Source organism: Salvia miltiorrhiza, chromosome 3 (genome assembly GCF_028751815.1).
Source record: "Salvia miltiorrhiza cultivar Shanhuang (shh) chromosome 3, IMPLAD_Smil_shh, whole genome shotgun sequence".
Classification (NCBI taxonomy): Eukaryota; Viridiplantae; Streptophyta; class Magnoliopsida; order Lamiales; family Lamiaceae; genus Salvia; species Salvia miltiorrhiza.
The window spans coordinates 7,004,362-7,076,450 of record NC_080389.1 but is presented as its reverse complement, the minus strand read 5'-3'; the positions used below and the strand labels follow the sequence as shown (position 1 = coordinate 7,076,450).

General features: G+C 36.9%; 2 protein-coding genes and 3 long non-coding RNA genes across 7 annotated transcripts; 2 read left to right on the top strand and 3 right to left on the bottom strand.

The window, feature by feature from the left end:
- Nucleotides 1-25,374: 25,374 nt before the first annotated feature.
- LOC131018232 (putative late blight resistance protein homolog R1B-17) lies at nt 25,375-27,436 on the bottom strand. Its single transcript, XM_057946956.1, has 3 exons — nt 27,281-27,436; nt 26,925-27,176; nt 25,375-26,841 (listed from the first exon to the last, which is right to left on the bottom strand). The coding sequence occupies exons 1-3, from the start codon at nt 27,434-27,436 to the stop codon at nt 25,390-25,392; spliced, it is 1,860 nt and encodes a 619-aa protein (XP_057802939.1). The 3' UTR covers nt 25,375-25,389.
- A 2,274-nt stretch (nt 27,437-29,710) lies between these two features.
- Nucleotides 29,711-32,869, top strand: LOC131017304 (uncharacterized). Its single transcript, XR_009099542.1, has 2 exons — nt 29,711-29,942; nt 32,608-32,869. It is a non-coding gene; the product is annotated as an uncharacterized LOC131017304 (long non-coding RNA).
- Nucleotides 32,870-40,481: 7,612 nt separating this feature from the next.
- LOC131017276 (uncharacterized) lies at nt 40,482-43,499 on the top strand. The gene is made up of 2 exons (XR_009099524.1): nt 40,482-40,572; nt 43,238-43,499. It is a non-coding gene; the product is annotated as an uncharacterized LOC131017276 (long non-coding RNA).
- An 8,910-nt stretch (nt 43,500-52,409) lies between these two features.
- Nucleotides 52,410-55,094, bottom strand: LOC131018231 (putative late blight resistance protein homolog R1A-10). The gene has a single exon (XM_057946955.1). The coding sequence runs from the start codon at nt 55,092-55,094 to the stop codon at nt 52,410-52,412; it is 2,685 nt and encodes an 894-aa protein (XP_057802938.1).
- Nucleotides 55,095-61,881: 6,787 nt separating this feature from the next.
- Nucleotides 61,882-65,371, bottom strand: LOC131017275 (uncharacterized). Of its 3 annotated transcripts, none has more exons than XR_009099522.1 (7): nt 64,688-65,371; nt 63,040-63,162; nt 62,839-62,946; nt 62,686-62,755; nt 62,515-62,622; nt 62,337-62,429; nt 61,882-62,168 (listed from the first exon to the last, which is right to left on the bottom strand). It is a non-coding gene; the product is annotated as an uncharacterized LOC131017275 (long non-coding RNA). The 3 variants fall into 3 exon arrangements; XR_009099521.1 differs by having other exon boundaries at nt 63,040-63,139; nt 64,688-65,370; XR_009099523.1 differs by lacking the exon at nt 63,040-63,162 and having other exon boundaries at nt 64,688-65,369.
- Nucleotides 65,372-72,089: the final 6,718 nt, after the last annotated feature.

Here is a 72,089-nt window from a genome sequence, read left to right as displayed (position 1 = left end):
ACCTATCTTTTGCAATATCTCGTAAGGACTTATAACTCTGGGTCTAATGTAGTGACCCGCTCTTTTATATATTTTAAATCCAGTAATGAGTGTTTATTTTTGTTCATCAGTGAATGAAAACGGTTTTTATCCTAATATGAATTCAGCTTATGATCCTGAATTTATATTGTTAAAGCAGTTAATGATATTATTTCAGAGTTATAACTGACTTAGCAAAGTCACGTTATTTATTTAAGCGAGATGAAATTTGATTTTATTTTTACTCAGATCGTGAATTATTTCCGACTCAGGAAGTTAATTAAATCTGCGGATTTAATTTAGATATCAGAACAACGAACGAATTAAATCTACGGATTTAATTTAGATTCATTTTATAATTTATCGGTTTTAGTGAGAAATCACATGTCGAAATACGAGATTTATTTAAATAAACAGTATCAAGCATATACGAGCACACGATCCATCTTACAGTTACAGAATCACCGAGACAGAGAAAATACATCAATAATTCTCCTCTACATTTTTTTTCCTTTCTTTTTCTTCTCTTTTTCTTTCCATTAATTTTGTTCCCCACTCCATCAACTCCACTACCCTATGCTCCCCACCATCTCCACTACCTTTGCTCCCCATCAACTCCAACACTTCACCCATTCCTTCCATTTCGCACCAGCAATCACAAAGAGAAGGAAGACTTGGCTTAACTACTTTGCCAAGATTTCAAGCTGCTCCAGTCCAGTAGTATCCCAACACTCGAAGCTAGAGTTTATTGGGTGAAAAACCGTGCATGAGGTAAGGCAGCGAATCTGCCATAAACCATGAAGGTTCTTATGGCAGTGAAAAATGTGCTTATGGCAGATTCGCTGCCTTACCTCATGCACGGTTTTTCACCCAATAAACTCTAGCTTCGAGTGTTGGGATACTACTGGACTGGAGCAGCTTGAAATCTTGGCAAAGTAGTTAAGCCAAGTCTTCCTTCTCTTTGTGATTGCTGGTGCGAAATGGAAGGAATGGGTGAAGTGTTGGAGTTGATGGGGAGCAAAGGTAGTGGAGATGGTGGGGAGCATAGGGTAGTGGAGTTGATGGAGTGGGGAACAAAATTAATGGAAAGAAAAAGAGAAGAAAAAGAAAGGAAAAAAAATGTAGAGGAGAATTATTGATGTATTTTCTCTGTCTCGGTGATTCTGTAACTGTAAGATGGATCGTGTGCTCGTATATGCTTGATACTGTTTATTTAAATAAATCTCGTATTTCGACATGTGATTTCTCACTAAAACCGATAAATTATAAAATGAATCTAAATTAAATCCGTAGATTTAATTCGTTCGTTGTTCTGATATCTAAATTAAATCCGCAGATTTAATTAACTTCCTGAGTCGGAAATAATTCACGATCTGAGTAAAAATAAAATCAAATTTCATCTCGCTTAAATAAATAACGTGACTTTGCTAAGTCAGTTATAACTCTGAAATAATATCATTAACTGCTTTAACAATATAAATTCAGGATCATAAGCTGAATTCATATTAGGATAAAAACCGTTTTCATTCACTGATGAACAAAAATAAACACTCATTACTGGATTTAAAATATATAAAAGAGCGGGTCACTACATACTACCCCTCTTAACAAAAATTTCGTCCCGAAATTTGCATATTTCTTCTAAAACAGTTCGGGTTATTTCTCCTTCATTTTGTCTTCAAGCTCCCACGTGGCTTCCTCTTGTCCGTGGTGTCTCCATAAGACTTTCACTGATGTGATTGCCTTATTCCTGAGTTGTTGTACTTTTCGATCTAGAATGACCTTTGGTCTCTCTTCATAGCTCAAGTCTGGGCAAATGATGATCTCTTCTTGGTGGATTATGTGCTTTGGATCGAAAACGTATTTTCTGAGTTGTGATACGTGGAAAACATTGTGAACGTTTCCAAAGCTTGGCGGTAACGCCAACCTATAGGCTACTGGGCCTATTCTCTCCAAAATCTCATAAGGTCCTACGAATCGGGGCCTAAGTTTTCCCTTGACACCAACCTAGTTATCCCCTTGGTAGGAGATACCTTTAGGAAGACCTTGTCTCCTATTTCAAAACATAACTCAGTTCGACGTGCATCAGCGTAAGATTTCTGTCTATCTTGTGCCTCTTTTATTCGCCCTCTGATCTGGCGGACTATCTCAACCATCTCATTGACCATGTCTGGTCCTAAAACTTTTCTCTCACCCACTTCATCCCAATAAAGCGGTGATCTACATTTTCTTCCATATAATGCCTCATATGGTGCCATATCGATAGTTGCCTGGTAACTGTTATTATAGGCAAATTCAATCAACGGCAGCACTGCTTCCCAACTTCCACCTCTGTCTAACACCACTGTTCTCAACATATCTTCAAGGGTCTGAATTGTCCTTTCAGACTGCCCATCTGTCTGCGGGTGGAAGGCGGTGCTGAAATTTAGCCTCGTGCCTAACTCCTTCTGTAAGCTCATCCAAAATCTAGATGTGAACTTCGAGTCTCGATCTGATGTGATCGACACGGGTACACCGTGTAAGCGTACAATCTCTCGAACATACAACTGAGCTAGCTTGTCTGACCCGTGTGTGATCGATATTGGTATAAAATGAGCACATTTTGTGAGTCGATCCACTATTACCCAAATGGCAGTGTTTTCTCTCTTTGTTTTGGGCAAATCTGGTCACAAAATCCATTGCGATGTGCTCCCACTTCCATTCTGGAATTTCCAACGATTGTAGTTTTCCATATGGCCTTTGGTGTAAGGCCTTCACCTGTTGGCATGCCAGGCATTTCTCCACAAATGACGCTATGTCTCTCTTCATGCCTTCCCACTAAAAGTGTTTCTTTAGGTCCTGATACATCTTAGTACTCCCTGGGTGGGCAGTATAAGGGTATCGTGAGCCTCACTCATGATTTTATCCTTAAGCTCATCATCGTGGGGGATGCATATCCTTCCCTCAAAGAGGATAGCATTATCTGATGCTTCTTGATAATTCTTGACGCCTCCTTTCCTTACTGTTTCCCGTAGTTTTTCCATCTTCCCGTCTTTTCTTTGTGCTTCTACGATCGTCTTCCTCAAGTTAGGTACCGTTGCCACAACGCTTGCTATCGTCCCTGGTGGTTTAACCACTTTTATGCTCATTTTGCTAAATTTCCTTATGAGCACCGTCTCTCGAGTGATGAGAGCTCCCAATTTAGATTGAGTCTTACGACTCAATGCATCAGCCACTACGTTGGCCTTGCCTGGGTGGTAGTTAATACCACAGTCATAATCTTTCACTAGTTCGAGCCATCTCCTTTGTCTCATATTAAGGTCCTTTTGCTCGAAAAAGTATTTCAGACTTTTGTGGTCTGTGAATATTTCACACCTAACTCCATATAGGTGGTGTCTCCAAATCTTCAGCGCATGCACCACTGCAGCTAACTCCAGATCATGAGTCGGGTAATTCAGTTCATGTGGCCTAAGCTATCGTGACGCATATGCTATCACTCTTCCTTCTTGCATCAGCACGCAACCAAGTCCATTTTTGGACTCGTCTGTGTAGATCACGTATTCCTTATCAGCTGTTGGGACGGCTAACACTGGTGCCGTAGTCAACTTTTCCTTGAGTTCTTGGAAGCTCTTCTCGCACTCCTCTGTCCAAGAAAATTTTATTCCCTTCCTGAGTAGTTGCGTCATTGGCCTTGCAATTTTGGAAAATCCTTCCATAAACCTCCGATAGTAACCTGCCAATCCTAAGAAACTTCTTATCTCAATAGGGTTAGTAGGCGATCTCCATTCACGCACCGCTTGCACTTTTTCAGGGTCCACTTTAATCCCTTCTGATGATACAATATGTCCTAAAAACGTGACTTCGCTGAGCCAAAACTCACACTTGCTGAATTTGGCATAAAGGCGCTCCGTCCTCAACGTTTCTAGGACAATTCTCAGATGTTCCTCATGGTCTTTCTCGTTCTTCGAGTAGATCAGGATGTCATCTATAAACACCAAGACAAATTTGTCTAAGTACGGATGAAACACTCGATTCATGAGGTCCATGAACACAGCTGGCGCATTGGTTAGTCCGAATGGCACAACTACAAATTCGTAGTGGCCATACCTAGTTCGAAATGCCGTCTTAGGTACGTCTTCTGGTCGAATCTTCAGCTGGTGATAACCAGATCGCAAATCAATCTTCGAGAACACGCTTGCTCCCTTGAGCTGGTCGAAGAGGTCATCTATCCTTGGTAAAGGATATTTGTTCTTCAGTGTCACTTTGTTCAGTTCTCTATAGTCTATACACATTCGCAATGTGCCATCCTTTTTCTTCACAAAAAGTACGGGTGCACCCCAAGGTGATACACTTGGCCTAATGAATCCAAGTTCTAAAAGTTCTTGCAGTTGTATCTTGAGTTCTTCCAACTCTTTAGGAGCCATTCGGTATGGTGCCTTCGAAATGGGAGCTGCCCCGGGCTCCAAATCAATGGTAAACTCAATTGGTCTGTCCGGTGGTGGCCATCGGTATAACATAGGAGTTGTTCACTACAATCTTGTGTGACCCTATGTTCAGTTCTAGGTTCAAGCACACATGATCTACTGTCGTCATCCCTCCTATAGGTGATGATATACTCAACTCCTGGTCAGCTCTTTCCATTTTAAGTTTTAATGTATCAACACATGTACTTGAAATGAAAGTATGCGATGCGCCCGTATCAAATAGAAGTACAACATGAGTATTGAGTAGCATGCCCATACCTGCCAGGTTTCCCTGGTTGTTCTCGGGCTGCTTCTGCCTCATAGCATAGGCTCTAGCATGACGAGGTTTTTCATGTTGTTTCTGTTGTCGCTGCTGTTGTTGGCGGGCCTGTTGCTGATACGGTTGTTGAGGTTGTGGTTGGTACAGTAGCTGTTGGTGCTGTTGTGGCTGCTGATACTGTGGTTGTTGCCTTGGGTATGGTTGGGGCAAAGCTTGGATTGCTCGCAGATGCGGAGCCTGGATAGGTGGGTTCGGCCTTGAACTCGTTCCGTTTTGCTTATTCGGGCACCGGTTTGCATAGTGCCCCTTCTGGTTACAGATATAGCAACTATCATTGCCGGCCTTACAGATTCCCACATGATTTTTGTTACATTTGGGGCAATGTGGGGCCCTCTGTTGGTTATTTCCCATCTGTTTCGGTGCACTCTGGCCTCCATAGCCCTGTGACTGGAAGACCCGTCCCTGCCATGGCCTATTCTCGCCTTGGTTCGGGTTACTGTTGTCCCATCTCCTTTTTCCTTTGAAATTCGGATTATAACTTTGATCATGTGGAGGTGCTGGCGCAGGTACAGTTGCAGGTCTTTCTCCAGGCATGGCTGCCTCAATGTCTAACGCTCGGCTGAGCGACTCGGTGTAAGACAATCCTCCGTGGCTTGCCAAAGCCATCCTAATCTCGTGCCTCAGACCGGCACAAAACTTTTCAGCCATCTTCTCATCTGTGTCAACTTGTTCCGGCGCATATCTAGACATATCGCAGAACATCCTATCGTATTGAGTTACCGACATCTTCCCTTGTTTCAGATTGTAAAATTCAGCCTCCTTTTTCTTGCGGTAGCTCTTGGGTATATACTTGTCATATATACCGGCTTTGAATTGTTCCCAAGTCAGGTTTTCTAACTGCTCTGCTGTCATCGTTTTCATCCGTGCTTCCCACCAGAAATCAGCTGACCCAGTCAGCTGAAAGGACATACAAGTCAGGCGCTCTTGGTTGGTGCAACGCAGGAAGTTGAAAATGCGCTCAATAGCGCGAACCCAAGTTTTAGCTTCTGCCGGGTTTCCTGTCCCGTTGAAGGTAGGTGGGTTCTGTCGCAAGAATAATTCTTCAATCCGTCGTTCTGGCTGAACAGGTGATTGAACTATTTCTGGTTCTGGCCCTGTTTCTGGGCCTCTTCCTTCATTTCGGGGAATCCCGCCCCCTCCTCTTGGTCGTCCTCGTTTTGACGGCATTCTATTAGGTCCAAACACAAGTTGTTAATGCAACATCACAAGGCATACTATTGTTCTATCCAACTTCTCTCGGACGCCTTTGCTTTGTTGGCATTCCGATGAGTCGACATATAGTCACCAATGTAATACACAGATGCATATCATCGATTCTGTAAATTATTTTCTTGATTCTCAAATCTCGCTCATACTCTTCCTCATGAAAGTATATAAATAACATAGCGGAAGTAACTTGCCGCAAAAGACTGATAGGGTCGCTACATAGACATGGGAAATTAGTATCAATGAGGACTATTTCATCAACAATTGAATATAGATCTGGTGATCTATCCAAGCATTATACGATGAACTAGCTATCTAGCAAGGTCATCATGAAAGAGCTCAGTTCCGAAATGCTCTATGAACCAACATTTTCGTACTAATACTAGTCAAAATAACTAAGCCAACATAGGGGCATACAAAAGCATCGAAATGATCATCGTTTTTGAAATACACAAATAAGGTCCTACTAAATGCACAAGAGATTGTCTGTATGCATTACGTGCTTGACCCTTGGGTTGAAGCATATGTGTTTGACTGATTTAATCAGATAAGTATCTGTTTGTCCTTGGGTCACAGAAAATCTACCAACAACTAGTAGATGGCAATGATTCAAATAACAAATGGCAATTAGGCAAAGTGTTTCAATAATTTGCCAAACAATTGAAAATGAGTAACCATAGGGTAGAAATGAATTGACTGAAAGGTCGAAACGAAATGACCTAATAGTCTGAACCCGTTTGGCTTTTCAGATGAAGGTTTAAAATATATAGGTTTAAAGACCCATATATGACGACTACTGAGATTTTGGCCATGTGGACTGGCCAGGTCCGACACAACTACTTCTCAGTCATTCAGAAATACTTTTCCGAACTTGGTAATTCTTGTTCCTTGGCTGCAAAAGGTATATTTGGTCTAAAATCACCACTTTCTTCTTAATATCTTGAACATGTCCTTGAGAATATTCTAGAGCTTCTCAAACTTGGAGTCTGCCTTCTAGTTTAATGCAATCCTTAAACATTTTCTATAGGCGAAATAAGGTAGGCTCGACCTTACTCAATAATGTTCCTCTATATGATCTTAATGTAGTACTTCTAGTACTTAGTGTTCCTTCACATAGCGCTTGAAATGCAACCATATAATTTGAAGCACTCTTCCGTGTTATTGCAAAAGACCTTCTGAATCATCACGCATTCAATAAGGAAATAGCTTTTGCTCATCTGAGCACCTTTATAGGGTATGTGTCCCCATGTGTAATTCTAAGTCATGGAATGACCTTAGTCAATGCTTGCATTCTGGCTACTAAAGTGAATGTTTGGTCTAAAATGTTCTAACTGGGGAATGTCTCTGATCGACTAAGGTATGCATACTTAACCTGCTTAGTCTCTCATCATAATCTCAATCTCTTAACTTTAACATCGAACCATTGTCGATATTTCTAGCTCTTGTTAAACTCCAAACCATCTTCAGGAACTCCTCCCGTCTTACGCACTTGTATAGATTTTTCTAGTCAATCATAATGGTTGGTAACTTCTAGTTACCCATGGCACCTATCCTCCTTTCGATTTGTAGCAGGTGATCGTAATCAATAGGGATTCTAAATCATGCTCACGTGTAATATAATAGGTAATTGTAATCATAAAGGTTCTGAATATCTGAAACTGTAAGCTGGCAGTTCTAATCGCGATGCTATAACATCATACACAAAGTGTTATAACTGCATATGAGTCCGACTCTGAAGTTCAAACATAAATCATGAAGGTTTTCTTCATGCCATAACTGGTGATAATCGAGAGTTAGTAATGAGTCTTAGCTCATTATGCGATAGCTAGCTGATTACATAAGTCACACTCGTCGCTACGAGCAATGACTCACGTGATCTATCATCAAATAAGGCAATAGTCGATTCGGTGTTCTGTCACTCGTGAACAACCTGAATGAAGAACTATGCCTGCTTCAGTGATTCGTGCGTGGCACTCCGCTTGCACTGCTTTCATGGGATTCTCTTTTTCTTTCTTAGCTCTTCACCATGGCTATAGTGAAATATAACTGAGTTTCTAGCTTCTATCGTTCTTCTCGTAACAGTGATCATGCATTCTTAACGCATCTAAGTTCATTGAGATATCTAATCAATCAATAAAGCATAAAACTTGAATGTAAGCATCAGTACATTCATATAAAACGTGAACTTCTCAATGTTTTAAAATCATTACCACCTTCTTTCTTGCTGAGCATGACGATGTGATGAAGTGATGAGCTTTGGCTGACTGACTCATATATACTAGTGATCATACTAGAAAAATGGGCTAACTCTAGGGTTCAGAGCAAATGAACTGCTCTGATACCACTCTGTCACGGACGATGCTTGCATCTTTCCCATCCTCGTTGGGGCTTTCCCAACCTTAGGGTCATTCATAGGCAACAACTGGTTTCGCCGTGCCACGGCTCATCAGGGGAACGGCATCAGCTCCCTACCAGCGTGTCCCAACGGACAGGCGTTCCTCGTACACTGAACGCCGTTCCCTTCCTTACGAGAAAGGCGAAACCCAAGTTGTGCCATTCCTTCAGAGCGCGCCAAGCATCCGCCCATGAGTCCACACGCGCACGTTCACGTTGGTCCTCGCCACGGCTTGCCCACGATGGCAACGGGCGTGCGAGGGTGAAACGGGCACCGTGTGACATCTAAGCTGTCCTTTAACTCCAAATCTATTCATCCCCTTTTGAGGGTGAAACCTTCAAGAAAACTTTGTCTCCAATCTCGAAACTTTGTCTCACATCTTATAGGCAAACTCAATTAGTGGCAACACATTCTCCCGATGTACTCCTCTATCAAGGATAGTAGTTCTTATCATATCTTCTATCGTTTGCTATGCTAAAATTCATCCTTGTACCCAACTCTTTCTGTAACTCATCCATAAACGTGATGATTTTTTTTTTTTGGATCTCTCTCTGAGGTGATCTACACCGGTACTCAAAGCAATCTTATAATCTCATGAACGTACAATTGTGCTAACTTATCTGGTCCATACGCGATTAGGATCGGTATGAAATGTGCAGATTTTGTTAGTCGATCTACAATCACCCAAATTGCTGTATTTTCTCTTTGACTTTTGGGTAAAGCTGTCACAAAATCCATCGCTATGTGATCCCATTTCCACTCGGGAATCTCCAACGGTTTTAACTTCCCATAGGGTCGTTGGTGTAATGCTTTCACTTGCTGACAAGCTAAGCATCGCTCTACAAACGAAGCTATGTCTCATTTCATTCCGTCCCACAAAAATCTATTTTTTTTTCCACAACCTGATACATCTGTGTGCCTCCTGGGTGGGCGGTGTAAGGCGTGTCATGAGTCTCACTCATGATCGTATTCTTAAGTTCATCATCGCGGGGAATGCATCTTCTCCCCTCAAATAAGATAGCATTGTCTGATTTTTTTTTTTTTTTTTTTTTTGTAACTCTTGAGATCTCCTGCTCTTATCCTTTCTCGTAACTTGTTCATTGTCTCATCTTTCCTTGTGCTTCAATCACCATTTTCCTCAAACTAGGCATCGTCGCAACAATACTCGCTATCGTCCCTGGTGGTTTTATCATCTCTATCCTCATCTTGTCAAAGTCCTTTATAAGCTCATTCTCTCTCGTGAGAAGACATCCTAACTTTGACGAGACCTTCCGGCTCAATGTATCGGCTACTACATTGGCCTTGCCAGGGTGATAATTAATGTTGCAGTCAACATCATTTACTAATTCGAGCCATCTCCTTTGCCTCATGTTAATATCCTTCTGCTCGAAAAAGTATTTCAAACTTTTGTGGTCCGTGAAAATCTCACATCTAACTCCGTAGAGATGATGTCTCCAAATTTTTAGGGCATGCACAACGGCTGCAAGCTCTAAATCATGCGTTGGATAATTTATCTCGTGGGGTCTAAGTTATCGTTATGCATAGACTGTAACTCTTCCTTCTTGCATCAAAACACATCCTAGCCCATTCTCTAACGCATCTGTGTAGATGGTATACTCTTTATCTATTTCCGGGACTAGCGGCACTAGTGCTGTAGTCAATTTCCTTTAAGCTCTTAAAAACTCTCTTCACACTCCTTTTCCAATTGTTCTTAGCTTCTTTTCTCGGTCTTGCTATCATGGAAAATCCTTCAATAAACCTCTGATAGTATCCTGCTAAGCCTAAAAAGTTGCGAATCTCGTTAGGCGTAGTTGGTGATCTCCACTCATGTACAACTTGTACCTTGACGGGGTCAACTTTAATTCCTTCGGATGATACAATATGTCCTAGAAAAGTTACTTCGTTCAACCAAAACTCGCACTTGGTGAATTTGGCAAAAAGCTTCTCAACTCTTAGTGTTTCCAACATCGTTCTCAAATGTTTTGGCGCTCCTGCTCATTCTTCGAATATATGAGAATATCATCTATGAAAACTAGGACAAATTTATCCAGTTATTGATGAAAACTCGATTCATTTGATCCATGAAAACTACTGGTGCCTTCGTCAAACCGAATGGCATAACTATGAACTCATAGTGCTCATACCTCATTTGAAAAGTTGTCTTAGATATATCATTCTGTCAAAATTTGAACTGGTGGTAATATGATCTCAAGTCAACTTTCAAGAAAAACTAGCTCTTCGTAATTGATCAAACAAGTCATCTATCCTCGGCAAAGGATATTTGTTCTTGTGTGTCAATTTATTCAGCTCTCGATAATCTATGCACATTCTCAACGTGACATCCTTCTTTTCTTACAAAAAGGACTGGTGCTCCCCACGGGGATACACTACGTCTAATAAAACCTAACTCGAGCAATTCTTGTAGCTGAATCTTCAGCTCTTGTAGCTCCTTAGGCGCCATTCTATAGGGTGCCTTCGACACTGGTGCTGATCCAGGTTCTAGGTCGATAGTGAACTCCAACTATCTTGTTGGTGGCAATCCTGGTAAGACCTCGGGAAATACATCTCTATATTCCCTTACCACTGCTACATCCTCAAAGTTTTTTTTTTTTTTTTACTTGATTCTCCTTCATCATTCAAGTAAACTAGGTAAGCTTGTGCTCCTTTCTTCTTTACCAATTTCGACGCCTGAAGTGCCGAAACGATTGGAACTCTCTTCTTTCTATCAATGCCGTGAAAACATGTCTGTTCCTTCCCAGGTGGTTGGAAAGTTATCTGTCTCTTCTTACAATCAATCGGGGCAAAGTTCTCTGCTAACCAGTCCATCCTTAGAATAATGTCTACGTTCCACATAGGCATTAAGTGCAAGGTTCTTGTTTTCATCTTTAGTGATCCCAACTCAAACTCTAATTTAGAAATCTTGTGAGAAACTGTAGTAGCTCTTCCTACAGGAGTGATTACTCTCAACTTGGGACTAGCTCGTTTTGGTTCGAGTTTGAAGGTAACATGCTTCAAACACTTAAAGAATGCGAGGCTCCTGTATTAAACAGGATTCTAACCGGTGCATCCAATAACTTGCCCATACTACCTTAAAGTCCTGCCTTAAACCGGCATTTAAAACTCAGACATCTCTTCATTAGTATCCATCTTCTGATGAGCGAACGTGATAGCTCACAGAATTCTCAATTATACTCTACAACCGATTTCTTTCCTTGCATCAAACTTCGATAATCAGCCTCTCGCTGCTTACTGTACTCCTCGGTACATACTTCTCAAGAGTAGTCTTAAATTGTTCTCAAGTATAGTTTACCAGTTGCTCAGGTGTTAAAGTCCTCTGACGTGCCTCTCACTAGTCTTATACATTAAAAGAATCTACTAGGATAACTCAAAACTTGTAAGGGTTCAATCCTAGAACAACATCAAAACAAATTGTTCAAGAGACTCAAATGAATGACCAGAGGGTAGAATGAAGTAACTACCAGGTCGAACAAAATGACCTACAGTAAGAACCCATCTGGATTTTCAACCGAAAGTTGAAACACATGGGTTTATAAACCCAAAACACGTCTACTGAGATTTAGATCATGCGGACTGGCCAGGTCCAACATAATCACTCCCCAGTCACACGGGATATACTATCCCGAACTTGGAAATTCTGTGTCTTCTAAACCCTCAACATACTATACATAACAAAACTTAAGTTCACACCAGCAAGCTAAAAGCTTAAACTCAGGGTCCTATGTTCTAGACTCTTGTTTCGAAAGTTCAATATTTTTCGACTCTCCTCTCATGTTGCGGTGGTGGTGGCGGAGTATTATCCCGCCTATCCTTCACATCACACTCTTGATGACATCTTTGAGGCATTTTTGAAATCACAAAAGGAAAACTCAACTCGACCAACGCTCTAAGCATCCTCGAAACTCAAGTTCAATTTACTAACTCAACTTTAAGGAAACCCTCACGGTCACCTTAACATTCATCTGTAAGGCAATAAGCACTCACGAAATACTAACAAAAAGACCACTCTGGTCAACCTAATATATCCATCAGTAGAATGCCTCTTTTTAGAGGGCTTACATAAAGAGGTTATTTAAACCCTACAAAAACCATAGTATCTATCGTAATGTCCCTTCTAAACCGACACCATTAATAGTACTATGTCTCGGTCTGGACCTCCTACGGTAATTGCTACCAGTTAACTCATCTAGTTGCTACTTTAGCACACTAGGAACATCCATCTATTTAACATCAGTAGGGTACTATATTCGCATGCTTATCTATCATCATGTCAAAATCTCAAGTACCAGTATCTCCTAAGTAAGTTATATACATCGCAATGTAATTGCAACTAATCAAAAACGAGGGTGTACCGCGCATACTCTCAAGATCATCCTGAGCTCTAGCCTACATCGGTTTCTCTTCTCATCCTCATCAACTCTAGCCCTCCTCGGCTACTTCTCATCCTTTCAACCCTAGCCTTCCTTGGCTCTTTCTCATCCTTTCATAGTCTATGAACATGTGTTTGAAAATCTGCTAGGGTATCTCTATACCACATACTGTACGCCTCGTCCTCATATTCGATCTTCCCTGAGTTCGATCTCACAACAGTTCACTTTCGTGCAGTGTCAACAGTCCTGGCCAGCCTATAAGGAGAACTTAAAGGTAGCTCTAGGAACTAACTCTACTTGGCTCCAGCAACAAAAATAAACAAAACATAACTTAGCAAAACTCCTACTAAGTAGTACTGTTATCTTAAAACTCAAGCTCAAAACATCTAAATTCTCATCTCGTCCCATCTTTACTTAGTAGGGAATCTCTCTAAACAATGATATTAGATCCCTTAATCTAAATCATCGTGACTCAGTAAGACAACTCAACAATTCTCTCTCAAAGCCATCTCCAAATACTATGGCTCATGATACCTCTTCAAGTACCATTAAGGTTGCGTGAGCAAAACTCGCGTCACAAAACAACTCAACATATCGTACAATATCTCATTGCAGCATGCTAATAACTCATCATTAATCATGCTATTATACTCAAGCTCATACTCAAACTCATAACTCAAACCAACAAGTACTTAAAGCAATTGCTAATTCTCTCAAACTTTAGCTCTAAGTTCTCATTTCATCCTTCTACTTAGTAAAAAAAAAAATATCTCTTAACAATGACATTAGATTCCTTCATCTAAATCATCGTGACTTATCACAACTGCTCAAACAATTCTCATCACAAAACATCTCAAATACATCACATCATAACTCATAATTATGCGTCCTCAATCATATAACATCATATGATATAAACGCTCTCATGATTCATCATGTAACGTCAACATATGCTCTTACAACATAATAACTCATTATTAATCATGTTGTCATCCTCAAACTCAAACTATGCACCTTCAAAGTGTAACATCATAACTCATCATATAATCTCAACATCATGCTCTTCAAAATTTAACGTCAAATAAACTTTGAAATTTTACATACCTCGTTGAGCCTGGTGTGATGGTGCGCTGAGCTCACGGTTGTTAATAACTATTAGTCTAGTGACTCATTCTAGACTAAACTCAAGACTTCTAATTCAGAGCTTTCCTTCGCTCTGATACCACTCTGTCACAGCCCGCCCTAACTAGGGATAGTTAGGCCGAGTGATCCACGACTAGGGATGGGGTTAAAGAAGAAGGGGAAGAAAAGGGGCGTCATTTATAGCCGTAAAACTTACTCATCTTAATAAAACTCGTCATTTTTATTCATTAATACTCAATTGAAAACAGTCTATGAAAGACAACATAAAACTTAATTAATATCATTAATCAAGTTATACATCGTATGAAACCATTCTCTTAAGACTCAAAGTATGACATAACATACTATAACATCAACAACATCTTGCAGCGGAAAGTAGCTAGACATATGTATGAAGACATATTCTAGACAGGTTAACTATTTATTAACAACCCTGGAGATTCCGCTCATTTCAGCACCATCATCACATCAGCTCAACCTGCACATTTAGAAAACATATGCAGGGCTGAGTACAAAAGCACTCAGTGGGCACGTATGCCTAGGTATAAAAATACATGCTTCAAAACTGTAAATTGTCATGCCATCATAATCAGTACAGCAAGGGAGTTTTTCGCTAAAAATGCCCAAGCTTACTAAGTTCATTTGTGATTCTTAAAGTTCGTCTGATCAGACTAAGTTCTTTTGTAATCTATCATATCTGAAACTGTGTGCCGGAGAGGTGGCCACCTCTCACGATCACTTGACCGGCCAACCCGCTAGATGACTCACGGTCACTGGTGTACACTAGTCCTGGCAGGATAGCTATCAACTGCTCAGGACCCGAATTCGATTGCATCATTGGCAAAGCCAAAGCAGATAGATATCATACTAAAATTTAAACATTTTATGGCAAGACAATACTTGAAATAACTTTAACTCAAAGATTTTGTCATGAAATAACTTGCTCAAAGGTAGCATTAAACTCGTTTGATAGATATATAAAACTGAAATTAACAGTTAAATCATCTCATGCATTCATTCGTATAAGAGGCCTACGACAAGCAGGGGATCTCTATATACGTATAGTAAAAGTAATGCCCACCTCGTTGTGTCTCTGTATCAATGAGTAACGTCACTCTCTCCCTCAAGTCGTTACTTCCCAAAAGGACCTTCATCGTTATGAAGAATTGGTGAGAAGTTATAAAAGAAACCTCGATTAATAATCTAATCTCTTTTATGAAACATTAGTATCTCTAATGTTCATCTCTCTTGATTGTTAATCAATATAACAATTATTATCTCTCGTCATTACTCATTAATTATAACATCCTTATGTTATAATTAGCAGCGCTTCAATTAAAAGAAATATTTAACACATCGAAAAGTCCACTTTCTTAGCAGATCTATTCGCTCTCATCTCGTCTAATTAACCGATTAGAAAGTTAAACTTTTCATTAGGCATGTATTTGAGTCACGGGTCAACAAGAATTGACTATGCTCAAATTCTAATTTCACTAAAAATTTCGGCATGACCTATTCATATATAATGTCAGCCACGAGATTTCAACGCGTGAATCTCACTACGTGAACTCGTCTCTCGACTCAAAACTTAACATCTTGACATCTTTTCAACGCAAACCAAACAATTCAAAATCATCAAAACTCTTTATCAGTAAACTATCATTTATACTCGACACCAATTGTTCGAGTGTCAGATACCAACATTTATGTGCGTTAATCATAACTCTCACAACTCACACCATTTAGTCATATCGTATCATCCATCAAAACAAATATAATCAAGTTGTTTTCTAGAAAGTTTTGCTGTTTTTGTGTCATCTTTAAAAATTCATAACAACCAACTCAATCATCATAAACTCTCATACCAATTGATCTCAAAAACTTCATGAAGTGTAGTTCACTCTAAAAATGGTAGTTAACCAAAAAGGTTAAAGGTTTTTGGAGATATTGCTCTTTTAGTGCAGGCTGTCAAAGATTGACAGTTTCTGCCAATTTTGTTTAGGCCATTAGAAACCAAGGCAAACCTTAATAAAATTCCATCAAATTTAATCATCCAAAACTAAAGGTATCCTTGAAGATTTGGTTAAAATTTCACAAGAGAAAACGTTCATATGATCTGCCAAATAAACAATGAAACTCATACACTTTTACTGTTGGACAAATATGACAGCAGAACAGGGCATTTTTGAAATAATAAACTGCTCTGTTTCAGAGGTCATAAAAATCGAAATCTTATGTTTTTAGAAAAGTATTGAAGTCTAGTTTCGTTTAAAAAAAACGGTGATGCAAAATCCTTCATGGATTAATAGATATAAACGTTTTTGTGAAGTCTACCAATAGTTGACAGATTCTGTCAAGGATTTTTCAAAATATCTTTAAAATAGCAAACATCATCCAAAAGACATGAAATTTTGCAGCAACGAAATACACATATCATAGATAAACATACTAAAATTTCAGAGCCATCAAGCAATGAAAACTCATCGAAACATAAGCTTGAAACTGCTGTAAAATTTTGACAGAATTCCAGTTTTAATTTCGTTCAACAATTATCATCCATAAATTGTAAATCAATTAGCATGCTCATGTGATATCGTAGAACACATATACGCAATAATATTCATTATGCAACGTCTCAAACTTCACGAATTTAAATAATCATACTCTAAAAATTTATACAATTTTCGTGCTTGGAAAAATACGAATTTAATATATATCGATTCTAGCATACCCCTAAGCACAAATATCAAGTCAAAACGATCAAACAAAAATCGAAAGACAAGCTAATATGTGAAAAACGGGGCTGCCCTCATGGGTTTCATAGCTACGGTTCGTTCCGTTCTTACTCCCTTCATTAAACATGCTCAACATCTACCCAAGAACAACATACTAAAATTTCACGACGATCCGACGTCGTTTCAAAATAAAGTCGAGAATCGACGTTTTTCGACGTCGACGAAAATCGAAAAGAAAACCATCAAAACGTAGGTAGAGATCTTACCTACTTAGATACGTGATCGAAAAGATGATCGGTGCTCGTCTCGGTGCTCAAATCGGAGGTCAAAAGCTCCGTCCAAGCTTAAATGGAAAATGGCGTGTGTAGTGTGTGTTTTAGGTGTTGTGTGTGTGAATATGTGAGTTGTGTGTGTGGTGTGGGCTGATATAGCGTGAGTTAGTGAGGGGAAAGGGGTTTTGGGAGGTTTGGGGGGTGGTTTTGGTGGGGTAGCCTTAGATATTTAAGATATTAACTCGTTAGTCGTTAAATATCCCGTTTCGTATCGTTTTAACGACTAATTACCCACATTCTTCGTTACTCACCCTCTTAACTCCTACTCACTTTCATTACACTCGTAATTCTATATAAATATAGAAAACGCAAGCTCGTTCTCGAAATTCTGATAAACGAGCTCGGTTCGTTTATCGAGAAATCCCGATTTACTATTCACTCGTCATCCAAAAATAAAAACTTTCATTATTGGACTCGTATCGAAAAATTAAGAATATTTCTCGACGACGTGCACGTAAGATTTTGAAAGTCGACAAAAAGACGAAATAGCAGTATTTTACTATTCATCGTCAAAAAGTCAAAAATTTCAAAACGTCTTAACGGACTCAGATCTCACTTCTGAGTTCATCGTTCTCATTCAAATAATTATCTCGAATTATTCAAATACTCAAACTCAAATACGGATATAAAATCCCACATCATTCTCACATCATCGAAAGAACATCTCAACATCTTAAAAAAAATAACAAGAAAACTTCATATAACTCCTCATCTATTTACAAAGTAAATCAAACAAGGGATCTAAACCCTAATTACTCAAACTCAAGCAATTAAACACGTCATCAAAAGTCCGGGTATTACAATAACAAGTATGAATTTGAAGAAATTTACTCATGATGAAAATTTAAATATCTAATTTCCCAGGATGAAAATGATTCTGCATACTATAGAGGTCTGGCCGCTCCAAATTCAACATAAATATGGTTTATGACCACTATAAAGCATGCAAAAGTCGATGATAGGGGAAAGCTAAATCTTATAGCAAGTGCAATCCAAAAGATAGAATGTGACCCGATGAATGCTGTAATGAAATCAATAGTACCATCAATTGAAGAATCGAAAGATCACGAAGAAGGAAGGGAAGAAATAGTTAAGAAGGCACCCAAGACAAAACAAAAAAAACGGAAAGAAAAAAATAGTCAAGAAGGCCATGTCAAATGAAGTGGGAGAAATAAAAAAAAAAACTAAAAAGACCAAGCAAACTAGAGCGGCAGAGTTACAAGTGCAGCCTCATGAAGTGCAAGGAATGGGGGAAACGAAAAATCACAAAAAAAGTTCTTGATGATTATATTGACATAACAAGCGATGACGATGAAGATGATGATGATTGCACATTAAAAAAATTTATCTCTAGGAGCAAAAATAGGAGAAAGAAATTTTCTCTGACCATCAAAGTCAAAGTAGAGAATATTTGATGTGAATATAGATTCACATGTAATAGTTTAGACTAATTAGTAGTTGACGCATTTGCTTTTACTTATTAATTTTTTACTTACAAGCAATATTTGACTTTTTAAAATTCAATAGGTATATCAAATTTTATTCACAATAATTTTTACAATGAAATTTTGAGTATTGCATTAAATATGATGTTAACTTTTAGCATAATATTAAACTATCAAGCACAACACGTGCAACGCACGTTTCCTCTGCTAGTACATTCAAATGTATAATATAATAACTAATTTATTTTTATGAAGACAAATAATTATAATTTGAAATATAATATCTTAGGCAACTAAGAATATTATGTTGCCCATCAAATAGCAAATACTCTTTTATTTGACTGCATCCTAACATTCTTAGTTTTTTTTATTTTGATAAATAAAATATTTGAATTCATTCAAATATCTAAATTATACTCCCTCCGTCCACAATTTAAAGCCCCACTTTGATGTGGGCACGGAGATTAAGAAAGCTGAAAATGGTGATGTGGATGAAATTAAAGGGTAGTTGACTAAAGTGATAAAGTAGTTGACTAAAGTGTTAAAGGTGTTGTGTGGTGGGTCCACTAGTGATAAAGTGTAATAAATATAGAATATAAAAATAATAAAGGTGTTGTAAGGTGGGTCCATTAGTGGCAAATGGTAGTAATTTTAAATAAAGAGGGAGGGTAAAAAGGTACAAAAAGCAGAATAGGGCTTTAAATTGTGGACAAAAATTTAAGGGGAAGTAGGGCTTTAAATTGTGGACGGAGGGAGTACATTGCAAGAAATTAATTATTTTTTGTCTTCTGAAAAATAACTTGAGTTAATGTTGTTTGTGTCACACCCCAATTCTTGAAGGAATAAATATGATCGAGGTGTGAATAATTCATAGAAATAAACAAGGAACAACCTTGTTAAAACCCGAATAATAATATAACGAGTCGGGCTAGGCCCCTTTGGATCACAAGTTTTGTTTCATGTTTCTAACAACCGACGTTCATTAACATATAAAACTAGAAATTTTAAAATGAAGCTCGACATGAAGTCATCCTAAGTTGAGAAAACAAAAGATGTATAAGAGTTATTACTACAGCGGAAGTCTATATAGAAATTGAACCTTAGCCTCACCTCAGTCCCGTCAGCACCGGCCAGCCAACCTGAAAACATTTGAAAGTATTTTTGGGCTAAGTACTAATGTACTCAGTGGGCATGCATTTTCATAAACATTTTATATCTTCGTAAAGACAGTTTATCCAATCATACTTGACATAACTTAGAAGGTTTTAAATTGAAAGAACTTCTAAGCATGTTAAAATAATTTATTTCATTTGTGCGCACATGTCACACTCCCTTTCTGTTACTCGCTGTGATCCCGGACCTTTTAGCCACCGACGGATCCATTTCTCCCATTGCACTTGCCCTGAGGACGTAACTCAGACAAGTTGAATTGACCTCGGGACGCTACCCAGGCAGGCCCTTACATTACATGCTTCGGAAACACATCCAGCAAGCACCTTTATAACGCCTCTTAGTTAGTGCCCGATGGAGATCAACCCACCGAGTCAGCTAACGAGTGTACACAATTCTCAAATAACGTGTTAGGTCATAAGAGAACCTCAATTGATTCATTGTGGCGAGCCTTAAACACAGCAGAGTGCACATAAACATTTTATTGGATAAACAGTTTACATTTCATTGAATAAATAATTTGCATTTCATTGAAACATTTAGAGCTTAATAACTCAATCATACTTTATACATTTGGAAAGTAAGCCCACCTGATTAGGCAAAGCCTGAAGATCATAATCACATAACCTGTCTTGGGAAAGCAGTGCTAATCCCCTTGGTCCACAAAGCCTACAAGAAATTCTATTCTTAATAGGTCTCATTGAATCTAATCTTAAGTCGTGGTGAAGTGCTTAACATTCTATGATTCACTTAGCCGGGTTTTCAAAATTTAATGAATAAATAATTGAAAACTAAAATTCTTGAGTTAAGAACACCAACAATATTCTTACTCGTCTTTCTTTAAAAATTGGAATTATAAATAAGACCAATTAAATCATGAATACTTTTTGCAAAATAAAATGCAATTTCATGTCATGCTTAGCATATAATAAGTAATAACTTAAAATATGCACATAATAATAATATGATATTATTATGCAATTTAAAATAATTAATCAAACTTAATAAGTCTAATTAATTAAAAACAAGACAGCCCAACTTAATAAATTGAAGGCAGTCCAAAGTCTTTAAAATAAAATAGGGCCCAGCTGATTAAAACCAAAAGAAATCGGCCCAACTGAATAATTAAACAAAAATCGGCCCACACAAAAGCCCAATTCTCAAGCCCACACCCAAACCCAGCTCTAGCCCAACTGAAAACCCTTCTTCTCTTCTTCCCCCTATCAGTCACGCAAAACACACACCAGTCACCTCTCTCTCTTAACTCGACTGATCGGCTCTCTCTCTCTCAACTGCCCGTTTCCGGCGACCGCAGCAGCAAAAGCCGCCGCCGACCGGTGACTCCGACTCCCATCTCTCTCCCTTGAGTCCCCTGTCACTTCCCCCTGTTCTTCTCTCCTCCTTGGCGACGACGGAACGCCGCCGCCTCCCTCGGCCTCTCTCTCGGCGACAGCAACCCATAGCTGCCGCCGTCCTGACCTCGACAACACTCAGCGCAGACCAGACCACCTCTCTCTCTCCAGCCGTGGCCGGGCAGCAGCTGCACCGCCGCCGTGCCCTGCCTCCCTCCGTTGAACCCACAGCCGCCCATCTCTCTTAAAACTCCGGCCGACAGCAGCAGGAGGACCACCGCCGCCGACCGCATCTGCCTCCCTCCACTCTCGACTCAACGCACCACCAGTTCAAAAGCAGAGACTAAAATTCAAGACTCTATCTTTCTTCTTTTTCTTCAATCATGCATCATATATATATAAATATGTACACAGATTGAATCCATTTGTGTAAATAATTTGTCATGCTTGTGATTTGTTATGAAGATATTGAAATCTTGGTTGGTGTTCTGTACAAACGAGATAGTTGTGTGTGCTTGAAACAGAGGCAAAGAAAATTCAAGTAAACACCTTGTGGTGTCTGTGTAGGGGAAGATCCTTAAGCAGCTTCAGAAAATGGAATTCTACTTTATTGTGTTGTATGGATCGAGAAGGTGAGTAAAGACCGAAGAAAATGGTAAAGTTTGATTTTTGATTGAAGTAATATCTTGCCAAGGTAAATGAATGGAGTGGCTTGTCAAGGAAGATGAGAATAGTGAAAGTTATGTGGATGAATCCTGTCCACAATTCCTTAATCAAGATTAAGAAAAATATCCTACCATCTAATCCTCCCCTCACGCCGCAGTGTTGAATTGAGCTCAATGGGCTCAATGTATTTGATTTGAATGGTTTGGGCGGTTCTCATTTATGCATACTCTTATTTAAAAGCTTGAGGTCCAAAAAAATAAATAAATAAATAAAGCTTATTCATAAAATGTTTGAATGCTTAATTAAATATATGCACAATGCATATGAATTTAAATGACTTAAATTTACAAATGCTTTTGTAAATCATTTTTGTTGGAATTAAAATAAATTTATTTTTTTTTATCCGGCGTGAATCTATCTTAAATCTAAGTTCAAAATTATTCTAAACTTAGTTCGAGGAAACGGGGTATTACAGTTTGAGTGTCATGAATTATAATTCTCCATAAGCAATCTAACAAAAAAATTACATTATCAATTTAATGCTCAACTATATTTATGTTGACACCATCCAAAAATAAAATAAATAAATAAATAAGACTGCAAAAAGTAATGATATTATAATTTATATTACAATTTTATAGTTGCATAAATATATTTCATATTAACATTCATGTTGCTAACTTGTTAGTTCAAATCCTCATATTTACACTATTTATTTTAAATATTTAATACTTTATATTGAATCAATTTGGAGTGGATTTTGAAAATAGCCACTTTTATATAGTAAAAATAAATTTTACCCACTAATATAAAAACTTAAAAAAATACCCACATTTACCATTTTATCCTTACATATAAAATTTTGTGAATTCAACTCGAATTCACAACTAAATTCAAGTATTGGTTGTGAATAACAAGTGTTGGTTGTGAATTCGCGTGAATTCACAACCAATACTATTTCGAGTTTTGAATTCACAACCAACGCTGATAATCGAATTGTGAATTCACAATCGATAAAACTTGAATTCACAACCAACATTATTTCAAATTGTGAATTCACAACCAATGAAACTTGAATTCACAACCAACACTATTTTAATTGTAAATTCACAACCAACGCTGATAATTCAGTTGTGAATTCATAAACTTGGTTGTGAATTCAAGAACATTTGTACAAAATTGCGCGATTTTCATCAATTTCTTCGTTACTTTTATGTTTTTCCGATTACATTCAATTGAATTAGGGAGAAATTTATCCAATCTGCAGAAATTCATTCCAATAATTCTCATCGGCATCAAAATTCATCTCTAAATACATCCATAAATTCTAAATTCATTCTAGAACAAAGCTTCATCAAAATTCAAACTTGATCCCTAAATTCAAATGAAAAATTATCACAAAATTAAAGCTTCAAATTTGGAGAAGAGTAGAGAGGAAAAGGCGGCGCCGCCTTCGCTGCTGCTACTGATAGATCAGAGACCAGATGAGAGAAAGAGGAGAGAGAGAGGAAAGAAGCGAGAGGAGAGAGAGAGAGAAAAAGGAGAGAGAGAGAAGAGAAAGAGCGAGGCGGCGATGGTGAGGCTCGAGATCTGATCGCCGAAATCGATGACCTTCTCCAGGAGCCTCGACCGCGGCGAGGGGGCGGACAGCGGCGGAGGTGCGTGTAGACAGAGGAAGAAGGAAAGAGAGACCGCGCGGCGGCAACGCCGAGATTGGAGATGAGGAGAGGAACGCGCGGCGGCAACGCCGATGTCGCCATGGCCGTCCTCGACCGCCACCGCTGTGCTCCAGTCGATCCGCTGCCTCAATCGCCAGAGAGAGAGAGAGAAAGAGAGAGAGAGAGCGCTGAGGAATGAGAGAGAGAGGGGAGAGCGGGTAGAGAGAGAGAGAGAAGAGAGAGAGAGAGAGAGAGAAAGAGAGAGAGAGAGAAATGAGAGAATGAAATGAAATTAGGGTTTGCCCATTTATATAGAAGGGTAATTTAGTCCATTCAACAAAAAAGTGGGTAAAATTTTAAGTTTTAATTTGAGTGGGTAAATTTTATTTTTACTATATAAAAGTGGGTACTATTATATATTAACACATCAATTTGATGTGACTTTTGGGATAAATTTATATATAAGGAAGAGTTCAATAGAGACCATTAAATATTCAAAGAACAGAGACCAAATCTCAGTCGTTGATCTTATCTAATTTAACGGTCACCATTTATTCACGCCATATTTAACGGATTATTTTGTTGAACATATACATGGTCAAATACCACAACTCCCAAAAAATCAGCATTTATTCACGCCATGTTTAATAGATTTGAATAGTCATGTGTAAAACTAAAATTGGTTGAAAGTTTGTGTATTTAGGCGCAACTAACCCATTGGACTTTGCAGATGCTTAAAATTTAATTAATTGCACAATATTCATCAAATTTCCTCTTGAATTGAATAACATACTAGTTTTTTGAGATGATTGAATAACATAGGTCTAGCAGATTTTTGTAAAACAAGATACTTTTAAAATAGGTATAGATTATAGATACGAAACATATGATTTATCTTGCTAAAAATACAAATAATTAAAAATAAGCAAAATATAAAGTTATAAAGAAAAATCGCGTGTTAAATATTGTGACGTCTGATGAAGTTGCGAGGCAGCGTGGGAAAAAAATTCTATGTATTGAGGATTGAAGTCCAGTTATTTAGGTTAGTAAGAAGATGAATAGAAAAGATTTGTGATAAATTAATTAATTTATTAGTAAAATAAAAAGAAAGCCATGATCCGGCGCTTAGAAGAAGGAAGAGAGAGAGATTGAAAATTAATCACTCAAATCAGTATTCCCACAATTGAATTCCTCATCACATCAAACTACCTTTCGACTACACGAAAGTTGGGAGTTGCCAAGCTCTGCAGTTCTTGGCTGACGTTGATTGACCTAACTAGAACATGAAAGGATGGGTCCCCTTGTAATTCCTCTTGTTCCTCTACTATCTTTTTCAAAGACACAACCAGTGATTCATTGCAATACAACAATTCAATTGATTTGAGTGTTGGTATTTCTCCAATTTCTGAAGGGAACTCCTCCAACGCCTCCATCCATATGAGATGAAGTTGCTCAAGGCGTGGCAAGCAGGAGCCCTCTAACGTCCAACATTCCATATCCCTACACAAATACAAACTCAAGTATTTGAGGCTGGGGAATTGGCCTTCAACTATTTCCCAACTGCGTGTTGCAAACTGCCCACATCTCAGTTCGAGTATCTCAAGAAGTGGTAATGAACCTATTTTTTCCAGAGTTTCCTCCAAATGGAACTTTCCGCATTCAAGATCCAGCTTCTTGAGTGAGTGTGGGAAGCTAATACTTTGCAGATACTTAGCATCACTTCTATCATCAATAGAGCACTTCAAGCTTTCCAGCTTACTCAGACATTGAAGATAGCTGAGGCACTTCACTCTCTCCATTACTTTACGCTTGTATATTATATACAGTTTCTTGATATTGGGAATTCTCTTAACCACTTCTTCATTCAAGTTGAAATCAATCACTCCTTTGAGCGTCTCTAGATTCTCCATCATAACATCACTATGCCCGCTCGGAGGATCTGGGAGATACCTTCCTCCATATTTGAACTCGACATGCTTCAACTGATGCATTTTCCAAATTTCTACTGGTGCAGTCGTAAGTGAATAAAAAGAAGAAACAATTATAGCCGAAAGGTACCTTAAGTTCACCAATTGAAACACATATTGTTCTAAATACTCTCAGGAACGAAAATTTGTAGTCAATATTGTCCTCAAAAATCTGAAATCTAGCAATTCTGGAACCGTATCACCATCACATATGAAAGAACGAGCACGTGACATAGTTTCCATGGCATCCCTGATTGTCGTTTCTGAAGTGCTTCTGGGAATAACAATGCAGCGTTGGCTATTTATCCCTCGAGGACAATGTTGCCCTAAGACATAATAAAACCTTTGTTTTTCAGCTTCTTGAAATGATAGATCTCTCACTAAATCATGCATTTTGCAGTACTTTATATTCCCAACTTTCCCCAACTTATGAACTAGAATGAGGTTTCTATCGAGTAGCTCCTTCAAATACTCCTTGGCAATTGTTTTCGAGCTTTTATTGATTATTGGTTTGAGAAAGCCTTCAGAAACCCATAACCTCATGAGTTCTGCAACCCTAATTTCCTCATCTTCCCCAAACATCCCCATGTACAAAAAACAAGGCTTCAGATAGGCAGGCAAATGGTCATAGCTCAGATTCAATACTCTCAAGCAATATTCATCATTTTCCGAATTCACTATTGAGCTTAAGTTTTTCTCTATGCCCTCCCAATATTCCAGTTTAAGTTCGGACTTTGCCAAAAGACCCCCAATCACAGCAATCGACAAGGGAAGTCCCTTACACTTCCCCACGATTTTCTTTCCGAATTCCTCGAGATGAAGAGGAAAACCCTCATCCCCAAACACAGTTTTGGAGAACAAACTCCAGCTACAAACATTATCTAAAAATCTCATACCAATGCGGTTAGAGTCTGCCAACTCGGCAGCCAAGTTTGACAGCCTAGTCGTTACGATTACTCGACTCCCATCATTGTAATCGGGAAAGAAAAACCTCATCTTGTACCACACCTCTACACTCCACATATCATCCAATATTATGATATACCTCCTACCCCATAAATACTTGTACAATTTTTCTCCCAACTCGTTCTCGTCACTCAAGTCATCCCTCGAATCTCCGCTCACTTGTTTAAGAACTTGACTAAGTGTTTCTCTAACATTATAAGTTTGAGAAATTGTAGTCCATGCACGAATATCAAAATGTTGCTTAACAAGGGCATGCTCAAATATATGTCGGGCAAGAGTGGTCTTACCAATCCCGCCCATCCCTGTGATTGGGATGATTTGGCGGTTACGGTTCCCTCCCGTGAGCCAATCCAAGAGTTGAAGTTGCACGTCATCAAAGCCCACCATCTTGCTTTCCTTCACATTGGAAGAGGATGTCAAGGAGCCAGCATGAGTCGAGGAGACCTTTCTCTGCAGCTGAGCTTCAGCTGAAGTCTCCATGGCTTCCTTCTTGATCACATTCATTTCTTCTATCACTTGCTGTAGATCTTGATAGAAGTTGATGCAACTGACTTCCTCTCTAGAATTCACTTCTTCAGCCGCATGAGCTGCATCTACAACATAGCCTTGGAGAAATATCTGTAAGAAGGTAAAAGTTTGAGTTAGAGATTCATTTCTTCTATCACTTATTGTAGATCTTGATAGAAGTTGATGAAACTGACTTCCTCTCTAGAATTTTCTGCAATAGGCATCTCCAACGGATCTGCTTCATCACTGTAGTCAGAAGAGGAGTCACAACTGACTTCCTCTCCAGAATTTTCTGCAATAGGCATCTCCAACGGATCTGCTTCATCACTGTAGTCAGAAGACGAGTCACAACAGACTTCCTCTCTAGAATTTTCTGCAAAAGGCATCTCCAACAGATCTGCTACATCGTTGTAGTCAGAAAAGGAGTCACAGCATTCGAAAAGTTCCTGTAAGAAGGTAACAATTTAAGTTAGAGATTCATTTCTTCTATCACTTGTTGTAGATCTTGATAGAAGTTGATGAAACTGACTTCATTGGGACTAGATCTAACCAGTTCAATCACGTTCACAATATATGATTCGATAATATCTTCAACGGCATGAGCTGCATCTACAATACGCATCTCCAGAGGATCAGCTTCATCTCCGTCAGCAACAGGGGACTTATAACCTTCAAGAAATTCCTGCAACAGGGGATTTATAACCATAGATTGTAGATGATCTACGGCTGGATTTTAATTAAAATCTTGTGTAGAGTGCATTTAATAAACTAAATTATGCAGGCCGAATTATGACGTATGGGTAAAATCGACCACTCGAATTTGACTCCCTAAACTCTCTATATGGTAGTTTCGATTCTGTAGCATCAATTAAAAGGAATATTAAGATTTGCAATGATTACTTGTAAATATGCTCAATGGAGTGACGAAATCATGGTAGTAAATGAATTACACCTAAAAGTTCACCGAATCATTTTGAGGATTTGAGATAGATTTGAATTTTTCTTAATCTTGAAAGATATATGGACTAGGTACACCTAAAAAGATTGTTCATCTTCCCACACTCAACACAAAGCTCTCTGCGAAAACAAGGGTTTTCGTTCATCCCCTCCAAGTTGACTGATAAACTCGCCGGCCCTAACGCGCCGTCCGTTAGCAAGGCGACGTAAATGGCAGGTAGCAAGTCTAATACAACGGGTGAGATGACCGATTGTTCTAGATTTGATCTCCTACACTTATTTGGTTCCGATTCTCACTCCAATTAAATCCTCAAATGAAGAGTCGACGCAGTGGTTTTGGTGGTCGGCGTAGGTGGAGGAAGGCTGGCGCGGTGGTTCTGAATCGAGTAGGCGCACTGACGACGTGCGGGTTGGTGTCTGGACGGCGCAGCAGTTGCAGGTGAAGACGGTGGTGGACTGGCGTGAGCTGTGGTGGTGGCGGCGGCGCTACTGATCGCTGCCTGAATCTGGCGGCGACGTTGTGTGCAGGAGCGACGCACGATGAGGAGGAGGCGGCACACGGCGTTCAACCATTTGTTGTCCCCGAGTTCCACCTTAACGACACTTCAGACCCGCCCACAGTCCCCAACTTGGCCCTACGGATCCCCACACAAAGGTCCCCATTTTCAGCCCTCAAGAACACGATGGAATCCCCCGCCACATCCTTGCCCAAGATCGTCTGCACAGGCGGCTCAGTCGAATTATTTCCATGAATTATTTTTTGTTTATGTATGAATTATTTGTAATTCACGGTTGTTCCATTTCTTGTGTATTGTATAGTTCATTTAATAAATGAAAAAATTCATACAAATTTGTGGCTGAAACGTATGATGAGTTCCCGATTGCATGAATTGTTTTTGATTTATGTATGAATCATTTGTTTTAACATCACTCTATATATCTGTTGCATGAATTATTTTTAGTTTTTGTACGAATTACTTTTGATTTACGTATGCATTATTTTTGGTTTTATGTATGAATTATTTTGATTTTCGTAAAAATTATTTTAGCCTCAACTCTGATTGTATGAATTATTTTTGGGTTTCGTACGAATTATTTTTGATTTAAGTACGAATTATTTTTTGTTTACGTATGATTTTTTTTGGGAAGATATTACCTCTATTAGCGCAAAGATGATGAAGTCTCTCGAATATTTACCTCTGTTATCAGACGTGGGAGTGTATGGATGAATGAAAAAGATATGGAATTATATAGTGTATAATCGTAATCTCTTAAATTATGGAAATATATTAATTAATGAAATGTAATTATATTATTAACCCTTTCCTTATTTTCGGCTGATTACATACTAAAATATCTAGGCAAATATGACCGTATATATTAGTGATATGAAGAGTTAAGATTTGGTCTTATTTTATAGGTTAAGAGTGGGTCTTATTATAGCGCAACCCTATATATATATATATATATATATGGGGGGCCGCTCCAATGAGACCCCCTAATTTTAGTGAGATCTAGGGCACGATCTGGTGCGTTTATGTAGTGACCCGCTCTTTTATATATTTTAAATCTAGTAATGAGTGTTTATTTTTGTTCATCAGTGAATGAAAACGGTTTTTATCCTAATATGAATTCAGCTTATGATCCTGAATTTATATTGTTAAAGCAGTTAATGATATTATTTCAGAGTTATAACTGACTTAGCAAAGTCACGTTATTTATTTAAGCAAGATGAAATTAGATTTTATCTTTATTCAAGTCGTGATTTATTTCTGACTCGTGAGTTAATTAAATCTGCGGATTTAATTTAAATATTAGAACAACAAACGAATTAAATCTACGGATTTAATTTAGATTCATTTTATAATTTATCGATTTAAGCGAGAAATCACATGTCGAAATACGAGATTTATTTAATAAACAGTATCAAGCATATACGAGCACACGATCCATCTTACAGTTACAGAATCACCGAGACAGGGAAAATACATCAATAATTCTCCTCTACATTTTTTTTTTCCTTTCTTTTTCTTCTCTTTTTCTTTCCATTAATTTTGTTCCCCACTCCATTTTACCACTAAATCTACTTTTTGACTTTCACCACCATTTTCCCCACCACTTTCACCACCTACTCAATTATGCAACAACACATATTGTACCAGCCATCAAGTCTTTTCTTCCCTCACCAAAACGTGTAGAAGAAGTTGAGAAAGGGAGAGAGAGTTTCCTCCAACTCCAAATTGTAACTTGAAGAGGTATATACTAAGCTTCTTTATTTTGAATTCAGTTGCATATCATCCAAACGGTTCCCAAAAATTCTCAAATTAATTGTGTATCATCTTTCATACATTTTCTATATTTTGGTAAAATTTCAGAATATTTAGAGCTCGCATGATTTATTTATGAATTTGTAAACATCACTGCCCATCTGGAATACATTTTTGGTAAACAATCTTTGGGAGATCATAAGTAAAGTTTCAATCGGTGAAAACCTTTGAAACTTGAATATGTCACTCTAGACTCCCGTATCTTTCTTTTGACATCGGCCTCACCATTTTTGAGTAAGGGAAACAACCGGTATAAATTCTTGAAATCTAGTTCTTATTCCATGTACCATCCAGTAGATTTTACAAACCTACGACTTTGAGGTGGAAAAGGCCGACTTAAATATTTGATTCTCAAGCCTATCTTTCTACTGAATATTCACTGACATGTTGGGAACTTACTTGTTCAGTTTTAGAATTTTTGGTGAAGCTTAAAGTAGTTTTTCCGATTTATGTTCTGAATCTGCCAAACTTGAACTCTTTTTGTGCACTGAACTTTAGATAGTCATATCTTCTAAACCATGAAGGTTCTTAGAGTAAATCCAACTGGAGAGTGTTATGATCTCTCCCTAGTTTCCAGATTGACCTTTGGGGTTCCCAGTGGAGTTTTGTAAAGGGAGATATGAATTTTTAAAGAAAGCCCACTGACTTGGTTGTAATCTGGAAATATGAAATTTACAGATTTTTGCTTGTTAAATACCCATCTTTGAGAGGGCATATCTTGCTCGTTTGAATTGTTTTTCATTCGATTCAAATTGGAGAATGATCCTTGAAATGTCTAGTTTCCAGAATGTCTTTTGGAGCCTCATTTGGAGATCCGAGGTACATTTGGTGTCTGTTGTAAAACAACCCCTTAAGAGCTCAAGTCGTTGAATTATTTTCTATGTATCAAAGTTTATTTTAAAGGATGTTTCGTGAAAGATTTAGTATATGTGCGTAACAAGTTTGGGACTATTTATTTTAAATGAGGTCCGTTCTTTATTTAAATTAGGATGGACTTTTAATGAATATTTTTGGGATTAAACTATTATTTCTTGATTTATATAAATTATTTTTAAGGACTTATAAATATGAATTTCGTAGGCCTACTGACCTACTGTGATCGACGGTTTGTCGATGTCTAACAGCTTTGAAAATTTTATAGCAAGTCACTACATGAGTCTTGAGTACCCTGGTAAAATTTCAAGCCATTCCAACTTCGTATGATACTTCTTTAAAATGCAAAACCTAAACTGCACATTACTACTGAGAATTTCAGAGAACAGAGAAAAGAGTCATTTATTTCAGTAGCTTCCTGGGTGATCTAGCTTTCCAAATTTTTATGGTATTAACCTTATTGTGTTATTTAGATATCCACCAAAGTTGAGCCCAGTTTGACAACGTTTACTATTTTTCAAAAATACAAGTTTTCGATTGTTCAAAACTGCCGAACATGGTAGATCGTGGTAAAAACGTCATATCTCTCAAACCACTTGGAGTTTTCGACTCTATTTTTTTTTATATGAAACTAGACTCGAAGATCTTTCTTTCGGTATGAGTCTCGAGTCCAGGAGATGTCGGAGTCAGAACAGATTAAATTTTGAAGTTGAGTCAGTGTAAAAGCAGAGCATGTTTTGATGATGTTTGATTGTGATTCTTATGTGCCTTATGTTGAGCCTTTTTATTTTATTTTATTTTTTTTATTTTATAACATTACTTGTTCTTATTTATTAAGCCCGATTAATTATGAGATTATAAAGCGAATAAGTTGAAGTATTTATTTTCTATTGACTACGAGGAACGGGGTTTATTTAATTGACGGATTAGAACACCCGATGAGAACGGATTGATTATGATAATCTATCCGACCTCATGTGACGAGCCTTATTTAAATTATTTTATTTCGACAATTAGGATTTATAATAGAATTTCCCAGATTATTATCTCAGAATAATAATTATCGGAATATGAGTCATGCATAGTTAAATTACGCATTCTCATTAATTGAGGATTTTATTCGAACAGTATCTTATTTATATTCTCGTAATAAAGGTCAAACACGAGATTAATAATCAGTCAAGGAGCTACTGTACCACAGAAAATTTCTATCAGGTGGGCATTACTTTCATATATATCAAATGAGTTTAAATGTTATGTTCAAGCAAGTTATTTCATGATTAAATTAATTGAAGATATTTCAAATATTGTCTTGCCATAAAATATTTAAATTTCAGTATGATATCTATCTGATGTGACTTTTATCATGTAATCGAATTCGGGTCTTGAGCAGTTGATAGCTATCCTGCCAGGGCTAGTGTACACCAGTGACCGTGAGTCATCTAGCGGGTTGGCCGGTCAAGTGACCGTGAGAGGTGGCCACCTCTCCGGCACAAAGTTCCAGATATGATAGATTACAAGAGAACTTAGTCTGCAGACGAACTTTAAGAATCACAAATGAATTTAGTAAGCTTGGGCCTTTTAGCGAAAAACTCCCTTGCTGTACTGTTTATGATGGCATGACAATTTACAGTTTTGAAGCATGTATTTTTATAATTAGGCATACGTGTCCACTGAGTACTTTTGTACTCAAGCCCTGCATATATTTCTAAATGTGCAGGTTGAGCAGCTGCCGATGGTGATGAAGTGACGAGCGGGATTCTTTTGTCTTATTATGTATTAATGAACTCTAGGGTTACATGTCTTCATACATGTAATCAGAACCTTATTCCGCTGCGTACTCAGAAGTTTTATGTTATTTTGGATAAGTCGGAGTTATCCGAACTTGTTAGTTATTTGAGTCTATACGACAAAAACTCTGTTATATTATAGATATCCATGTTGTTAACAATGATGAAATACGATCCTTTCTTGTTTGATTATTCCCCTTTCTACCCCGCTTCTAATCTCCCTTCATTAGCCACGATTTCCCGGCTTAATTATCCTTAATTAGGACCGGTCGTGACAGAGTGGTATCAGAGCAGTTCATTTGCTCTGAACCCTAGAGTTAACCCATTTTTCTAGTATGATCACTAGTATATTTGAGTCAGTCAACCAAAGCTCATCACTTCATCACATCGTCATGCTCAGTAAGAAAGAAGGTGGTAATGATTTTAAAACATTGAGAAGTTCACGTTCTATATGAATGTACTGATGCTTACATTCAAGTTTTATGCTTTATTGATTGATTAGATATCTCAATGAACTTAGATGCGTTAAGAATGAATGATCACTGTTACGAGAAGAACAATAGAAGCTAGAAACTCAGTTATATTTCACTATAGCCATGGTGAAGAGCTAAGAAAAAGGAAGAGAATCCAATGAAAGCAGTGCAAGCAGAGTGCCACGCACGAATCACTGAAGCAGGCATAGTTCTTCATTCAGGTTGTTCACGCAAGACGGAGCACCTAATCGACTATTGCCTTCGATGATAGTTTAAGTACAATATTGCTTAATAAGCTGAGACTCGCTTCTAGCCTCGATTATCACTAGCTATGGCTTGAGGATAACCTTCATGATTCATGTATGAACTTCAGAATTAGACTTACGAGGGGTCAAAATGCTTTGTATATGATGTTATAATATTACGATTAAAGCTATCAGCTTATAGTTTCAGATATTCGGAACCATTCTACTTACAGTACCTATCGCAATAGATAAGGACATGACTGAGAATCCCTATTGATTACGATCACCTACTACGAATTGGAAAGACGAGATGTGATATGGGTACTAGCAGTTATCAACCATTATGATTGATCATAAAAGTTTACGCAAGTGTATAAGACGAGAGAAGTTCTCGAAGATGGTTTAGAGTTTAATAATAGCTAGAAGCGCCGACAGTGGATCAATGCTGGAACAAATGAATTAAGATTCTAATGAGACCCTAAGGATATACTCCAGATAAGTATATATACCTTAACCTATCGAGGACATCGTCTCAGTTAGAACGTCATGGATTATGCATTTAGTCTGGTAGCCGTAATGAGAGCATTGACTAAGGTCATTCCATGACTTAGTATTACACATGGAGACACATACCCTATAAGGTGCTCAGATGAGCAAAAGCTATTTCCTTATTGAATGCGTGATGATTCAGAAGGTCTTTTGCAATAACACGGAAGAGTGCTTCAAATTATATGGTTGCATTTCAAGCGCTATGTGAAGGAACACTAAGTACTAGAAGTACTACATTAAGATCATGTAGAGGAAGATTGTTGAGTAAGGTCGAGCCTACCTTATTTCGCCTATAGAAGATGTTTAAGGATTGCATTAAACTAGGAGGCAGACTCCAAGTTTGAGAAGCTCTAGAATATTCTCAAGGACATGTTCAAGATGTTAAGAAGAAAGTGATGATTTTAGACCAAATATACCTTTTGCAGCCAATGAACAAGAGTTGCCAAGTTCGGAAAAGTAATTCCGAGTGACTGAGAAGTAGTTGTGTCGGACCTGGCCAGTCCACATGGCCAAAATCTCAGTAGTCGTCATATATGGGTCTTTAAACCTATATATTTTAAACTTTCATCTGAAAAGCCAAACGGGTTCAGACTATTAGGTCATTTTGCTTCGATCTTTCAGTCAATTCATTTCTACCCTATGGTTATTCATTTTCAATTGTTTGGCAAATTATTGAAACACTTTGCCTAATTGCCATTTGTGATTTGAATCATTAAGATCTACTAACTGTTGGTAGATTTTCTGTGACCCAAGGATAAACAGATACTCATCAGATTAAATCAGTCAAACACGTATGCTTCAACCCAAGGGTCAAGCACGTAATGCATACAGACAATCTCTTGTGCATTTAGTAGGACGTTATTTGTGTATTTCGAAAACGACGATCATTTCGATACTTTTGTATGCCCCTATGTTGGCTTAGTTATTTTGACTAGTATTAGTACGGAAACGCTGGTTCATAGATCATTTCGGAACTGAGCCCTTTCATGATGACCTTGCAAGATAAGCCAGTTCATCATGTATAATGCTTGGATAGATCACCATATCTATATTCAAATGTTGATGAAATAGTCCTCATTGATACTAATTTTCCCATGTCTATGTAGCGACCCTATCAGTCTTTCGCGGCAAGTCGAACCGCTATGTTTTATTTATATGTTCGCTTAAGTTTTAGCAGGAGCAGAACTCGATGAGTTAAGGAGTAACTATAGAAACGATAGTATGTCCTTATTGCATTTTAATGCGCTGATAACTTGTGTTTTTACTCATTAGAATGCCACCAAGACGAGGGCGTCCGAGAGGAGGGGGAAGGATTCCCCGTAATGATGAGAGAGGCCCAGAAGCAGGGCCAGAACCTGAATTAGTTCAACCACCTGTTCAGCCAGAACGGCGGATTGAGGAATTATTCTTGCGACAGAACCCACCTACCTTCAACAGGACAGGAGACCCGGCAGAAGCTGAGACTTGGGTTCGCGCTATTGAACGCATTTTCAACTTCCTGCGTTGCACCGACCAAGAACGCCTGACTTGTATGTCCTTTCAGTTGACTGGGTCAGCTGATTTCTGGTGGGAAGCAAGGATGAAAACGATGACAGCAGAGCAGTTAGAAAACCTGACTTGGGAACAATTCAAAGCCGGTATATGACAAGTATATACCTAAGAGCTACCGCAAGAAAAAGGAGGCTGAATTTTACAATCTGAAACAAGGAAAGATGTCGGTAACTCAATACGACAGGATGTTCTGCGATATGTCTAGATATGCGCCGGAACAAGTTGACACAGATGAGAAGATGGCTGAAAAGTTTTGTGCCGGTCTGAGGCACGAGATTAGGATGGCTTTGGCAAGCCACGGAGGATTGTCTTACACTGAGTCGCTCAGCCGAGCGTTAGACATTGAGACAGCCATGCCAGGAGAAAGACTTGCAATTATACCTGCGCCAGCACCTCCACATGATCAAAATCATAATCAGAATTTCAAAGGAAAGAGGAGATGGGACAACAGTAACCCGAACCAAGGCGAGAAGAGGCCATGGCAGGGACGGGTCTTCCAGTCACAAGGTTATGGAAGCCAGGGCGCACCGAAACAGATGGGAAATAACCAACAAAGAGCCCCACATTGTCCCAAATGTAACAAAAGTCATATGGGAATTTGTAAGGCCGGCAGTGATAGTTGCTATATCTGCAACCAGAAGGGGCACTATGCAAATCGGTGCCCGAATAAGCAACATGGAACGAGTTTAAGGCCAAACCCACCTATCCAGGCTCCGCATCTGCGAGCAATCCAAGCTCTGCCCCAACCATACCCAAGGCAGCAACCACAGTATCAGCAGCCACAGCAGCACCAACAGCTACAGTACCAACCACAACCTCAACAACCGTATCAGCAACAGGCCCGCCAACAACAGCAGCGACAACAGAAACAACATGAAAAGCCTCGTCATGCTAGAGTCTATGCTATGAGGCAGAAACAGCCCGAGAACAACCAGGGAAACCTGGCAGGTATGGGCATGCTACTCAATACTCCTGTTGTACTTCTATTTGATACGGGCGCATCGCATACTTTCATTTCAAGTACATGTGTTGACACATTAAAATTTAAAATGGAAAGAGCTGACCAGAAGTTGAGTATATCATCACCTATAGGAGGGATGACGACAGTAGATCATGTGTGCTTGAACCTAGAACTGAACATAGGGTCACTCAAGATTGTAGTGAACAACTCCTATGTTATACTGATGGGAGATGTGGACATAATCCTAGGAATGGACTGGCTAGTCGAGAACTATGCCACCATCCTTTGTAACGAAAGACGGATATCGTTTCGACCCCCAAGAAGGGAGCCGTCACATTTCCACAGAATTAGTATGGGAAGAAGAAAAATGATCATCTCCGCCCTGCAAGCAACGAAAATGATGAAGAAGGGATACCCAGCTTACCTCGAATACTTGCACGGAGAATTGGGTACTGAAAAGAGTATAGAAGATGTAGAAATTGTACGGGACTTTTCAGATGTATTTCCAGAGATTCTGCCAGGACCATCACCGGACAGACCAATTGAGTTTACCATTGATTTGGAGCCCGGGGCAGCTCCCATTTCGAAGGCACCATACCGAATGGCTCCTAAAGAGTTGGAAGAACTCAAGATACAACTGCAAGAACTTTTAGAACTTGGATTCATTAGGCCAAGTGTATCACCTTGGGGTGCACCCGTACTTTTTGTGAAGAAAAAGGATGGCACATTGCGAATGTGTATAGACTATAGAGAACTGAACAAAGTGACACTGAAGAACAAATATCCTTTACCAAGGATAGATGACCTCTTCGACCAGCTCAAGGGAGCAAGCGTGTTCTCGAAGATTGATTTGCGATCTGGTTATCACCAGCTGAAGATTCGACCAGAAGACGTACCTAAGACGGCATTTCGAACTAGGTATGGCCACTACGAATTTGTAGTTGTGCCATTCGGGCTAACCAATGCGTCAGCTGTGTTCATGGACCTCATGAATCGAGTGTTTCATCCGTACTTAGACAAATTTGTCTTGGTGTTTATAGATGACATCCTGATCTACTCGAAGAACGAGAAAGACCATGAGGAACATCTGAGAATTGTCCTAGAAACGTTGAGGACGGAGCGCCTTTATGCCAAATTCAGCAAGTGCGAGTTTTGGCTCAGCGAAGTCACGTTTTTAGGACATATTGTGTCATCAGAGGGGATTAAAGTGGACCCTGAAAAAGTGCAAGCGGTGCGTGAATGGAGATCGCCTACTAACCCTAATGAGATAAGAAGTTTCTTAGGATTGGCAGGTTACTATCGGAGGTTTATGGAAGGATTTTCCAAAATTTCAAGGCCAATGACGCAACTACTCAGGAAGGGAATAAAATTCTCTTGGACAGAGGAGTGCGAGAAGAGCTTCCAAGAACTCAAGGAAAAGTTGACTACGGCACCAGTGTTAGCCGTCCCAACAGCTGACAAGGAATACATGATCTATACAGACGCGTCCAAAAATGGACTCGGTTGTGTACTAATGCAAGAAGGAAAAGTGATAGCATACGCGTCACGACAGCTTAGGCCACATGAACTGAACTATCCGACCCATGATCTAGAATTAGCTGCAGTGGTACACGCACTGAAGATTTGGAGACATCACCTATATAGAGTTAGGTGTGAAATATTCACAGACCACAAAAGTCTGAAATACTTTTTCGAGCAAAAGGACCTTAATATGAGACAAAGGAGATGGCTCGAACTAGTGAAAGATTATGACTGTGGTATTAACTACCACCCAGGCAAGGCCAGCGTAGTGACTGATGCATTGAGTCGTAAGACTCAATCTAAATTGGGAGCTCTCATCACTCGAGAGACGGTGCTCATAAGGAAATTTAGCAAAATGAGCATAGAAGTGGTTAAACCACCAGGGACGATAGCAAGCGTTGTGGCAACGGTACCTAACTTGAGGAAGACGATCGTAGAAGCACAAAGAAAAGACGGGAAGATGGAAAAACTACGGGAAACAGTAAGGAAAGGAGGCGTCAAGAATTATCAAGAAGCATCAGATAATGCTATCCTCTTTGAGGGAAGGATATGCATCCCCCACGATGATGAGCTTAAGGATAAAATCATGAGTGAGGCTCACGATACCCTTATACTGCCCACCCAGGGAGTACTAAGATGTATCAGGACCTAAAGAAACACTTTTAGTGGGAAGGCATGAAGAGAGACATAGCGTCATTTGTGGAGAAATGCCTGGCATGCCAACAGGTGAAGGCCTTACACCAAAGGCCATATGGAAAACTACAATCGTTGGAAATTCCAGAATGGAAGTGGGAGCACATCGCAATGGATTTTGTGACCAGTTTGCCCAAAACAAAGAGAGGAAACACTGCCATTTGGGTAATAGTGGATCGACTCACAAAATGTGCTCATTTTATACCAATACCGATCACACACGGGTCAGACAAGCTAGCTCAGTTGTATGTTCGAGAGATTGTACGCTTACACGGTGTACCCGTGTCAATCACATCAGATCGAGACTCGAAGTTCACATCTAGATTTTGGATGAGCTTACAGAAGGAGTTAGGCACGAGGCTAAATTTCAGCACCGCCTTCCACCCGCAGACAGATGGGCAGTCTGAAAGGACAATTCAGACCCTTGAAGATATGTTGAGAACAGTGGTGGAAGTTGGGAAGCAGTGCTGCCGTTGATTGAATTTGCCTATAATAACAGTTACCAGGCAACTATCGATATGGCACCATATGAGGCATTATATGGAAGAAAATGTAGATCACCGCTTTATTGGGATGAAGTGGGTGAGAGAAAAGTTTTAGGACCAGACATGGTCAATGAGATGGTTGAGATAGTCCGCCAGATCAGAGGGCGAATAAAAGAGGCACAAGATAGACAGAAATCTTACGCTGATGCACGTCGAACTGAGTTATGTTTTGAAATAGGAGACAAGGTCTTCCTAAAGGTATCTCCTACCAAGGGGATAACTAGGTTTGGTGTCAAGGGAAAACTTAGGCCCCGATTCGTAGGACCTTATGAGATTTTGGAGAGAATAGGCCCAGTAGCCTATAGGTTGGCGTTACCGCCAAGCTTTGGAAACGTTCACAATGTTTTCCACGTATCACAACTCAGGAAATACGTTTTCGATCCAAAGCACATAATCCACCAAGAAGAGATGATCCTTTGTCCAGACTTGAGCTATGAAGAAAGACCAGAGGCCATTCTAGATCGAAAAGTACAACAACTCAGGAATAAGGCAATCACATCAGTGAAAGTCTTATGGAGACACCACGGACAAGAGGAAGCCACGTGGGAGCTTGAAGACAAAATGAAGGAGAAATACCCCGAACTGTTTTAGAATAAATATGCAAATTTCGGGACGAAATTTTTGTTAAGAGGGGTAGTATGTAGTGACCCGCTCTTTTATATATTTTAAATCTAGTAATGAGTGTTTATTTTTGTTCATCAGTGAATGAAAACGGTTTTTATCCTAATATGAATTCAGCTTATGATCCTGAATTTATATTGTTAAAGCAGTTAATGATATTATTTCAGAGTTATAACTGACTTAGCAAAGTCACGTTATTTATTTAAGCAAGATGAAATTAGATTTTATCTTTATTCAAGTCGTGATTTATTTCTGACTCGTGAGTTAATTAAATCTGCGGATTTAATTTAAATATTAGAACAACAAACGAATTAAATCTACGGATTTAATTTAGATTCATTTTATAATTTATCGATTTAAGCGAGAAATCACATGTCGAAATACGAGATTTATTTAATAAACAGTATCAAGCATATACGAGCACACGATCCATCTTACAGTTACAGAATCACCGAGACAGGGAAAATACATCAATAATTCTCCTCTACATTTTTTTTTTCCTTTCTTTTTCTTCTCTTTTTCTTTCCATTAATTTTGTTCCCCACTCCATTTTACCACTAAATCTACTTTTTGACTTTCACCACCATTTTCCCCACCACTTTCACCACCAACTCAATTATGCAACACACACATATTGTACCAGCCATCAAGTCTTTTCTTCCCTCACCAAAACGTGTAGAAGAAGTTGAGAAAGGGAGAGAGAGTTTCCTCCAACTCCAAATTGTAACTTGAAGAGGTATATACTAAGCTTCTTTATTTTGAATTCAGTTGCATATCATCCAAACGGTTCCCAAAAATTCTCAAATTAATTGTGTATCATCTTTCATACATTTTCTATATTTTGGTAAAATTTCAGAATATTTAGAGCTCGCATGATTTATTTATGAATTTGTAAACATCACTGCCCATCTGGAATACATTTTTGGTAAACAATCTTTGGGAGATCATAAGTAAAGTTTCAATCGGTGAAAACCTTTGAAACTTGAATATGTCACTCTAGACTCCCGTATCTTTCTTTTGACATCGGCCTCACCATTTTTGAGTAAGGGAAACAACCGGTATAAATTCTTGAAATCTAGTTCTTATTCCATGTACCATCCAGTAGATTTTACAAACCTACGACTTTGAGGTGGAAAAGGCCGACTTAAATATTTGATTCTCAAGCCTATCTTTCTACTGAATATTCACTGACATGTTGGGAACTTACTTGTTCAGTTTTAGAATTTTTGGTGAAGCTTAAAGTAGTTTTTCCGATTTATGTTCTGAATCTGCCAAACTTGAACTCTTTTTGTGCACTGAACTTTAGATAGTCATATCTTCTAAACCATGAAGGTTCTTAGAGTAAATCCAACTGGAGAGTGTTATGATCTCTCCCTAGTTTCCAGATTGACCTTTGGGGTTCCCAGTGGAGTTTTGTAAAGGGAGATATGAATTTTTAAAGAAAGCCCACTGACTTGGTTGTAATCTGGAAATATGAAATTTACAGATTTTTGCTTGTTAAATACCCATCTTTGAGAGGGCATATCTTGCTCGTTTGAATTGTTTTTCATTCGATTCAAATTGGAGAATGATCCTTGAAATGTCTAGTTTCCAGAATGTCTTTTGGAGCCTCATTTGGAGATCCGAGGTACATTTGGTGTCTGTTGTAAAACAACCCCTTAAGAGCTCAAGTTGTTGAATTATTTTCTATGTATCAAAGTTTATTTTAAAGGATGTTTCGTGAAAGATTTAGTATATGTGCGTAACAAGTTTGGGACTATTTATTTTAAATGAGGTCCGTTCTTTATTTAAATTAGGATGGACTTTTAATGAATATTTTTGGGATTAAACTATTATTTCTTGATTTATATAAATTATTTTTAAGGACTTATAAATATGAATTTCGTAGGCCTACTGACCTACTGTGATCGACGGTTTGTCGATGTCTAACAGCTTTGAAAATTTTATAGCAAGTCACTACATGAGTCTTGAGTACCCTGGTAAAATTTCAAGCCATTCCAACTTCGTATGATACTTCTTTAAAATGCAAAACCTAAACTGCACATTACTACTGAGAATTTCAGAGAACAGAGAAAAGAGTCATTTATTTCAGTAGCTTCCTGGGTGATCTAGCTTTCCAAATTTTTATGGTATTAACCTTATTGTGTTATTTAGATATCCACCAAAGTTGAGCCCAGTTTGACAACGTTTACTATTTTTCAAAAATACAAGTTTTCGATTGTTCAAAACTGCCGAACATGGTAGATCGTGGTAAAAACGTCATATCTCTCAAACCACTTGGAGTTTTCGACTCTATTTTTTTTTATATGAAACTAGACTCGAAGATCTTTCTTTCGGTATGAGTCTCGAGTCCAGGAGATGTCGGAGTCAGAACAGATTAAATTTTGAAGTTGAGTCAGTGTAAAAGCAGAGCATGTTTTGATGATGTTTGATTGTGATTCTTATGTGCCTTATGTTGAGCCTTTTTATTTTATTTTATTTTTTTTATTTTATAACATTACTTGTTCTTATTTATTAAGCCCGATTAATTATGAGATTATAAAGCGAATAAGTTGAAGTATTTATTTTCTATTGACTACGAGGAACGGGGTTTATTTAATTGACGGATTAGAACACCCGATGAGAACGGATTGATTATGATAATCTATCCGACCTCATGTGACGAGCCTTATTTAAATTATTTTATTTCGACAATTAGGATTTATAATAGAATTTCCCAGATTATTATCTCAGAATAATAATTATCGGAATATGAGTCATGCATAGTTAAATTACGCATTCTCATTAATTGAGGATTTTATTCGAACAGTATCTTATTTATATTCTCGTAATAAAGGTCAAACACGAGATTAATAATCAGTCAAGGAGCTACTGTACCACAGAAAATTTCTATCAGGTGGGCATTACTTTCATATATATCAAATGAGTTTAAATGTTATGTTCAAGCAAGTTATTTCATGATTAAATTAATTGAAGATATTTCAAATATTGTCTTGCCATAAAATATTTAAATTTCAGTATGATATCTATCTGATGTGACTTTTATCATGTAATCGAATTCGGGTCTTGAGCAGTTGATAGCTATCCTGCCAGGGCTAGTGTACACCAGTGACCGTGAGTCATCTAGCGGGTTGGCCGGTCAAGTGACCGTGAGAGGTGGCCACCTCTCCGGCACAAAGTTCCAGATATGATAGATTACAAGAGAACTTAGTCTGCAGACGAACTTTAAGAATCACAAATGAATTTAGTAAGCTTGGGCCTTTTAGCGAAAAACTCCCTTGCTGTACTGTTTATGATGGCATGACAATTTACAGTTTTGAAGCATGTATTTTTATAATTAGGCATACGTGTCCACTGAGTACTTTTGTACTCAAGCCCTGCATATATTTCTAAATGTGCAGGTTGAGCAGCTGCCGATGGTGATGAAGTGACGAGCGGGATTCTTTTGTCTTATTATGTATTAATGAACTCTAGGGTTACATGTCTTCATACATGTAATCAGAACCTTATTCCGCTGCGTACTCAGAAGTTTTATGTTATTTTGGATAAGTCGGAGTTATCCGAACTTGTTAGTTATTTGAGTCTATACGACAAAAACTCTGTTATATTATAGATATCCATGTTGTTAACAATGATGAAATACGATCCTTTCTTGTTTGATTATTCCCCTTTCTACCCCGCTTCTAATCTCCCTTCATTAGCCACGATTTCCCGGCTTAATTATCCTTAATTAGGACCGGTCGTGACAGTTTATTTTATCAATCCTATGGTTGATATTGTGTCTGGAGGGTGATTTTTTTTCGCAGGGTTCGAATCCTGGAGGGAGCAGAATATTTTAAATTTTGTTACTCATCAGTATATACTGCATTGTTCATCAGTATATATGACCCTGTTCATCAGTATATATGTCTTATTCATTATAAATTTTTTAAATTTTATTTTTCATCAGTATATACATCTTGTTCATTAGATATACGTTTTGTTCATTAGTATTATATGTCTTATTCATTGTACTCATGTTACACGAAAAATATGGGGTCTCACTGGAGCGCGCCCCTATATATATATATATATATATATATATATATATAGGGGTGGAATACCGTGAGAGCGCATCTTAAAATAAGAAATAAGAGCAATTTTTAATGTATGAATTTTATGTAGAATACGAATGAATTCGCTGTATAAATGTATGAATTGTGAAAAATAAATTTTTGCTATCTTTGGGATTCGAACTCAGAACCATAAATCCATCCAACAGGATAACGAATCAACCGTAGATTATGATGATCTAAGGGCTGAAAATGATTCTTATTTTATATCTTAAAAATTGTTTTTATTTTAGCCCTTCCCTATATATATATATATATATATATATATATATATATATATATATATATAGGATGGAGTTCTATGGAGACCACTTCTTATATAGAGAATGAAGACCAAATTTGTGCGTCGATCTTGCTTAATCTAACGGTGATCATTCGTCCATTAATTATTGTAATTTTTCCATATTTATTTATTTCCCTAATTACAACTAATCAAATCTTTTATTTATGCTCAAATCTCTCCCTCACTGATCCGTCCCTCTCTCCAAACTCACGCTCTCTGTCTCTCTCCCACACGTTCGTAGAAAATACTAATGAATATACTAATGTTCGTTGATATGTTCATAGAAAAACAAACGAACATACTAATGTTCACATAGAAAATACTAATGAACGTACTAATATTCGTTGCTATGTTCGTAGAAAAATGAATGAACAAACTAATGTTCGATGATATATGCGTAGAAAAACAAATGAACAGCGATATGTTCGTAGGAAAATAAATGAACATACTAATGTTCAGCTATTACTTTCATTGATGAATGGTATCACATCAGAAAAGGAATGAAGTATTTTACGGGATTTCATAAACATACCAAATTAATCTAATATCATGGAATTTTATGGTCCCTTGATTCAGATTCATCTAACAGACATGATGTGGTCTCTATTCTCCATCTAAGTAGGTGGTTGCCATGGAAGCTATATATATATATATATATATATATATATATATATATATATAGAGAGAGAGAGAGAGAGGAATGTTATGCTACATACCTTATGTGAGCACCTTATGTGAGCACCACTCACGTTTAGCCCTCGTTAGCATTATTTTTTTTGTTTTAGACACTTATTTTTATTCTAATAGTTCATAAATTGTTATTAGGATCATTAATTTTATAAATAACATAAAAATCAAAGTTCGATTTGTTCATATTCCCTTTAACTTCAAATAATTAATAAAAAGGATAAATTAGACTTTGATTTTTATGTTATTTATAAAATTAATGATCCTAATAACAATTTATGAAGTATTAGAATAAAAATAAATGTCTAAAACAAAAAAAAAATGCTAACGAGGACTAAACATGAGTGATGCTCACATAAGGTGCTCACATAAGGTATGTAGCATAACATTCCTCTCTCTCTCTCTCTCTCTCTCTCTCTCTCTCTATATATATATATATATATATATATAGGGGAGGGCTAGGATGAAAACAGTCCTTAGACTATAAAATAGGAATGATTTTGAACCATAGATTTAGGCTCTATCAACGGCCTGGATTTAATTTTGTTGATTCGTCTCAATTCATAACAGTTCTAGTAGAAGTCATCCGATTATTTAATAGAAGGACATAATTGATATTACACAAATTTGACTTTCCATTAGCAACCCCTTAATTTCCGAGATTCACACTCACTAATTAGGAAATTTAAATTTTGCTTTAATGTTTTCTGAATCTGTACAGATTTGTCATAATTTAATATGTATTGAAATCGCGATAATTCAATGAACGATATCCAATTTCATTTTTTTTCTTTCTGCCAAATTAAACCCATATAAATATATTCTTAATTTTTGCACCCATAATTTTAAATAATAAATTTGATTCACTTTTATTCGAACCCTTAAATATTTCTATATAAATGGAAGAATGTTTAATTTGTGTATGAACCTATTGATGGTTCTGTATGAATCAACATGTGTATTATTCATTTAAAATGAATCTGATGATGGTGCTGTATGAATCAACGTGTGTACCAGTACGATCCAATTTCATTTTTGTATGAATAAATATGTTTCTTGGTTTGAGTATTTAGTTTTATGTTTAATGATTTTTCTAACCTTATATGAATCAGCATGTGTATGATTCAATGGATATTTATAAATGCATCTATTGATGTTCGTGTATGAATCAGTTTAGATTTCTGTATGAATAAACATATTTTTCTGTATGATGCAGCGTGTGAAAAGTTGTGAATGTAGTAATGTTTTTATTTTTTAATGTTTTAAGTTTATCTCAAATTTCATAAATTTGTGTAGATATGGAAAATAATATAAAAGTAAATTATGTAATCCCCAAATTTACGGATTAACGGAATATTAAAGAATAAAATTACCATCATATCCTACACTATAATGGCGTGAATTTCAGATCTTAAAAATAAGATTAATTCTAGCCGTGTGATATTTTAAATCCAAGGGCCCATAGTTGTTCCTATTTTATAGCCTAAGATGTGTTTTTATTTTAGCCTCCCTATATATATATATATATATATATATATATATATATATATATATAGGGTGTGGTTCTAGAGAGAACTGTAACGCCCCGCTTTTCCCTAGCTAAATTTAGAGTAGATTTCAAACTTAGAATTTAAGATGATTCACGCCGAATAAAAGAAAATGAATTTATTTTAATTCCAACAAAAATGATTTACAAAAGCATTTGTAAATTTAGTTATTAAATTTATATGCATTGCATATTTATTTAATTTAACATTCAAGCATTTTCACGAGCTTTTAATTAGCCAACCTTGAAGAATTTTTACAGTTTCGACAATTTTATCCTGAGGGATTATATTTGTCAAATCAATAACCTCAACTACCCATACCCCTATGATATCCATCAGCCACCCTACTTACCTACTACAGCCCAATTCCAGCCCCCAAAAGTCAGGCTGTCAATCCCAACTTTTCTACCAAATCAAATGCGCCATATTAGTTTGACATTTCCCACAACTCAAAGCTCTCTCTTTTATACCAAGAAAAACACAACCGAACAAGGTAAGCTGTGAACTTTGATTTCCTTCCATAGTCCATCTTTCAGATTTCAAAGAAAGCAATATGTGAGATCCTTTTTCAGGCTCCACAACCTCAACCGAAAGCTCTCAATGCTTCATCTACAAGTCACTCTGCCCATTTTATCTCTATTCACGGTTAGCACCCCAAATTCAGTAAAGCACTTTTTCCAGTATTCAAATCTCTAATGGATAGCAGGCAACAATTTTGCTCTTATGTTATATTCACATATGGATTGAAAGACTTTTGAACAAATGACATTTACAAAAATACATATGCATACATATTCTGTGCATACACGCATTTGTTTATATCAAAGTGTCAAATGATTTTACATATTCGGTGAATGCATAGAAAAGAAGAAAAGCGAAGAGTCGGAGTCTTGAACTTGTTTGTGCTTGAGCCGTTGATGTTGTCGGGTGGGAGTCGTTGTCGTGTGTCGGGTCTGAAAGGGATCGAGGGAGGCGGAGGCGGTTCTCTTGTTGCTGGGCCGTCGGATCTGTTAACGGGGGAGATTTGAGAGAGAGCTGAGGGAGAATCGGCGGCAGCCTGCTCCATCTACTGTTGTCGGCCGGAGAGAGAGGGGGGTGGAGAGATATGGGCGGCTGTGGGTTCAGCGGAGGGATGCAGGGCACGGCGGCGGTGCCGCTGCTGCCCGGCCACGACTGGAGAGAGAGAGAGGTCGGAGTCACGGTCGGTGGTAGCTTGCTGCTGTCCGGCCAAGGGCGAAAGATTGGGCAGAGGGGAAGTCATGGTCTGCGTGTGTGAGCGTCCTGTGAGTCGGCAGACGGCGGTGGTAGCGTGAAGCTGCTGCTGTCCATCTGGTCGAGTAAGAAAATAGATGAAAGCTAGAGGGTTGGAGATGAAGAGCACGAAGGCTTCATTTACCACCGGAGTTTTGAGAGAGAAATGGGAGTCGCGATCGGCGGATGGCTGCTGCGTGCTACCTGCGTCCATGTGTATGGGTGTGTGTGTTAGAAAGTCGAGGAGGAGAGGGGTGTACTGGGTCCGAGCGGAGGACGGTGGAGCGGCAGCTATTCGCTGCTACTCGTCGGAGTCGGGGAAGAAGGCAGCTTTCGCTGCTGCTCGTTGGCGGAAGAGCAGTCGAGAGAGAGAGAGAATGATATGTGTGTGTGCGCGTGAATGATGAAGGAGGGGGAGAAAGGGTGTTGGGTTGGGGTTGGGCTTTGTGTCTTGGGCTTTGGGTTGGGCCGATTTTTCTTTTGTTTTAAATTTTCAGCTGGGCCTTATTTTAATTATATTATTGGGTCAGTTTTATTTTAAAGCTTTGGGCTGTCTTGATTAATTAAATTAATTGAGCTGCCCTATTTTAATTAATTGAACTATTAATTAGTTTAATTAATTTATTCAAAGAATAGTTTTCATAATAATATTAAATTATTATTATGTGCATATTTTAAGTAAATTACTTATTATATGCTAAGCATGACATGAAGTTGCATCTTTACTTGCAATAAAAGTATTTAAATTGGTTTTCATTAAATCCAATTATTTAAGAAAATCGAGTAAGGATATTGTTGGTGTCCTTAACTCAAGAATTTAGTTTTCAAGTATTTATTTACTAAATTTTGAAAACCCGGCTAAGTGAATCATAGAATGTTAAGCACTTCACCACGACGTAAGATTAGCTTCACGAGACCTATTAAGAATAGAATTTCTTGTAGGCTTTGTGACCAGGGGGATTAGCGCTGCTTTCCCAAGACAAGTTATATGTGTATGATCTTCAGGCTTTGCCTATTCAGGTGGGCTTACTTTCCAAATGTATAAAGTATGATTGAGTTATTAAGCTCTAAATGTTTCAATGATATGCAAATTGTTTATTCAATAAAATGCAAACTGTTTATCCAATAAAATATTTTGTGCACTCTGCTCCGTTTAAGGCTCGCAACAATGAATCGATCGAGGTTCTCTCTTGACCTAACACGTTATTTGAGAATTGTGTACAACTATTAGCTGACCTGGTGGGTTGATCTCCATCGGGCACTAATCATGTATGAGGCGTTATAAGGGTGCTCGACGGGATGTGTTCCGGAGCATTGGGTCCCAAATGGGAGCTTGGCTGGGTTACGCCCTCAGTCCAAGTAAAGCAGGAGTAATGGATCCGTCGGTGGCTAAAAGGTCCGGGATCACAGCGAGTAACGGAAAGGGAGTGTGACATGTGCGCACAAATGAAAGAAATTATTTTAACATGCTTAGAAGTCCTTTCAATTTAAAACCTTCTAAGTCATGTCAAGTTCAATTGGATAAACTGTCTTTATTAAAATATGAGATGTTTCAGAAAATGCATGCCCACTAAGTACATTAGTACTTAGCCCAAAAATACTTTCAAATGTTTTCAGGTTGGCTGGCCGGTGCTGACGGGACGGAGCTGAGGCTAGCGATAAATTCCTATGTTAGACTTCCGCTGTAGCAATTACTCTTATACATCTTTTGTTTTCTCAACTTAAGATGACTTCATTTGAGCTTCAATTTAAAATTTATAGTTTTATGTTAATGAACGTCGGTTGTCAGAAGCATGAAACAAAACTTGTGATCCAAAGGGGCCTAGCCTGACTTTCTATCCTATTTCGGGTTTTACCAAGGTATTTTCCTTGTTTATTTCTATGAATTATTCACACCTCGATTATATTTATTCCTTCAAGAATTGGGGTGTGACAAGAACTACATTATTTGTGAGAACGGGAGAACCATCAAATCTAATGCATCCACTGTAAAAATTAATGCATTCGCTGTTAAAATTAATGCACTAAAAAAATAAAAAATAAATGCTCCCTTCAGGATTCGAACCCAGGATCTGCATTCATCCAACAAGATGATGCATCCACCGTAGATCTTGATGATCGAATGGCTGAAAATGATTCTCCGGTCTTTTTTTATTTATGGTTCTTTCTTGAACCTCTCCCTATATATATATATATACATATATATATATATATGGTTGGGATCTATGAAGAAGTAACTATATTTCGTTCTGAATAAATCACGCGACCGCACGAATAGTTATTTTACTGAATAAACACGTACATTTTTCGTTCATGCGCTCGCGTGATTTATTCAGTAAATGTATTGAGTTATTCAGCCTTCGTTGTTTCCTTCTACATTTAGCATTCTTCATTGATCCCTTCCCTATATATATATATATATATATATATATATATATATATATATATTTTTTTTTGATCGGGCAAAGTCATGTTAGATGTTAGTAATTAGTTCCCCATCCACTCCAAGAACCACCTTATCTCTCCATTCACCTAATCCACTCCAAGAATAACTCTCCATTCACCTAATCCACCTTATATCTCCAATCTCCAATTCGCTCCCAAGAGGGATCGAACCCGGGTCACTTCACTTAAGTGAGGACCCAGTGGCCAGTGGGCTAAGCCCCCTGGTTTATATATATATATATATATATATATATATATATATATATATATATATATATATATATAGGCGCGCTCCAGTGAGACCCCCTATTTTTCGTGTAACATGAGTACAATGAATAAGACATATAATACTAATGAACAAAACGTATATCTAATGAACAAGATGTATATACTAATGAAAAATAAAATTTAAAAAATTCGTAATGAATAAGACATATATACTGATGAACAGAGCCGTATATACTGATGAACAATGCATTATATACTGATGAATAACAAAATTTAAAATATTCTGCTCGCTCCAGGATTCGAACCCTGCAAAAAAAAATCACCCTCCAGATACAATATCAGCCATATGATTGATAAAATAAATGCACCAGATCGTACCCTAGATCTCACTAAAATTAGGGGGTCTCATTGGAGCGGCCCCCTATATATATATATATATATTGTTAAGCTTATTATTAAGAGTCTGTTAGTTAGCTTCAAAATCTGTTTTAGTTAGCTTTAAATCTGTTAAGCTGAGTCAGCTAAAAACAGTAAGTAGACTAGTCAAAGATAGTTAGGTTAGCTAGAGCTTTCCTTTTCTGTATAAAGCATCGAGCTTTGAGTTTTGTAAGTTTCAAGTTTTAGATCTAAATGAAAAATATCATCTGCATTTCTACTGCTATGCTTTCCTCTCTATCTCCCATGCTTTCTCTATATTCAACATGCTATCAGTCGCCATCAAATACTCTCTGATTTCACAAATTTTTTGATTTCAATTCACTATATTCTCCGATCCAAATCTCCAAGTCTGTTTTCGCTGCTTACTCTTGTTCGTTGATAAACTCAATTGATTCCTCCAATCCGTAATTGTTGGAATAAGGCTGATTAGTGATAAAGTTACCATGTTCGCAGTAGGAATAAATTGGTAGACGAATTATTTCTTACGTTCTTGGGTAACTTGTCTAAATCGGTTCCTTCATCTTAATGCTATTAGAATATTAAATCTAGGTCTGGTGTCTCCAGCTAGGTTATATCTTAATAAGATGAATAGGCAGGTCTGACGTCTCCAGCTGTCTATCGACACAATAAGTAGGAATTGGGGTACGTCCGTTGCGTTCACGGTATCCTATAATGGTTGGTTAATAAAGATTAATTTATCTTTACGTCGATGAACGGAGTTATTAAATTAGTATGGATTTATTCGAGCCGAGTTACCTTTCTTTGATTACTATTTGTGCAGCACACTAAATGGAGAATCTAAACCCTAAATGGATAATCTAAACCCTAAATAGAGAATCTAAATCCTAAATGGATGATCTAAACCCTAAATGGGTAAACTAAACCCTACAGGTCGGGAAAGTGTTCAAAATGATCATATAACTGTACCCATCAAAATAATATCAGCACACAAGTATATGGTACTAATGGTACTAATATAGCCATAAGTATCATTCGTGCAGCACTACATATAACATAGTATATGGTACTAATGGTACTAATAGTGTCATATGTGCCTAACCCGCGCAAACTCGAATTCGACCCGAATCTGACTCGCCCTATTTAAGGGCAAAACAGTCCTAAAATGTAAAAAAATAGCCAGAATTTCTGTTTTACCAATTAGTGGCCAAATATTGTGTTTGCATCTTCAATATGACTATCCGACACCAATATTGTTTCTTATTTTTATCTCTCGCTCTAAGCTAATTCTCAAACTAATTCTCAAAAGTAAACACGCTTATGTTAAACGTTATATCCAATTTTTTTATAACAAAGTCAATGTCATACAACAATTGAAGAAAATCCTACGAAATATATGTCAACAAAACTGAGTCAAAACATGCTTTAAAAAACATAGTCAAGACGCTTTGGATGACATGTTGGGAAAGATAAGTACGTTGCCCCTTCTTGAGAACCATCTCTCTCTCTCTCTCTCTCTCTCTCTTTGTTGGGAGATGATATGAGATGAGAGGGAAGAAGATTGTAGAAGATTGAAGAAACATCAACAAACACACAAATACAAGAGAGATAATGGCAGTAAAACCTAGCTAGTATAAAAATACATAACTTCGAAGTTGGGGCTTGCCAAGCTTTGCACTGCTTCGTTCTTTTGCCAATGCCAAAGCCAAACTTGAACATGAAATGGAAGATCTTCCCCTTGTAATTCCACTTGTTCCTCTACGATCTCCTTTGCGCACATCACAACGGCTTCACCACAAAGCTCAATACATATCTTTTGCAGCGTCGGTATGTCTCCAATTTGAGTCGGGATCTCCTTCAACTCTTCCATATGAAAAAGACGAAGCTTCTCAAGGCGTGGAAAGATGGAGCTCGATTCCGCAGTCCAATTCTTCAAACTGGCACAATCTTGCAATCCCAAGTATTTGAGGGAAGGGAACTGGCCTTCGACCATTTCCCACTTGCCTGTTCCAAAGCATCCATTCCTCAAATTGAACATCTCGAGAAGGGGCAATGCACCTATCTTTTCCAATATTTTTTCCCATTCAAAGCAATGATTCATCACAAGAGTCAACTTCTTGAGGCTTTGGGGGAATGTGAGCACATATAGAGAAGCACTAAAATCAAACCAACACGTTACGGAGAGCGATTCCAATTTACACAGACGTCTGATATTGTTCAGACAATAATAATCATCTTGCTCGATTTCCCCTCTATCAAAATACTCTATCACCAATTTTTTGATATTAGGAATTCTCTTAACCACGTCTTCGCTGCACTTAAAATTTGCTATTCCTACAAGCACCAGTAGATTCTCCATGACGATGACATCATCACTCGAAGGTTCTGGAAGATAAAATCTTCTTGTAGTCATTTCAATATGCCTAAGTTGTGGCATTCGCCAAATCTCAGCAGGTGTGAAATCCCTTCTACAATAAACAATCAATATCTGCAGATTCCAGAGGCGACTAAAAGAGGAAAAGATCGAGGACATGCTACCAACTTCAACAGCAAGGTGGCGCAAGTTAACATACAGAGACGCAAGGGACTTAATCAAGCTTTCATCTTCAAAATAATGATCAAACTTGTATGCATGTAATGTTCTAAGCAATTCGGAATTCTTAAAACGTGGGACTTTCCCAAATTCACTAACAATGGAACGAGCACGTGGCATAGTCTGCAAGTCGTGAAGGACTTTCTTCTTTGGCGTGTTCCTGGGTATAACAACGCGGCGTTGGCTACTTATGCCTCGAGGACTAGATTGCCCTATGACATGATAGAACCCATCTTTCTTGCTCTGGTTCAAGCATAAATCCCTCAACAAATCATGAATTTTGACAAATTTTATGTTTCCTGTAGACCCCACTTCACCGACTAGAATGAGATTTCTATCAACCAAGTCCTTTAAGAACTCTATGGCAATAGTTTCCAAACTTTTTCCATTCATGGGTTTTAAAAATCCTTCAGAAACCCATAGCTTCACGAGTGTTGAGACTCTAACTGAATCATCCTCCTCAAACACTCCCATATACAAAAAACATGGCTTTAAATAAACTGGCAAATGATTATAGCTCATTTTCAAGAGTTTCATGCAATGCTTATCATTCTCCAAATTCACTTCTGAAGCTAAGTTCTTCCTAATTGATTCCCAAACTCCTAGAGTGTGTTCCCTATTTCTCAAAATACCCCCCACTACAACAATTGATAAAGGAAGTCCTCTGCAATTCTCTACTATTTTCTTTCCAATTTTCTCTAACTCATGAGGGCAACTTCCAACCCCAAACATAATTTTTGAGAAGAGTTCCCAGCTTCGAACCTCATCTAAAAATTCCATTTGAAGGCTATAATTGTTGTTCAATTGGGAACTCAAGTGTGAAAGCCTAGTCGTCACTAATATCCGACTACAATTCTCATTTTCAGGAAAGAAACGTTGTATCCTATCCCAGGCATCGATACTCCACATATCATCCATCACAATTAGAAACCTTCTACCTGACAAATACTGGTAGAGCTCTAATTCTAGTTCATCTTCACTCTTTTCACTCAGTTGTTCCTTGCTTTTTTTAGTGGCTTGAGAAACAAGTTCACAAAGAATTTCCCTTGTGTTGTATTGTTGAGAAATGGTAGCCCAAGCACAAACATCAAAACGCTGCTCAATAATTTTCTTCGAATAAACAGTTTTAGCAAGAGTGGTTTTACCTATCCCGCCCATTCCTGTGATCGGGATGACTTGCCGTTCGCGTTGGTCTGAAACGAGCCTTTCTAGGATTCCATTCACGACACCCTCGGACCACACCACCATGCCACTGTTGTTCTTCCCAGTGGAAGAAGAAGCAGAGACGAAGCTACGCTGCTTATCATGGATCACCACCTTCTCTGCATTCCTCTGCATCGCCAAACTCTTGATCTGATCCATTTCTTGTATCACATTTTGCACATCTTCAAACAAGTTCATCTCTTCCTCAGCTCGAAAGCAGCTGTGGAAGCGGCTGCAAATGGTTTCTCTGGATCTGCTCTGCTGAATCTTGGCCACGATATGAGATTCGATGGCGTCTTCAGCTGCGTAAGCTGCATCTGCAATACGCATCTCCAATGGATCTGCTTCGTCGGAAACAGGGGAGTTATAAGCTTCGAGAAACTCCTGCAAGAACGTGACATTTTCAGTGAGGGATTGAACTTGTTGTTTGTCGAGAGAAATCGGAGGGGAATGATGGCTCTCGAGGTCGTCTATGATATGCATTAGAGAAACCAAGGCTGCGTAGGCCGCCATGATCGATATCAGTTGAAGGGAAACAGAGTATAATTATGAGAATTTTGGACAAGAATTTGATAGAATCTTAATTTTTAGCTTCTTATTTATACTAACACTTTCAAAACCACTCGGCTTTCCTAGAGAACTGTGCATGCTTGTTCCTTAACCACTGAATAATTCTGTGTTTTCAGATTTGTCCTAATGTACACGTTTCGACCTCCGTTGGTTCATTTTTGTTACCTTTGCGACTAAACTGTGGGTATTAAAAAGAACACAAAAACTCCCGTGAACTGTGGGTATTAAAAAGAACACAAAAACTCCCGTGAAACCGGTTTCACGGAGAAACCGATTTTTTGAATGAAACTACTTTAACATACAAATGACACTACTTGAACATACAAATTACATTTGAAGATAATTTGTATGTTGAAGTAGTGTAATTCGGAAATTGATTTCACGGTGAAACCAGTTTCACGGAAGACCACTTCCAAAAAGAATAAGTAGGCGACGTCAACGAATAGTAAACTGTAGGGCCAACCGACATATCTTATCTTAGCAGTTGGCAATAATGTGAAAGCGAATGTTTGTGATAATAATTGAGGAGAGATATATAAGCATTGTGACTTACAGATTCTTCTTGTTTCAATGGGATGCTCCAATGGACTGCCTCAGAAATGGGATGCTCCAATTAAACTCCTTATTGCGAAAATAGTTAGAATTATTTCATTGAATCTATAAACCAATTCTACCGAAATCTATAAATTAATTCTACGAAATCTATAAATTTAAGAAATACTAGTATTTGCCCTCCCTACAATGCACGGGAAACATTTTTATATTTATATATTTATATAAAATTGATACTAACTCAATTATAATATTAATAATATAATAAAAAATTAATTTTAACTGAATATATTTGAAATGAATATTAAAAAAATAAAAAAAATATTAAACAAGAATTCACAAATTGATATCATGAAAAGACAAAAAAAATTAAAATGAAAATAAAAAATAATTGAAAAATAGATTTATTCAAAAAAAAGAGGAGAAATAATTTTTATAAAATTTAATCTTTAAATAAATATAACTTTTACACTGTAAGTAAAATATATAAAATATTTACATAAAATATATCAAATTAGAGCTCTTATCGTGATCTTTAATTTGATATGTATATTAAATATTTTATAATGAGTTGAATTTTATAATTTTAGAAAGAATTGAAACAAAAAAAATAAGAAGATAAAAAAAGAAATAAAAACAAAATATATAGTTTACAAATAAACCTTTAATTTTATTATAACTACAAAATTGCCACTCAATTTCAAAATTAATTTGAAATTGACTTCAAATTGAAAGTTATCTTTTTAATATATTATATATTTTTAAAAACATTAACGAAATTCGGTCGTAAATTCGCCATTTTATACGTAACACCTTCTTTTCGAAATCACAAGCGGAATACTTTAGTAGGCTAAAGCCCAATAAAAACTTGATTTCATCTTCATTGTACTTGATCTTATAGATCCATTTCAGTTGATGGATTCCATCAATTTTTTTCATGTTGAGCTTTTCTCAATGCTTCTCATTTCTTCATCCATCGGTTTTCTCAATTTAGCATTTTTTTTACAGCTTCCTTGAAACTTTGAGGTTCGCCTGCAAAAGAAGTAGAGTATGCAAGAAACGGAGCGGAGAAGGTAGCAAAGGCGAAATTTCACGAGACATAGATATCATCAAGAGAACGATACTTTCTTGGATGATCTTCCGAGTTCGAATTTGAATCGGAATCGTTCTCTTGAGCATTACTACTCGATAGGAACAATTGTTGCAGGTTCATTTTCCCACTTCCATGCTACACTCTCATCAAAAATCACTTCTCTAGAAATCACCAATTTGTTAGTTTGAGGGTTAAGTAGGCGGTGGCCTTTCGATTCATCACTATAGCCAATGAAGATGAGTTTTTCACCTTTTTCATCAAACTTCTCCTTGTTTTGAGAAGGAACTAAAAACTTTGAGTTCACTAACAACAAGTTTTTTCTTTTTCTTTTTTTATGCCACGCTTCAAACGGTGTTTCTATATTTAACAATTGAAATATCGATCTTTAAATATTATTTTTATTTATTTTATTGATTAATTCACGACCGAATAATGTAGGTGGCAAACATAATTGATTTAATATTTAATCTTACGAATACAATAACGGCCGATTATTTGATCATTAATATTCCATCCGTCCCGCTTCAAATGACCCAAAAAATTTGGGCACAGAGATTAATGTGATAAAGGTGTAAAATGGTGGTGGGACCATCCAAAAAGTAGTGTTAAATATTTCTAAATTTGGGTTGGATTATTTGAAGTGGGACAATCCAAAATAAAAATTCGGTCATTTGAACTGGGATGGAGAGAGTAGTATTTACTTCTATTATTATTTTTTACAAAAATTAACTGCTAATGATGGTTTTTCTTATTTCTAATTTTTGTTTTAATATAACTGGAACAATATAATTGGTTACTACTTTTTCTATAAATATTTTTAAAAATATTAATGAAATTCGGTCGTAAAAATCCGCAATTTTATACGTAGCACTTCCTTAATAGTTTTCAGAAATCACAACTGTAAAGGAAAGCAAGTGTCTGCAGGTTATCAAGAGCTTCATAAGCCATCTCGATTTTACACAAAAAAAATTCTCAAAATTATTGTTTACTGGTTGTGAGTTGTGATATGTTCAATTTTTCTTTTTCTTGTTCTAATTTCAAAGCAAAACTGCGCCAACCCATTAACTATCTTTTCATCAGTGCGATTCCGCGTCATCCAATCACTATTCCGTCAGTGCAAAACCGTGTCACCCAATCTAATCACACACTAGCTAGCTCAATGAATTCAACTCTCCCAATTTATATTGTTGAAATACACGAAAAAAGACTGCTTTTGGTGAGAAATGAAATATAAGTCAATCTACAATAATAATTGAAAATAGGAGTAACTGTTATAAACTAGAGAGAAGCGAGAGAATATAGTAGAGAATACAAATATCGTTTCACCCTCTTCAATTGGTCGAAATGGATCTTTCTTAGTATCAAGAGATCTAACGACCATTGGTGATGCTAATTGATGTGCATTATCCATATAGAAGCGTTTTAACACTTTTTCTGTATATGTGGATTGATGGATAAACGTTCCTCCACGGATACGTTCCATTTGCAAACCAAGACAAAACTTCGTCTTTCCCAAATTTTTAATCTCAAATTCTTTCTGCAAATATTCAGCAGTTTTATTGAGCTCTTCAGGAGTCCCAATTAAATTTAAATCATCAACATAAACTGCTATGATTGCAAATCCACTTTCGGTTTTCTTAATGAAAACATAAGGGCAGATATCATCATTCTTGTATCCTTCTTTCAAAAGATACTCGCTCAGTCTATTGTACCACATACGACCAGACTGTTTCAACCCATACAACGATTTTTGCAGTTTAATTAAATACATGCTTTTGGGTTGTGACTGAAATCCTTCAGGCATTTTAAATCCTTCAGGAATTTTCATATATATGTCAGTATCTAATGACCCATATAGATAAGCAGTCACTACATCCATAAGGCGCATATCAAGCCTTTGTGACACAGCCAGACTAATCAAAAATCTAAAAGTAATAGCGTCCATTACTGGATAGTATGTTTCCTCATAATCAATTCCTGGTTTTTGTGAGAAACCTTGTGCTACGAGTCTTGCTCTATATCTCGTAACTTCATTTTTCTCGTTTCTCTTTCTAACAAAAATCCATCTATATCCAACAGGGATTTTAGATTCCGGAGTTAAGGCTATAGGCCCAAATACTTTCCGGTTATCACAGGAATTTAATTCCCTTTCTATAGCTTCTTTTCACTTTGGCCAATCAAGTCTCTGTTTGCATTTAGCAACAGATGTATGTTCAGGATCCTGATATTTAAAACTTCAAGAGCTATATTAAAGGCAAATATATCATCAACAATGATATTTTCTCTCTCTAGTATCTGATGTAAATAATTTATTGAGATCTCATGATTTTCAGATACTTGTAATTCTTCAGAAATTACATCACTTTCATTTGATTGATTAGTCGTTTTCGTCATTGTTTGGTTTCCATCTTGCCCCTTTCTTTTTCTAGGCATAGAATCTTTGGAACCAACTGGTCGACTACGTTTTTGACGAATTTTGGACTCATTTGCTGCCAAAGCTATTTGTCCTTCAGGGACATCAATTTTAGCTGGAGTATTTGCAGCATGTATGTGAGATTGTGTCACTTTTCTTGTATCTACAAAAGCATCAGGAATTTGATTTGCAATATTTTGCAAATGAATGATCTTTTCATTTTCTTGTTCACATTGATTTGTTCTAGAATCAAAATGTGATAAGTTTTTCTCATTTCAAGAGATTTCCTTGTGCTTTTCTGGATGTAGATTTATTCCTCCTAATGTTGGAAATGTCATTTCATCTAAATGACAATCTGCAAAACGTGCAGTAAATAAATCACCTGTTAAAGGTTCTAGATACCTTATAATCGATGGTGAATCAAATCCAACATATATCCCAAGTCTTCGTTGGGGACCCATTTTTGTACGTTGTGGGAGTGCAATTGTGACTTGAACCGCGCAACCAAAAGTTCGTAAGTGAGAAACATCAGGTTCTCGGCCAAATATAATTTGCATTGGGGAGTATTCATGATTTGCTGATGGCCTTAGTCGAACTAATGTTGCAGCATGTAATATGGCATGACCCCAAACAGTAGTTGGTAGTTTTGAGTTCATAAGTAATGGTCTAGCAATAATTTGAAGACGTTTAATAAATGATTCCGCTAAACCATTTTGAGTATGGACATGAGCTACTGGATGTTCAATCTCAATTCCAATAGCCATACAATAGTTATCAAATGCTTGAGATGTAAACTCACCAGCATTATCAAGACGAATTCTTTTAATTGAATTGTCTGGGAATTGAGCTCTTAATTTTATGATTTGAGCAAGTAGTCTAGCAAATGCTGCATTTCTAGTAGAAAGCAAGCATACATGTGACCATCTAGAAGAATCATCAATCAATACCATAAAGTATCGAAAAGGTCCACAAGGTAGATGTATAGGTCCACAAATGTCTCCTTGAATTCTTTCTAGGAAAGATGGAGATTCAGTATTAACCTTCGTATATGAAGATCTAATAACTAACTTGCCTTGCGCACAAGCATCACATGGGAATTCCTTTGTAGAAAGAATCTTTTGATTCTTTATGTTGTGCCCATATGAATTATTGATTATTCGGCGCATCATAGTCGCTCCAGGATGTCCAAACCTATCATGCCAAAGCTTAAAACTTTTTGTATCATTGAACTTTATGTTCATGACATGGTTTGTCTCAATTGCTTTTATGAATGTGTAATACATTCCAGAAGGTAGTGTTGCTAATTTTTCTTTTGTCAGCTTATAGCCTGAAACAAAAGAATTTATGCAAAGATATTCATTTCTACCTTTCACACAATTGTCTCGATGTGGTATCCATTATTTCGGATATCCTTGAAACTTAGTAAGTTACTTACTAAAGTGCAGGGCATTTTCAATATCTAATTTAGTATCATTTGGCAAAATGATACAAGCTCTTCCGGAGCCTTCAATGATTTTTGATGCACCTGATATTATGTTAACATTATTCTCATCTAATGTCAACTTAAGGAAATACTTCTTCTTTTGAAGAATAATATGTGTATTTATTTACCAAGACAAATATCACAAGATTTCATATAATATATATTCATGCCTTGTTAAAAACCTCTCCGTAAAAACCCTATGGGAAAAATTCGGTAGAGGAAAAGAGTACAAGATATATATATTTACTCATATATTACACTAGTTGTCTCGTTAAAAACCTTAACTAAGAAAACCTCGTAGGAAAAAACTTAGTAAGGGAAAAAGAGTACAACCATTCGACCTTTAGGGCCGTTTGACCTTCAAGGTCTAATTTTCAAGAGCATGTAATATGGATTGCTCTTGAAGAGTATGTAATATTCTTCATGGAATATTGATTGTGCTACATCGGGAGCAACAATATGAATCAAATAGATAAAGATTCAAGGATATGTTATCCAAATATTTAATTTACTTGCTCTTAGAGCATATAATATTCTTCAGGATTATTACTTGTGCTACTTTAATAGCATCAATTTAAGATTTTGAATGTAATATTCTTCAGGAATACTACTTGTGCTATTTGAATAGCATCAATGAGTTTTTCAAGATTATTTAAAAAAATACGTTGTATATATATAATATACAAAGTATATATCCACTATGAATTAAAAAATTTCCCAATACATGATAATCCACTACTACAGAAAAGCTAATAGACATTTGACATTGCCTATTGTCTATTAGAGAAAATGTCTGTTGTTGTAAGTGGTAGTGTCGTTGGTGCTTGAAAAAAGGTGCTTAAAGACCACAGGCATTGCCTGTTGTCATAGATATTTATGACAATAGACGTTGGCTGTTGTCTTTGAGAGCATAGGGTCCGTTGTTGTATCATTAATATTACTATGGTTTTCGAGTAGTGTCGTAGGTGCCGAGTTCTATGGTGTTTTTTGTATATCACACTAGCTTTTGTCTGTTGTCGTAGTAGAAAAATACCCATTTTATTTCTTATATACCACCTCAGTTTTTGAGCAGTGTCGTAGGTCCCAAAAAAACCATGCTCTTTTATAATGTTAAAATCGATTAAATCATATATTTATAAGAATTTTTTTTCCTGGAAATTCACTATTATTTAAAAGCATAAGAAAATCATTTTCATTTATAATATAATCATTATAAAATTTCAATATTCATTACAATTAAGATTCGTCCAAATCAATTCTACCATATTCCATTACAAAATACTAACACTTAAGCTAAATTCTAACAAAAACTATATATAACTAAAATGAGTAAACATGATTTGTGGATCCACTACCAAATAAATGGAATCTTAGCATTCAAATGAGTTAACACTTGTTGCTCCTTCGTTCCTTCAAAATGTGATGCATCAACCAATACGTCCAATATTGTCTTCTTTGCCATCACCACTACATATCCTTCACACAATCACAATCAAAATGATCATCAACAACAATTAACAATTATATATATATATAGTACGCAAACTCATTTTCTAAAGAATATTCAGAAAGATCCATACAAAATATAACCTCATTCTTCCCAACTATCACAGACAATTAAATCTAGAAAAATATATACATTACCTTTTACTCCTTTATATATTCTTGAACACAATCTGCCCACTCTGATCGCACTACATCTATCTCTTCATTTGAATACTTTTCATGAGCATTGAACTGTTAAGTACATATTATAATTCAGAAAATAAAACTAAGGCAAATAATTATTAAGATTGTACAATTTAACATACACAATTATTACCAAAGATTGTAGAGAACCAATCGTCCAAGGATGACTATTTATCACTATCTCTCTCATGTACTTCATCACATAGAAACCACATTGAGTCAAGTCCGGTTGTTTCGGAACCTACATTAATTTTTCATTAATAATGAATAGTTATAATTCCACAAGTTATGTTTGATTAAATACCTTCAGTATTGTCCAATCAGGCTTCTTCTTTCCATTCTTTCTCTTCTCCATATTGAACAACCTTAAGGCCCTTCATATATAAAAATAACGTAATGCATGCATTGGCAAAATATGCTAGAAATAAGATATAAACAGATACAAAACAAAACTTACAATTCCACGACTTCTTTCCAAATTTTATCATGAATTCCTTTGTATAGGGAATCCAAGATAGCAATCTCTCCCTTATTAGGGTCAATCACCGTAAGAATCCAATGATATCTACATTTAAGCCACAAAAGATTAGAGAAATGTAATTAATAATATAATTTAAATAGCTTATTAATAAAATTTAAATAGCGCGAGAATTCTTACTCCACATTACACGGAGCTAAGAAAATTTGATTGATTTTTGTATCAATCAACCTTTTTGACAATTCTCATGCTCTAAATTCCATATTCTCATTCGCAGTTTCTGCATCACAGTATATACCAATACTAAAAATAAAATTAGACCTTAAATCCTAAATCATAAATCATAAATCATAAATCATAAATGCAATGTAGTAAAGGAATCAAATAATAAATTTAAAACTAATAGAAAATATAAAATACGAGAGTCATTTAAAAAACACTAAGCCATTATGATTTGTGAGGCCAAGTTAAGATTAGTGGAGACAAAGTAGTTACAATTACAAGATAAAATAAAATGGAATAAGCAACTAAACAATTTAGGTAATGAAACTTTCGTACCTTGACAAATTTGACAACTAAGAGAAACTTAACTAAACTTTCACCACCAATTAATAAAACCTACAAACTATACTTAAGAGAAGCTGTAATGTGACAGAAAGTATAGAAGCTGAAATAAAGCTTTTACTAGAAACGGAAAAAAAAAAAAAAAAAAAAAGCACATAACACCCCAGCCATGAGACACTATGTTGGACAAGGACTCGTTTTTGTTCTCTGTTATAGCAAAAGAAAACTAATGCAACTAAGCTTGATGAAAAAAGATAAACAATTTAAGTGATGCTGCTAAGGCTAAAAAAGCCAACATAATTCTATCAAATCTCACTAACTCTCGGTTGCTTTGTAGTTTCTTTTAGTTCTACAAATCTCACCAACTCTAAATCAACATAATTTATCTACACCTAAATCAACATAATTCTATTAAATCTCACCAACTTTGATTCCCCCAAATCCCACACTACAACTTAGTAGAAGCTACTGAAGCAACTAAGGAATGTCTTCAGATAGTATCATCTGATCACAAGGAAAAGCAAGGAGATTTACAAACCTCCCTGTGTGGCGTGCTTCAGGTTATTATTCAAAAATTAAGCAGTGCTGAGGAAACTAAGCCTATAATTATGCAGGTGGACTATAATGATGAGGAGATGATAGACTATGGCAACCATCTTAGGATCTACATTTTTTAGGCTTATTCTAGAATTCTTCAAGGATTTAAAGTATATTCCAAAGCTGGCCTCATGCCCCTCATCTCCTGCAGTTGGAATTGGTTGCAAAAGATGAACAGAGTGATGCTAATGTGACTAAGGCAGCAGTGGCAGTTCAGGACGACCTAGCAGATGCACTTGGCTCGAATGTAAAAATGTTGTTCAAAGATACTAAATTTTGCTCAAATTTGTTGTCTGAGTGCCTTCAGACAAATGATAAACAACTGAAATCAATAGCTACATGGGCCCAAGAGATGATAAGGTGAGCATTTTCTGATCGTAGCTAAGGATTTTCCTATATTGCTACTGTTGCTTATGCAATTGTGCTCCCTCTTTTATCTTTTTGATTTGGTAAGGCCATATTCTTGTCTATGGGGGAATGAAAGGGACTGAAGCAACTAAGGGGGTTTAGGCAAATACTACAGGAGCCGAACAAATCAGGCCCTCTGCCTCAATTAGAATATTAACCTTATCGAATTGTTAGAACCATAAGAACAAAATTACACCACATGAACTCTGTCACACAAAACCAAGAACCCTAAACGAGGAAGGGGAATAATTAAACTGACCTTCAAAGAATATCGACGGCGGCGGTAGAAGGGCACTGTGGCGGCAGAGACGGCGACTTCGTAAGGAAGGCACGTTGACGTCGCGGCGAGGAAAATTATGGCAGATATTGAGGGAAAGGCAACGATTCTCGACGCCCGAGCGACTAGCGTCAAGGGAGAAGGGCGGGCAAACGAGACGCGGCGGCGGGAACAAGATTAACCGGCAGCCGTGCGGCGTGACAACCACTCCAGCGGCGGAAGTTAAGAAATTTTCACAATTGATTTACGAAAAGGGGTAATTTAGCTTAGGGAAAACTATTTTACTAATGTTTGACTAATTTACTTTGATTTCAATGTGAGTTTTTTTAATAATTATTTTTCATATTTTTTTATTGAAATTAGTTGTTTACTTGGGGTAAAATACATCTATTTTTTTGCTAAGACTCGGTCAAAAGTTACTGATTTTTTTTTTTTGATAAAACATTTGTTTTTTTTAAATAACATCATACATATGAATATGGACAATTAGGATCAGTGTTAAAAATTGTTTTTAACATCTCATCTATAACAACAGACACGTAAGTCTGGTGTCTATTAGCATATTTTTATGCTAAAAGACTACAGACAAACTTAAGACAACAGACAATATATATAAGATAACAGACTTTTACAAAATCCAGTGTAGTATATGCAATGTCGTATCCAATTTCTGTAGTAGTGATCTCAATAGTGATTCAAGTAGTAGAACATTGAAGTTTACTGATTATATAAAATAATACGAAACAAGAATTGCCACGTAGTAGTAAATCATATTCAAGATTTTGTAGAATAAGATCCAATCAAATATTGCACTCTTAACAAACAAAATAAATTAAAACTCAATTATATATGTTTGTCATCTCACCGAAAGGGTGCACAAAAATATTGAGATTAAATCTATTGGCATCATATCTTTTTAACATAATCGGGCGAATCTATTATGTCTCCAATTATCAAAATAGTCTTCTATTTTGCGTGAACTTTTCATATTTTTCTTTATTATTTTTCTAAAATCTACTATTTCACATTGACTTTTTATATCACATCAAATACAAGTTTACATAAAATGACATATTCCGTCTAAGTACAGATCAAAAATTTACTTTATATCCTCCAAATTCCAATCAAAATTCACTTTTGTTTGGTGGAATGATTAAGATCAATATCATTCGAAATGCATCACTAATTTAATATGCTCAAACAAATGCTATTTTAATAGCATCAAAATATAACTTTTAGGATTATTTGTATTTCTTCAAGAATAACGAAAATTATATCATTTGTAATAAACAAATATAACATATTTGCATCAAACCACAAATATAAGGGGAATTTGCACAAATTTCAATAACAATCTCTGTTATGCAAAGCATATATGTTACCATGATTCCGTTTTCTGGTTATTTCCAAGCCAATTTATTGATATAAACATATTAAACAGTATAATATTCTAATACTTCAAAATTTCTTTCGTCTGGATTTAGATGATTACTAAAATTATACGGATTGAAATTCAGATGAAAAGAAAATTAGTCGTACCTCATTGGAAAGACACAATTCTTTCCTAGGGCATACCTCCAATCCTTTTACGATCGAAGGAAGATGAGAGGACTAGAACTATCGTGCTGATAACGTGTTATAAACTAGAGAGAAGCGAGAGAATATAGTAGAGAATACAAATATCGTTTAAGAGAACGGAGCGGAGAAGGTAGCAAAGGCGAAATTTCACGAGACATAGATATCATCAAGAGAACGATACTTTCTTGGATGATCTTCCGAGTTCGAATTTGAATCGGAATCGTTCTCTTGAGCATTACTACTCGATAGGAACAATTGTTGCAGGTTCATTTTCCCACTTCCATGCTACACTCTCATCAAAAATCACTTCTCTAGAAATCACCAATTTGTTAGTTTGAGGGTTAAGTAGGCGGTGGCCTTTCGATTCATCACTATAGCCAATGAAAATGAGTTTTTCACCTTTTTCATCAAACTTCTCCTTGTTTTGAGAAGGAACTAAAAACTTTGAGTTCACTAACAACAAGTTTTTTCTTTTTCTTTTTTTATGCCACGCTTCAAACGGTGTTTCTATATTTAACAATTGAAATATCGATCTTTAAATATTATTTTTATTTATTTTATTGATTAATTCACGACCGAATAATGTAGGTGGCAAACATAATTGATTTAATATTTAATCTTACGAATACAATAACGGCCGATTATTTGATCATTAATATTCCATCCGTCCCGCTTCAAATGACCCAAAAAATTTGGGCACAGAGATTAATGTGATAAAGGTGTAAAATGGTGGTGGGACCATCCAAAAAGTAGTGTTAAATATTTCTAAATTTGGGTTGGATTATTTGAAGTGGGACAATCCAAAATAAAAATTCGGTCATTTGAACTGGGATGGAGAGAGTAGTATTTACTTCTATTATTATTTTTTACAAAAATTAACTGCTAATGATGGTTTTTCTTATTTCTAATTTTTGTTTTAATATAACTGGAACAATATAATTGGTTACTACTTTTTCTATAAATATTTTTAAAAATATTAATGAAATTCGGTCGTAAAAATCCGCAATTTTATACGTAGCACTTCCTTAATAGTTTTCAGAAATCACAACTGTAAAGGAAAGCAAGTGTCTGCAGGTTATCAAGAGCTTCATAAGCCATCTCGATTTTACACAAAAAAAATTCTCAAAATTATTGTTTACTGGTTGTGAGTTGTGATATGTTCAATTTTTCTTTTTCTTGTTCTAATTTCAAAGCAAAACTGCGCCAACCCATTAACTATCTTTTCATCAGTGCGATTCCGCGTCATCCAATCACTATTCCGTCAGTGCAAAACCGTGTCACCCAATCTAATCACACACTAGCTAGCTCAATGAATTCAACTCTCCCAATTTATATTGTTGAAATACACGAAAAAAGACTGCTTTTGGTGAGAAATGAAATATAAGTCAATCTACAATAATAATTGAAAATAGGAGTAACCTATATCATGGCCTTCAAACGATATCAATCAATTTTGAGTTCAAAATTCTCTATATTGTTTTTTTTTAAAATTAAAATTCTCTATATTTTTATGAGAATTGAATTGATACTGATGATGATAGAATTAGGGATTCCCTTTTTGATAAAGAAAAGCCCAAATGAGATGTTTTAGGCCCATCTAAAGCTCAAATATATAAACTATTATATTCATCAAATTACATTGAAGAATAAAAAAAATGGTCCTTACACAAATGCATGTATTCATTCATCGAAGTAGAAATTTATTCAAAATGAAAAGACATATTTTCTAATAATCAATACTATTTCTTCCTTCACTTATTGTATTTGACATCTAATCTGAATGGTTAGTTTTTATGCATATATCTTGATTTTTTTAAGTGAATCATGTTTTTGTGTAGAATGTATGAGATCCGATTATTCGATCATTAATACTAGTATATACTTATTTTATTATTTTTGACAAAAATTAACTGCTAATGATGGTCCTTTTTATTTCTATTTTTTGTTTTAATATAACGATCGAATAATATAGTTGGTTACTACTTTTTTTAGAAATATTTTTTAAAAAAATATTAACAAAACTCGGTCGTAAAAATCCTCGATTTTATACGTAACCCCTCCTTAATAGTTTTCACAAATCACAAACGATGAGGACTAAATTTAGTGGGCCAATAAAAACTACTAGAAAAGAGAACGTACCCTAACCCTCTCACTTGAATTTCTCTCTCAACTTCTCTCTCTTCTTTAATTTGAGCAATTCAAAACTTCGCTGCTGAAAAAAATATAAGAAACTATAGGTGTCATCTAACTAAACCATTAAAATACCAACTAGGAAATTAAATTTTCAAACGAGAGGAAGATGATTAGGCCAAGGTGTGTGCATTTTCATCAATTGTTTTGGAAAAAACTAAATTTGAAAATGATGACTTCATGACTCCATCCTTATATTTTTATGGTTAACACAAAATCTTGGGTACACCTGGGTGTACCGTACAACCGGATTGATCCGAACCAAGAATAGTATTATTTTTATATAGGATCAGGATATGAGTTTAAATCAGGGTGCGGATCAAAGTTTATGTGAAGGTGTAACTCGGTTGTACGGTACACGCAGGTGTACCCAAGACCACCTCTAGGATTAATAGTGTTTTATGTCCCAAACTTTCAGTATTTTCCATAACATGTCCCGAACTTTTATTTTCTCCTAGAAAACCTCGAACTTTTAATTTTTTTTCATAAAATGTCCCGTTAAACAAAATTCGATGACGAAAAGATGATAAAAAACCTCGAACTTTCAGCGTTTTCCAACAATGGTTCCTAATATGGTTTTTCAATAATGACGGTCTCCAAAATATTTCTTATGGCGAGATAATTCATCTTTTTGTACCGAATTTTGCATAACGGGACATTTTATGGAAAAAGCTTAAAGTTCGGAGATTTTTTGAAGAAAATTAAAGTTCGGGACATTTTGTGAAAAATGCTGAAAGTTCGGGACATAAAATACTATTAACCCTTATATTTACAATGAGAAGTTTCGAAATTATTCAAATTTTACAAATATCTAACCTGGAAAAGGAGTATCTATATTGTCAAAAGAACGCTTCACCCGAACTAGAAAGCTATCGTTTCCAGAATTCTGTTGTTTCTCTTGTATCACTTCTGCTGATCTCCAAAGATTTTCCGGACCACTTAGCGTCACGCTCAATCAATTTAAGTGTTGGAATGTATCCAATATTACTTGGAATCTCATATCACTACAAAAAAACGCCGATTTACCGGCGAAATTTACCGGCGGCAGCTCCGCCGCCAGCGATTACTGGCGGCTTTCTGACGGCGGAGCGGCCGACATGTAAATTTTAAATATATGGCGTAAATACCGGCGGCAAAATCGCCGCCGGTGATCACCGGCGGCCACGCCGCCTGTAAATATTAAGGCCGCCGGGAAATGTCTATTAATTTTTTTTTTAATTTAACAATAGCGGCGGCATCTGCCGCCGGTGATTAGCGGCGGCAAGATTGTCGCCAGTAAAAGGAGAATGCGGGTCGGGCTTTAGCGGCGGCAATGGGTCGCCGCTAATTTTTAAGCCCAAATTCGGGCTTCAAGCCCTAACTCTCTCCAGAACAGCCCCCCCTCCAGCCCCCCTGCCCCGCTGCTGCCGCTGCCCCCTGCTCCCTGCCGCCTGCCGCCGTCGCCTCCGTCAAGGTAAGCCCCACCTCTCTCTCTCTCTCTCTCTCTCTCCATCTTTCTCCTCCTAATTTCAGGCCAATCCTGCTGCCTCACCGCTCCTGCCACCGCACGGTTCCGCCGTCGACCCCCACGGTACACTCTCGTTTTTAATAGAATTTTATTTATTTATTATTTATTTGTTTGATTAAAATTAACTTAACTCTAATTAATTTATAGGATGTTTAAAGTATAATTAATTGAAATTAATTTGTTAATTAAATTAATTTTAAATTGATTTAACTATAATTAATTTATAGGATGTTTAAAGTATGATTAATTGAAATTAATTTGTTAATTAGATTAATTTTAAATTGATTTACTATTATTTTGTTAAATTAAGTATGCTAATATAAATTGATTTACTGTTTCGGATGAAATGATATGTTAATTAGATTAATTTTAAATTGATTTACAGTTTCGGATGAAATGATATGTTATTATATACACTGGGATAGATTTAATCAATTTCTTAAGGATCTTCTCCCTTTGTGATAGAAATTGATTATTTCTTAAGGATCTTCTTCAACAAATGATTGTGTTTGATTTTATTACCTTATTTTTTTTATTGTTTTATATGTTATTTTATTATTGCTTCGACATTGGGGGGCCGGGTAGACCTAGTATAGGCTTAGTAAATTAGGACCACTATGGTCACTATAGTTGCTGGTAGAGTCGAGCACTTGGTAGTTAGGATAGTAGGGTTATGCTGTCGAAATTTCCTTTGATTCAAGTAATCTATTGTATTTGATTTATTTATTTTTCAATTAGAATTTGCAAGAATGAGTGATAATCGTACGTGGATGTACGCGAGATACAATGATCGTGCTGCATTTGAAACGGAACTTGAGAGTTTCCTCGAGTTTGCGATAAATCAAACGGCGTATACTGATGGAATTGGTAACATTAGGTGCCCATGTAGGAAGTGTAAGAATAAAGTCTTTGCATCTGTACCTACAGTCAGAAAACATGTTACTAGGCGTGGATTTGTCCACAATTACACAAACTGGTGTTATCAAGGGGAAGCACCAGTGTATATGCCGGCAGAACATACTAGAATGGATGAGGATGATGGGTCATACAGTAATTACCAAATGATGGTGCATGATCATGCTGGACCTAGTAATTATCAAGATCCTCCAAATCTCGAGGAGCCGCCTAATCCTGACGCTCAACAAATTTATGACATGTTGAACGCAGCCGATAGTCCTCTATACCCTTCCTGTGACACTTACTCACAGTTATCCTGGATGACACAATTCATGAGCATAAAGGTTGAAAATCACATGTCAGAGAGATGTTTTAATCAGATATGTGAGATGGTTCAAAAGGCTTTACCGAAGGATAACAACTGCCCTGACAACTTTTATAGTACGAAGAGAAATCTGCGCGGGTTGGGTTTGCCAGTAGAGAAGATTGATTGTTGCGTTAATAATTGCATGTTGTATTGGGGGGACGACAGTGAGCTAGAGAGTTGTAATTTTTGTGGTGCATCACAATATAAGGAGAACTTGCGTGCATCTGAAAGCCGTCGAAAGAAACGTGTGGCCGCCAAACAGATGCACTACTTTCCTTTGACGCCCCGACTGCAAAGGTTGTTTGCATCTGCGGCAACAGCCGAAAATATGCGATGGCATGCGACTTCAATAGAAGATGGGATCATGCGCCACCCAGCAGACTCTCCGGCATGGAAACACTTGAATTCAGTATATCCTGGATTCGCCGAGGAGATCAGAAATGTGAGATTGGGCCTCTCTAGAGATGGTTTTGCCCCATTTGCACAATCAGGGCGTCAATATTCTTCTTGGCCGGTTATTGTCACACCGTATAACTTGCCTCCGTGGTTGTGCATAAAAGAACAATTCATGTTCCTCACAGTCCTCGTGCTTGGGCCATCTAACCCAAAGATGAAGTTGGACGTTTTCTTACAGCCACTGATACAAGAGTTGAAATATTTGTGGGAGGTTGGTGTGAACACTTATGACATATCATTGCAGTAAAATTTTCAGATGCGGGTGACAAACATGGTTTTCGTACCTCAATTCCACATGATTTGTTGTCATTTTCCTTCATGTTTTGTTTGCCAATGCGTGTTTGTACCATAATGTTGAGTTTTATGAAGATTTGATGTCTTGGTGTAGT

Coding starts and splice junctions, on each gene's coding strand:
- LOC131018232 (XM_057946956.1), bottom strand. CDS start 27,436: ATGGTTATAAATCCCCTGTTGCAGGAATTTCTTGAAGGTTATAAGTCC. Junction 27,177..27,280: donor TTGTGAACGTGATTGAACTG/GTTAGATCTAGT, acceptor ACCTTCTTACAG/GAACTTTTCGAATGCTGTGA. Junction 26,842..26,924: donor CAGAAAATTCTAGAGAGGAA/GTCAGTTTCATC, acceptor ACCTTCTTACAG/ATATTTCTCCAAGGCTATGT.
- LOC131018231 (XM_057946955.1), bottom strand. CDS start 55,094: ATGGCGGCCTACGCAGCCTTGGTTTCTCTAATGCATATCATAGACGAC.